The 72,089-nt window shown below is 37.7% G+C and overlaps 1 protein-coding gene across 1 annotated transcript; it reads left to right on the top strand.

The window, feature by feature from the left end:
• The first annotated feature begins 15,208 nt into the window (after nt 1–15,208).
• LOC131860016 (cytochrome P450 76A1-like) lies at nt 15,209–56,569 on the top strand. The gene is made up of 5 exons (XM_059214361.1): nt 15,209–15,331; nt 51,726–51,778; nt 51,853–52,221; nt 52,387–52,444; nt 56,375–56,569. Exons 1-5 carry the CDS (start codon nt 15,209–15,211, stop codon nt 56,567–56,569), a joined length of 798 nt encoding a protein of 265 aa, XP_059070344.1.
• The last annotated feature ends 15,520 nt before the right edge of the window (nt 56,570–72,089 follow it).

Raw genomic sequence — 72,089 nt, 5'->3', positions numbered from 1 at the left:
GGAGATGAAGAGAGGGAGGGAGAGGAGGGAGATAAGGAGAGGGGGAGGGAGGGGAGAGAGGGAGGGAGAGGGAGAGGGAGGGAGAGGAGAGGGAGAGAGAGGGAGATTGGGAAAAGGAGAGGGAGAGAGGGAGAGAAGGAGAGTGGGAGGAGAGAGGAAGATTGAGGAAAGGAGAGGGGGAGAGGGAGAGAGAGGGAGATTAGAAAAGGAGAGGGGGAGAGGAGAGAGGGAGAGGAGAGGGAGAGAAGGAGAGGGGGAGGGAGAGAGGGGAGAGGGAGAGAGAGAGATTGGAAAAGGAGAGGGGGAGGGAGAGGGAGAGAGAGAGATTGGGAAAAGGAGAGGGGGAGGGAGAGGGAGAGAGAGGGACATTGGGGAAAAAGAGAGATTTGGGAAAGGAGAGGGGGGAGAGGGAGAGAAGGAGAGAAGGAGAGGAGGAGAGAGAGAGAGAGAGAGAGGAGAGAGAGAGGAGAGTGAGAGAGAGAGAGAGAGAGAGAGAGGGAGATTGGGAAAATGAGAGGGAGAGAGGGAGAGAAGGAGAGGGGGGAGGGAGAAAGGGAGATGGGGGGAAGGAGAGGGGGAGAGGGAGATGAGAGGGAGATTGGGAAAATGAGATGGGGATAGGAGGAGAGAGGGAGGGAGGGGAGAGAGAGGGAGAGGGGGAGAGGAGAGAGGGGAGAGAGAGGGAGATGGGAAAAGGAGAGGGAGAGAGGGAGAGAAGGACAGGGGGAGGGAGAGAGGGAGATTGGGGAAAGGAGAGGGGGGGGAGGGAGAGAGAGGGAGATTGGGAAAAGGAGAGGGGGAGAGGGAGGAGAGGAAGGGAGAGGGAGAGAGAGGGAGATTGGGAAAAGGAGGGGGGGAGAGAGAGAGGAAGGAAGAGGGAGGGTGGATATGGGGGATGGGGATAAAGAGAGAGAGAGAGGAGAGAGGAGAGAGAGAGAGAGAGAGAGATGAGAGAGAGAGAGAGGAGAGGAGGGGAGAGAGAGAGAGAGAGGAGAGATGAGAGAGATGAGAGAGAGAGAGTGAGAGAGAGATAATGAAAGGGGTAGTGAGAGGGGGGAGAGGGAGGGGGAAGGGGTCGAGAGACAGAGAGAGAAGGGGTGAGAGGGTGAGAATAGGATAGGATAATGTGTGTGTGAGACAACAACTTATCTATTTAAAATCAATACCAACTGGTTATCACCATTACTAAAATTTAACCATAGCAAAATAGATTAAACATAATAAGACACTAGACACAATAAACTGATAAGTCTGAACACTTCAAATATGGTCAATACTTGATATCAAATTCACCCATAAACATATGCATGTGGTATACTAGTAATACCATAACCCATTAACTCTGCATGCATAATCTTTCAACCAAATAGTTCATAAACATCACATGAAAAATGCATAACACATAACACACAGATTTTTAACGTGGAAACCCAAATGGGAAAAACCACGGTGGGGATGAATACCCACAAGCTTGTTTTTGAACTCTTTTGAAGCTTTCCCTACTAGGAGCCTAGTCCGGTTAAAGACTTTACAATAGGTTCTACTAGGAACCGATCATGTTAGAGATCATCAGGTTAAGGGATGGCTATATACCCTGTTAAAGGTTGAAACCTTGTTAAAGATTACCTAACTAGAGGATTTGAAAAACTCAATGATCTTGAGTCACCTGGTTACAAGTTTTACAATAAGCCTGTTAAAGCTATCCAGTAAAGGGATTTTCCAACCATTGAAATGATTAGAAGACAATAGGTAAAACTCCGATCTGATAACAACACTCCATGCCAAGGTAGATCCTTTTCGTTTCCTCTACTTTGCAATCACACTCTACAATTTTCCTCTTACTGGTCTAGCAAGTATCTCATCACTTAGATACACACACAAAACATTTTCCAACAACTTTACAATAACAAACATCATCGACCTTATAGGAAACAGTTAGGTCAGTACCATAAACCCTAAACCCTAAGTATCTTAGGTTTACATCATCGACCTTATAGGAAATTGTTATGCTCTATGTAATGTGTTTGGATGGTCCAACCCTGACCATCCAAACACATTGCATAGAGCATAACAATTTCAAACAGATCACAAGACAATCTGCATCATTCATTCATTAATGCACATGGGAATCAGTAACCCATCATGCTCTCTTCTCATACCATTAAGAAGAATGATCATTCCTGAGGTAGAATGTGGTCGATCTTCTCATGCAAGATCCTCAAGAAAATCCTTCATGTGCACAAGGCTGATGTGGCACCTCGATCTCATTCACATCTCTTAGCTAACTCATCACAGAGTATCATTGGTTGCATCGCACAAGCTAGATCACCAAACCGATAACCCTAGAGCTGAGACTACCAACCGATAGTCACACAGTGAAACCCTGACACCGGTTCACTGCATCTCCTCATACCTCTTCATACTGGTTCACTTGAACTTATTGACATCAATGACAACATACATTATCATCATATTAACATGTTGGTTCATCATATGCCAATGATATCTAACAATCCCAACAATCTCCCCCTTTGTCATAGATGGAAATACTCAGTGTAGCATTGCAATTGAAAACATCATAGACCAGTGTATCTGCATCATCAGATATCTTCTCCCCATACATCAGATATCTTCTCCCCCTTTGACAACAATGCCAAAGTGGAGGCATAAGCTTCCAAAGTCTACTATGCTGCTTCCCCTAAGGAGTAGCATCCTTCAACACATCAATTTTGAAAGATTTGTCACTGTAGTACTTGACTGATGCAGAGTACACAACTTTAGTTCACTTCATGAAGGGGCACAACCCCTAATTCACCTCTCAAATAGGTAAATGTAGTCTTTGATTGATAAGGGCTTAGTGAATATATCTACTAGTTGCTCCTTACTAGAAACATGTTGTAGTACAACCTCCTTATTCTGAAATTTCTCTCTCAAGAAGTGATATTTAAGCTTAATGTGCTTAGTTATAGCATGCAATACTAGATTCTTAGAAATATTTGTTGCACTTGTGTTATCACAAAATATATTCACCAGTTCAGATACAGGTACCTTGAAACCTTCCAATACATGCTTCATCCAAATTGCTTGAGCGTAGTTCATAAATTTTGCAACATATTTTGCTTTAGCTGTAGATTTGGAAATACAACTCTACTTCTTACTTGTCCATGATACTAATCTTCCACTGAGAAAGAATGCTCCACAGGTTGTTCTCTTACAGATGTCCACGTTACCTACCCAATCGACATCAGTATATACCTTGAGATTATAGTCATCATTATATGGATACCACAATCCATAATCAACTGTTCCTTTCAGATATCTAAGAATCCTTTTGACAACTACCAAGTGGGATTCTCTTGGACATTTCTGAAAATGAGCTACTATGCCTACTACTTGAGTAATATCTAGTCTGTTGTGCACCACATAATGCATCTTACCGATCATTGACCGGTACTCCTTTTCATTCACCAGTGTTGAATCATCTTCCTTAGTCAGTTTACAACCAGTCACCATCGGTGTACCAACCAGTTTGCTTTCCTCCATGCCAAAAGTCTTCCATACCTCTTTGACATACTTGGAATAGGTAATAAAGATACCCTCTTTCATTTGTTGAATCTGTAAACCAATGAAGAACTTTATCTCTCCTATTAAAGACATATCAAACTCTTTCTTCATTTCATCTGCAAATGCATGACTCATTTTATCATCTCCTCCAAAGATTATGTCATCCACAAACACTTCACAAATCAGAATTTGATCACCTTTTGATTTCAAGTAGATGTTGCTATCTTCACTTTTTCTCTGGAATCCAATCTTCACAAGATGAGAGTGTAGTCTTTCATACCATGCCCTAGGTGCTTGTTTCAGTCCACACAGGGCTTTGTGTAATCTACACACCATGTCACTATATTCTGATAAGGCAAACCCTTCTGATTGCTCTATATATTCTTCCTCTTCTAGGATTCCATTCAGAAAAGAAGACTTCACATCCATCTGATAAACCTTAAGTCCCTTAAATGCTACAAATGCAAGTATCATTCGAACACCTTCTAGTCTAGCCATAGGAGAAAATGTTTCTCCATAGTCTTCTCCCTCCTCCTGAGTGTGTCCCTTGCATACAAGCCTAGCCTTGTTCTTAAAAATTGTGCCTTCTTCATTCAACTTATTCCTGAAGACCCATTTGGTACCTATGACAGTTTTATGTTCTGGTCTAGGCACCAAGGACCATGTTGCATTATTTTCTATCTGATCTAGCTCCTCTTCCATTGCTTTAATCCAGTCTTCATCTGTAAGAGCTTCTCTAGCAGTCTTGGGTTCAAATTCAGAAATCATGCAAGAGTTCTCCTTCACTTTTTTTCTTGTGACTATCCCTGCATCTTTATCTCCTATGATTTGCTTTGGTTCATGATGCAGCTTCACATATCTAGGAATGACTCTAGCCTAATCTGCTAGCTTTTCTTCTTCTTCACTAACATCTTCTTCTTCTCTTACTGCAACTTCTACTGGTACAAGAACACTGAGATATTTATAAGTTTCTTTCTTAACCAGTTCCTAGAAGGCTATACCCAGTTCATCTTCCACTTCTTTGATGCATGTTTCCTCAGGTTCCTCAGGGGATTCATCAACCTTGACATTGATACTTTCAACAATTTTTTGAGTTATATTGTTGTAGCACTTGAGAGCTTTGCTCTTAGTGGAATATCCCAAAAATATTCCTTCATCACATTTTGCATCAAATTTGATCAAATTCTTACCTCTCTTGATATAGCACTTACTACCAAAAACTTTAAAGTAACTCACACTGAGAGTTTTCCCAATCCAATACTCATAAGTGGTTTTATCTTTACCTTTCTTGATGAGCACCTAGTTCATAGTATAGACAACAGTGCTCACCACTTCTCTCCAAAAAGTGTGAGCAACCTTTCCTTGGATCAACATTGTTCTAGCCGCTTCAACTAAAGTCCTGTTATTTCTTTCTGCTATGCCATTTTGTTGTGGTTTCCTTGGGGCAGACAACTGCCTCTTGATACCATTATCTTCATAGTACTTATTGAATTCATCAGAAGTAAATTCTCCTCCTTGATTAGTTCTTAGGCATTTTATCTTTTTACCACTTTCTTTCTCTACTAATGCTCTAAAAGCTTTGAACTTTTCAAATGCTTCAGACTTATCTTTCAAGAATGTGACCCACATCATTCTTGAGCAGTCATCAGTAAGAATCATAAAATACCTATCTCCTTGAATACTTCTAGTTTTCATAGGACCACATAAATCAGTATGCACAAGATCAAGTAAATGTTCTCCTGAGAAAGACTTACCTTTAAAAGTTGAGGAAGACATCTTCCCAAGTTGACATTCTTTGTACAAAGAATTCTCAGGTTTGTCCAGCAAAGGTAATCCTCTTACCACCTTGATCTTACTAGCTTTAACAGTATTGTCAAAGTTTAGATGATAGAGTCTCCTATGCCATATCCAGCAGTCATCAAACTTCACCATTAGACCAAAACTTATCTTGGCATTCAACTGAAATAGGTTGCCTCTCGTCTGCTTACCGGTGGCAATAAGTTCACCACTCTTTCCAATTATACTGCAAACTCTGCCTTTGAATTTTAGAACTAGTCCTTTTTCATTCAGTTGAGAAACACTCGACAAGTTATGCTTAAGATCTTCTACCCAGTAGACATCATCTGCACTACTCTTTCCATTCAGTGAGATGGATCCTTTACCTTTTACCAAGCATGGTGCATCATTGCCAAATTTAACAAAACCTCCATCATATTCCTCCAGAGACAAAAACTTTCTCTGATCACCAATCATGTGAGAACAACCACTATCAATTATCCACTCATTAGAGTTGTCAATGCAAGAGATAAGAGCTTTCTTGTCAGATACTTCTTCCTTTTATGCTACAAACACTATGTCTTCATTTTCTTCATCCCCCGATTCTTCATCAGTGACACCTTCATCCACAACAACTAGACAATTTCTTTTGTTTCCTCCTTTATACTTTCTGAACCTCTCTAATTTATCCTTATTGTCATTGTTAGGACAATTAACAGCTATATGTCCTATCTTGTTGTAGGAAAAATATTTCAAAGGAAGTTTACCTCTATACTTTCTAGTTCCCTTTGGAAGTCTTTTAGCAAGAAGAGCTTCGAACTCCATCAGAATCTCTTCATCATCCATATCTCTGCATTGTCTGGATTCATAATTGGTACTAGTTTCTTTTCCTTTTCTAGATGATACAGTAGATGCCTTAAAGGCTGACTCAGTCTTCTAAACACTGCCATTATAGCTATTCAACTCATATGCAGTTAACTTTGCAATAATAGTGTAGGCGTATAAAAATGACCATATTCCTAAATGAATATTTTATGTTCATTTCTCTATTTGATTAAATCCAATTTAATTAAATTATCCACATTCCTCTCTTTAATTAAATAAATTACTCAATTTATTTAAATAAAATTCACTATACCCATTTAATGAATAAATCATTTTATTCAAATAAATCCCCCCTATCCACTTTTAATTAAATTCAAATTTAATTAAATAGTTATCCTAAATTAAATAAATCTAACTTATTTAGTTGCAACCAAATTGAATGAAATTCATTAAATTCAATTAAATCCTATTATCCCTCCATCCACTTGCATTCTCCTACATTTCCCACTTGCTTCCTAAACCCCTTCCTAATTTCTTCTAGACTCTTCTAAACGCTTCTAATTAGCCTAACCTATCATCCTAAACTTTGTCACATCCCTAAGCAAAGGGAAGTCACTTTTCAAACCTCAAAGTCTTTGATAACCATTAAAGGTTTTCAACCTTCAACCACTTAATTCCTCAAAGTCTTTAATAGCCATTAAAGGCTTCCAACCTTCAACCACTAAATCCCCCAAAGTCTTCAATAACCATTAATGGTTAACTCAAACCCTCTTACATGGTTAAAACATTTTTTTTAACTCAACCTTCACCCAACCCAAGGGTCTCATCAGGCCTTTAATGCTTTGACCATGATTATCTCTTAATCATTTGTACAAAGGTTTATCCTTGGATTAAATCTTAATCTAGTGGGTAAGCCTAACTTAAGCATGACCCTTACCCTCTAGATAACCATGAGGTCTTCTCAGGCCTTTAATGCCTCCAACCCCTTCTCTCAACCCAACCCTATGTTGACACTTGTCACCATTTCATTGGTGCAAATTGTGCACATGGATCCCCAACTTTCAAACTCAACCCTTGATTGAATCTTTCAATCCTGACCATCCATTGCTTTGTTTTTGCTATAAATAGAGCTCTCATTCCTCCATTTGAATGATAATCAAAATTTGTAGTATCACACTTATGCTCAAATACATTCAAGCTTTCATATCATTTTTATGCTCACCATTTTAGCCTCTTTTAAATCAGGAATTAGTCTAAATATGCATGCTTAGAATAATTTATTTATCATTTAGCTCAATCATAGACTAATATATCATGTTAGGATAATATTTATACTAATCTTGTCATCTTATCATTTAGTTTATTACATTTCTAGGATCATGCATAGCTTAGCATACCTTTCATTATAAAAATTATCAAAGCATCCCTCGTTCTTACATTTGCCATCCCTAAACCATTTTGCTCAGAGATCTGAGAGGAAAAACATTGGTTTGAGGGACATTGTGAAAAAGAGAACCATGGGATCCACCTTGGGAAGCTGAGTAATATATTATTACTCCATAGCTTGCATCAAGAAGTCCTGTGTGTGTGGACAAGTTTTTAACAATATTTTCACATATTAGGTTTTATTGACCCACTTTTCTCGCATACATTTCTGGCGCCCACCATGGGGCCCGACCCCAAATATCAAATCGGTTTTTGAAATTAATCACTTTTATAGGTCCGCGAGAAATAGGAATCAGCGTGTGAGAAACATTCCCTAGCGCATCTGCCTAACAGTGTAGCGCATCTCGCTCACTGTTTAGCACGTAGAGTCTATATCATAATGCGTAAAGACCATTCCTCAGCGCATGGCTCCCTCTAATATTTTCCTATAGGTCTCAATGCGGAAGGAAACGAGAGCAGCGCATCCAATAAATAGCATAGCACATCTGCCCACCATTTAGCGCATGAAGTCAATCATCTAGCGCGTGCCGTGACTAAATTAGCACGTAAAAACACTAATTTTTGGAAGAGAACCAGAGTACCACGTTCAGCGCACAGAGTAGCACATCCAGATAATAGTATAGCGCATTAATATTTAATTTTAGCGCATCAAGAATATATTGTAGCGCATGCAATCTGTTCTGTAGTGCATCACAAATAGGAGAGTAAAAAAATTTTTTGTAACAGCAATAGCATTTAGACTTGTAGAAGTCCACCAAAATCCAGATTTTTTAACTCGTGGATTGGAATTTTGTAGGGCTCTAACAAATTTCTTGCAGGTGGAGCAGGCCATTTTTTTAAATAAAAAGCGATTTCTTTTGCTGACCCAACCGTCGAATTTACTTTGTTGACCAAATTCATTTTCATAGATTAGAAAATCATTGCTTTGAAAGGATAAAATAAACACCATATTTTCATGGAGCAACATCTCCGCATAGATTTTAGCAAATCACTAAATTGATAGGATAAAATAAACCAACTTGTTTGCTTTGTCTCGAAAGTGGAAGGAATATGCTCTCCCCTTAATTGGGTGATCAAAAATCCAGACCATTCTTACAGCTTTCTTTACTTCAATCAATAAAACCTTTAGCAGGCCTGCCTTCTCGAGGAGTTGCAATCAACTCTTAAAGCCATTTATGGTCGGTGTGAAGGGAACGACCTAAGTGGAGAATGAATTTGACACCAAGAATTCCAACCCACTATAATCAAATGTGGAAAGTGACAAAAGTCCTTTTCAATGGTTGCGCGCAGTGATTAGCCTTCCCCCAGTATCCTTGTGATACGTAAAGCCTTTGTTCTAAAGGTTGGGAAGCCTCCTGAGGGAGTTTATCACTGACGACCAAACGGGAAGCCTGATTATGAACCATAGAAATAGAAACTTTGAACCGAGTCAGTAACCAAACATTTATAACATCATAGTGCAAGGGTGGGGAAGAATCCGCCCCCAAGATTACTCACCATATATCTCCCAAGATAACTACTCAATTGTGAAGTGATTCACTTTGAGTTAATTTTTGGCAAAAGGAAAAAAAACAAGCGCCCTCTAGGGGGTGACACGGCTGTTTGAGCTGACAGAGTATCGAGACTAGTGGGCTATGATGTTATTTATGACCCTTGACTAAAGAGTCTATCTGACGTGTATTATTTGTATCAAACCTGTTAAAACATTGGGGATTTGAATACATCCTCACAGAACATACACTTTTTGTTAGATTCGGCCAAATGGTTATACTTTTTATGCCATGTTTGCATTTATTACTTCAGAAAATCATCCATAAAACTTGAAAAATTTGCAACAAAAATCCAAAATTCACAAAAACCAAATCAAAAGAAATTCAAGGCAGTTTAGTGTATAAGAGCAACTTCTTAGCGCGTGGAGTATTTATGTTAGCGCATCCAAACCTCAAGTTAGCGTGTTGGGCTCAAACAGTAGCGTTTTTACCATAGGTCAACTCAGTGTTGAAACTCTTTAGCACATCAAAAAAATAGCCTAGCGCATGGAAGCAATAGCTTAGCACGTAGAGACTAAACATTAGCGCATAAAGTCCAACAGTTAGCGCATCGCAGACCCAAGATAGCGCATAGATTTTTCAATAGTTGGCAAACCAATTTTAACAGTCCAAAAACTTTTGCGCATGTCTGGGGGCAGCCTAGCGCGTATGGTTAATGTTTTAGCGCATAGAGAAATTTCAGTAGCACATGTAGACTCTGTTCTAGAACGTGACCCAAAATAGAAAAACAGAGAGCAAAACCGAGAAAATTTTGAAAATTTTAAAAACATTTTTAGAAACATTTTTCATCAACATCATTTTTCATCAAACCAGAGTGACAAAAACAAACCACTAAAACTATTTCTCAAGCTAAATTTGTGTCAAAACAAACGTTGTCAGAATCCAAAATGAATCGAGCCATAAAAGATGTCTCTCTTATCATAATCTGGAAATTTCATCATTAGTATCAACAGAATCCTTTACCATCTTACGGATTTTTATCTCAAAACACTTGTTTAAAATCTTCAAATTGTCAAATCAAGTTTCCAGATCGGGAGGCTTTTATCCATATCATTTGACACGCTTTGTCGTGAAGGGGCATCTAAAAACCTTCACTCTGATAGAGTAAGATTTGAAATTTTCAAAAACAAGAATCCACTGAATCCAAAACCAATCAAAGGAAACTATTGATCACTCATGCATGACTAATCCTCTTATTTTGAGAAGAAAGAACCTTTATCACAACATCACGTTGAAGAAACAACAACCTAGTTTTGCCAAATTCATCAAGAGAAACAAGTTCTTATACATCAATCGTCAACTATTCAAATCTCATCGGGTATTCCTTCATCACGTCAAACATTATATTCAAAACAAATCTAGCAAATTTGATAAGGAACCCTTGAAAACAAGAGCATACTGTCAAAAGTCTACTTTTAATCAAACCATAAACCGCAGCGGAAAGATCAATCCAACATTCTTGCCTGATGAGTGCATCACGTATAACACATCTTGACTAGAACCACCCACCCCTGAGCAACACATTGAAGAGGATTTTGACCCCTTTTTCACCGAAAGTTTCTACTAAAATGCCTGTTACTCGCTCTCAAAGCAACAAACAAAGCGAGACACACGTAGAATCAAGTATGAATCACAGATTGTCAAATCCTTTTGAAGTTCAACAATCGGAAGAGCCTGAAATTACTAAAGCACTTCTTCAAGAATGTTAGGAAAACCCTTCATTCCAAAAGCTTGTAGAAAGGCTCATGGAAAATGACAAGGAAAGATATCTGCTCATGCTTACAAGTAAAGGCATTAAACTTCCCGAAGATTTAGACTCAAACATCTTTAAAATAGGATCTCAACACTATGCATACCAAGAACAACAAAGAGAAGAAGAAACTCGTAACTTTGAACAACACATACCTGAGCAACGCATTCCAGAACAATGCATACCAGAAATGCGTATACTTGAACTAGAAACACCAGAGCAACATATACCATTTACCACACCTTTTCAGCTGAGAACAAATACAAGGGAAGAACTTTTCCCTCGCCAAGAAAGTATACCTTTAGCTACCCTTACTCAACAAATGCAAATGTTACAAAGGAAAATATAGGATATGCAACAAGGGACAACAGTGCGGTACTCTTTAAATGAAATCTGTCCTTATCCATTTGATAGAAGATTGAACATGGTGCCTTTTCCTCCAAACTCAGACGTTCCCAAATTTGATAAATATGATGGGAAAAGTGATCCCTGGGATCATGTTCAAGAATTTTGCACACTAAGCCTTGAATTTACTCATGATGACACCTATTTGATGAGGTTATTCCCCAGAAGCTTGGGAGGGCAAACCATGGAATGGTTATCCAAAATTTCGCCACCTGTCAGATCATTTGATGAGTTGGTTAACAAATTTATAACCCACTATTCCTACAACATCCAACATGCCATAACCATGCTAGATGTTTGCAATACCACACAAAAGAACAATGAAACATTCATGGTATTCCTTCAACGCTGGCAATGCATGGTCTCCAGATATCCTCGAGATATTCTCGAAAAGGAGAAAATGGAAATCTTCATCGATAACTTGAATAGTGAAATGAGTTATAGACTAAAACTTCAATGCATACCATCTTTCTCTAAATTAATTGAAAATGGCATTCAAGTGGAAGAAGCTTGTGTCAAAAAAGGAACACTCTGTTAAGGAAATTGGATCAGAAGATACTAATATATAAATATATTATGTATAGTTGATATTCGCTGATCAATGCAATTGCCGTTGTGATTGATTGATTGACCAACGAAGATCAACTATATATATAAGTTGAATCAATGTAAATGTCAACAGTCACGTCTTTTGAATACCGACTATTTCCTAACAAACGACATAATAATAATATAGTCGCTATTTTATAACCTGTCGGCATTAACCTGTCGGCATTAACTAATTGTAATAGGATTGTCACGATAGTTATCGTGACTGTTATACATGAACAGTCACGATAATACCGTGACTGTTTATGTATAACAATCACGATAGTATCGTGATACATAGTTAACTTATGAATTGTAGATTATACCATTCGATTAATATTTAGTGTTTTATATATATTATGATATATATATATATATATATATAGTTTTACGTCATTTTCGTAAACACGAACGAACATATTTTAACACTCCCTCTTGAGAGAGAGTTTACCAAGTTTGTAAAATTTTCACATCAAAATATATGACTCAATTCAAAATGTCATATCATGATAATTTATCACTTATAACAATATACATATTTGAGATGTCTGGACCAATCCGGCTCAACCCCTTTCGGGAGTCTATCTTAAATAATTGTTAAACAAGTGATGATTTTGGTAACAAGATGTCCAGACCAATCCGGCTCAACCCCTTTCGGGAGTCTATCTTGAAACTTGGTTTCTATTGTCAGGATCGTCACCCTGAAATAGAAACGATAAACAGAAGATCGTCATCTTCGCACAAGTTTGAAATATTTCAAAGATTATATATATATATTTATGAATGAAATGTACATTAGTAGTTCATATTTTGATCAAACCAATTTTGTTCCTGAGGAATTCTATCTTCACCCTTGCAAGGGATTTAGTGAAGATATCAACATTTTGTTCCTCGGTGCTGATGTAGACTAGTTTAATAATTTTTCTGTCTACCATATCTCTCACATAGTGATATGGAATCTCTATGTGCTTTGACCGATTGTGAAAAACAGGATTTATAGAGAGCTTGATGCAACTCTGATTATCACAATGAATAATGGTAGGTAATAGAGGTTTACCAAATAAGTCAAAAAGTAATTTTCTTAACCATACTGCTTCTCTAGCTCCCATAGATGCAGCCATGTATTCTGCCTCTGTCGAACTCTGATCTACAGCTGATTGCTTCCGACTAAACCAAGATATTACTGCGGAACCCAAACTGAAACAAACTCCTGTGGTACTCTTCCGATTAGTGGTACTTCCTGCCCAATCTGAGTCTGAATAACCTTGAAGTTGAATTTCAGTCTTGTCATATTTTAGTCCAAGATCACTTGTTCCTTTTAAATATCTCAAGATGTGTTTAGCTGCCACTAGATGAATATGTTTTGGTTCACACATGAAGTGACTTAGTACATTTGTGGCATAGCAAATGTCAGGACGTGTATTCACCAGATACATGAGGGATCCAGTTATCTGTCTGAAGAGTGTCACATCTACAGGTTCTGAGTTTTCTTCTTCATCCTTTAATTTCTAAAGATTTGTCTCCATAGGAGTAGCAAGAGGTTTACAATCTACCATACCAAATCTGTTCAGAATATCAGAAATATATTTCTTTTGACTGAGGAGAATATGATCTTTGTTTTGAATAATTTCAAGACCTAGAAAGTAGTGTAGTAGGCCCATATCCTTCATATCAAATTCAGCTACTAGGTCCTTTTTACATTTATCTATTAGATTGTCTTCTCCTATAATGAGTAAGTCATCAACATAGAGAACAAGGATTATCATGTCTCCTTTTTCAATTTTGAAGTATATATTAGGATCTGCAATATTTTTGGAGTACCCCAATTTGCTCAAATATTGATCTATTCTTTCATACCATGCTCTGGGAGCTTGTATGAGTCCATAGAGTGCTTTCTTTAACTTGCATACGAATTTATTTTTGTCATGAGTGAGAAATCCTTCTGGTTGTTCAATGTAGACTTCTTCCTCAATCTTACCATTTAGGAATGCAGTTTTGACATCCATTTGATGTACTTTCCATCCTTTAGAGGCTGCAATTGCAAGTATGGTTCTGACAGATGTGTAACGAGCTACTGGAGCGAATGTTTCCTCATAGTCAATGCCTTCTTTCTGTGAAAATCCTCTAGCAACAAATCGGGCTTTATGTTTATCAATACTGCCATCTGGAGCATACTTGATTTTGAATAGCCATTTTGATGATACAACTGACTTATGTTTAGGTCTAGGGACAATATCCCATACATCATTTTTCATGATGGACTGATATTCTTCAACCATTGCTTCTCTCTAGGCTTGTTTTGATAATGCTTTCTCAACACTGACCAATTTTGATTCTGATAGTTCAGTTAGAAGTGCAGTGTAACATTTTTGCGTTCTAGTTCTTTTGTTTTCTCTGGAGATTTGTGCTGGTTCCATATTGTTTTCTTCAAGCATTTTCCTAGCCCATAATGGTCTCTTTTTGTTGTTTACATTTTCTACACAAGAAGGTTCAGGATCAAGGATTGCGTTTTCGTTATTTGATAGTGTTGAATTCATATTTGAATTGTTATTCTCGCTTTCTTCCTCAAGTGATAAATCTTTCTCAAGATCAAACAAACTGTTGTCTTCATTATTAGTGGATGAGAAGTTTTCTTCAAATTTGACATCTCTTCTTATTTCTACTGATTTTTGATTAGGGATATAGATTCGATATTTTTTTAGAGTCTTCACTGTAGCCTAGAAAAATACCTTTCTTACCAGAAGGTTCTAATTTGGTTCTTTTCTCTTTTGGTACATGTATATATACTGGACATCCAAATACTCTTAAATGACTGAGATCAGGTTTAACTCCTGTAAATACTTCTTCTGGTGTGGTATTTTCAAGTATTGCATGTGGACATCTGTTTTGAATATAAACTGCAGTGTTGGCAGCTTCTGCCCAGTATGATATATGAATATTATGATCATGCATCATAGCTTTTGCTGCTTCAATGATGGTTCTGTTCTTCCTTTCTGCTACTCCATTCTGTTGAGGGTTATAAGGTACAGTATACTCCCTCCTAATCCCAACAGATTTACAATAGTTTTTGAAGTTGTCAGATGTGAATTCCCCACCATTGTCTGACCTAAGAGTTTTGATTTTCTTATTGGTTTGATTTTCTACCAATGTTTTGAATTCTTGAAATTTGGCTAATACTTCACTTGACTCTTTAAGTTTTAAAAAATATATCCATGTTTTCCTTGAATAGTCATCCACAAAGATTAGATAATATAGGGCACCTGAAAAAGAAGGAGTGGACATGGGGCCACACATATCAGTGTGAATGAGTTCTAAAACACTATTCGTCTTGTGTTCACTTGTTGGAAAAGATCCTTTAATGTTCTTTCCTAATGCACATCCCTTACAAATGCTCAAGTGTTCAGATTTTAGAGAGGGTACCCCAGAGGTGATTTTATGCAAAGTAGGAAGAGCACTATATCCAATGTGTCCTAGTCTTTTGTGCCAAATTTCATTATTCTGTTGAACATTGTGATTTAGGGCTACTTTTTGTTCATTACATAGTTTGTATAAGCTTCCATCTCTGGACCCTATGTACATTGCATTTTTGATGTTTGTGTTTTTGGTCCAGAGAAGAACTTTTTCTTCATTAAATGTTACCCTATATCCTTGATCAGCTAACCCTGATATTGAGATTAGGTTTCTCTTTATTCCGGGCACATATAATACTTCTTTTAACTGTAGAGTGACTCCATCTCTTATCTGTATCAAATAGGTCCCAATTCCTTTTACCGGATAAGTGGAGTTGTCACCAATGGTTACTTCTTCTGTAGAGTTTCCAGAAAGGGTTTCGAACTGATCTCTGAATCCAGTGATATGTCTTGATGCACCGCTATCTATTATCCAAGTATTTTTATTGGAATTTAATTCACTTGCTAAGGCTAGATAAAAAAGAGAATTTTCTGTTCCTTTAGTTTCTGCTAAGGCTGCTTGAATTTTCTGTTTTTCTGGACAGTATTTGTGAATATGTCCAAATTTGTCACATTTATGACATTTTATTTTGGAGAGATCCCTTTTGAAGTGATGTTTTCCATTACTTGAATTATTGAATTTTCTCTTCTTTTTCTGAGAAGTTTTAGTATGAAGGGCTTGTACTTCATTTTCATTTTTTGACCCTATTCCTCTAGATGCTAATCTCGATTCTTCTTGAGTACTATCGTTCTTTAATTGTTCAAACCTAGGTAAAGGTGGTCTTGTACTTATGCACTAAATGAAGGTTTCCCAAGAGATGGGTAAACCCTTTAGGGTGATAAGTGTAAGTTCAGTATCTTCTATAGTATTTCTAATACAGAGAAGTTGATCTCTTATTTCAGATATCCTTAGGAAATAGGAGGTGATTGTTTCCCCTTTGTTCATTTTCATGTTGAGAAGTTGACTCTTCAATGTTAAGATTCTACTGGCATTGTTTATCTCGAATGTGTCTTGAATGATTTTAAACATTTCAAAGGCACTGGTAATTCTCGATATGCTCGGGAGGATAGAATCTTTCACTGAATCTATAATCAATTTCCTGGCTTTGTTGTTTCTCCTTTTCCATGTAGTTTTCTCAGTTTCTTCTTCCGGCATTTTCATATCCTTCTCAATATATTCCTCTAGTTCAAGTTCCATTAGAAGAGAAGTAAGTCTTGTCCTCCAAGATACAAAGTTTGAAGGACCTTCTAATCTATCTTCCATTCTCATACAGTGAGCCATAATTTAATTTATAATTTAAAATATTCTCAGCTATATGTTAGGTTTTATATATATATTTTCTTCTTTATATTCCTTACAGCTCTGATACCATGTTAAGGAAATTGGATCAAAAGATACTAATATATAAATATATTATGTATAGTTGATATTCGCTGATCAATGCAATTGCCGTTGTGATTGATTGATTGACCAACGAAGATCAACTATATATATAAGTTGAATCGATGTAAATGTCAACAGTCATGTCTTTTGAATACCGACTATTTCCTAACAAACGACATAATAATAATATAGTCGCTGTTTTATAACCTGTCAGCATTAACCTGTCGGCATTAACTAATTGTAATAGGACTATCATGATAGTTATCATGACTATTATACATGAACAGTCACGATAATACCGTGACTGTTTATGTATAACAATCACGATAGTATCGTGATACATAGTTAACTTATGAATTGTAGATTATACCATTTGATTAATATTTAGTGTTTTATATATATTATGATATATATATATATATATATATATATATATATATGTATAACATAATTAATGATTGATATATTATATTAGTATATATATACTATAACTCATTATATATATATATATATGTTTTACGTCATTTTCGTAAACACGAACGAACATATTTTAACACACTCAAATTTTACAAGGAAGGAACAAACTCATCAAACTACAATAACCAGAACAACACCAACCTTGACAAATCTCGATTCTGGACTCGAAACAAAAATGAAGGCAACAATGAAACACATGATCCCAAATCTAAACAACTAGTACTTGCATTATCTGGAAATCCTCAAAATATGAAAAATCCTAAAAATGCTAATCCAAATGCTAACACATATGCACAAAACACTGATCAAGGACAACTCAACACAAAAAATACCAATGATACTCGAAGCAAAAACATGAATCCAGGACCTAACAACAATTCATGCAACACGAACAATTTCCAAAAGTGTATCTTCACACCAGTGGGACAATCATTAGAATCCGCATTCAGAGAACTTTTGGCAAACAAGATTCTTTCCTTGCCTCCAATCAGCAACTATGAGCCCCCAATCAAACCACCTTGGTGGAATGATTCACACTATTGTGATTTCCATCACAACAAGGGTCATAGAACAAACGAGTGCATGAGATTGAAACACATAGTACAGGACATGATTGATCGAGGTGACTTAATGGTGGATGGTCTTAAAACAAATGGTGATCACGGAGCCTTCAAAAATCCTCTCCCAAATTACAACAAAGATGGAGCATCAACTTCAGATGATACACGTGGAGCTCATATTAACCACATCTACAACAACACCATTAACCACATATCAGCTGAAGATCATCAAGTCAATGTCATCACCATCCGAGATCAGCGTGATCATGAATCTGTCAATGTCACAACCCGAACTCAGAAATATGTTTTGAAAGGACATACTGCACCTACAACTACCACACCAAAAATCCAATATGACTTGGTTAGCCAACTATGTAAAAATCCAGTGTAGATATCTATACTAGAACTACTAAAACTATTGCCAAAGCACAAAGACATATTAGAGAAAGCACTATTGGAAACCAATGTACCTCAAAATTTGGATATAGATAGATTTCAAGCCATGGTCGCCCATATGACTGGACCTCCTAACCTCACCTTTTCCAAACATGATGATGTTTCCTTAATCCATCCACATAATACTCCTCTCCATATCAAAGTCATTGTTTGCAAACACCGAGTCAAAAGAGTCCTAATAGATGGAGGAGTCGGCCTTAATATATGTACTTTAAAGCTTATCCATGCATTAGGTTTCTAAGAAGAATCTATTGATCCCTGCAAGAAGATTACCATAAAAGCATATGATGATGAGGAAAGGTCCTCTAAAGGAACTGTGATATTACCTATTCAGGTGGGACCAATACAAAAGGATACTATATGTCAGGTCTTGGACATAGACCTTACCTACAATATTTTGTTAGGGCAACCCTGGATACATGAAATGCAAGCAGTACCTTCTATGAATCACCAGTGTGTCAAGTTTCCTTATGATGGACAAGAAATCTCCATATCAGCTTATTATAATCCATTTCAACATTGCAACGCAATGGGGGCAGCCCAAGACAGTTTGGTTCCTCATAATAGAGAAAAGCAGTGATCTTCAACATCAGATCCACAAACAGCAAAATCCAACTCCTTATGGGGAGACTTCAAATAGAAAATGCAAATCAAAGACCAAGGCATGGGAGAATACTCTTTGGAGCCTTTATGTTTGGCCAAATTACCAACATCACCTAGATTGCATGGTTTGCCTACTACATCAACACATCTGGCCACTCAGCCCATCACTAAATTTGATGGTACCTTCATCCAATTGGGTACTCTCGCATATGAATCAGAATACAAAGATGTTCTTAGCTGGTTATATAAAGATGAGGAAGAAGATCATAGAGCAGCCGCTCTGGACATTGTTCTACCAACACACCTGTATGGAAAAGGCTACTTAATCATGAAGCAAATGGGATATGGCGGTAAAGGACCTATTGGGAAACTCAAAGAAGCAGTCACTGAACCTATAGATCTTCCTTCACAACCTAGTAGAAACAAAGTAGGATTGGGTTCTAAACTCACGTTCCTATTAAAACGGCCATCACACCCAACTATCAAACCTCAATGGAAGGTAAAGACAAAGTACAAAGAAGAATCCTGGCAAGAAGCACTCTTTGAATCCGCAGAAACAATCCGCAAGGCACGGGAACGTCAAGATCAGAAGTTGCATCAGGAAAAGCTTCTAAGTCATAAGAAGGCCCTATCTGCAGCAGTAGCTCATATTCAGACACCAATATCTCAAGAACAAATCATGTCATCTCTAGATACCATTATTCCTCCCCAAGGAAGCACAGTCTATGAGAAAATTCAGAAAGTAGAAGACGGATCTAACATAGAATCAACAAAAACCATCAAAATGGTATCCATCATCAAAGATTTGTTTTCACCATACAACATACCAGTTCACAACACAGATAGAATCTGGAATGATGCCTATGAGACTGATTCAAATGAATATGAATGGGGTACCTACTCCAATGCTACTACAGATACCCCTAGTGATACTGATTCTATATCTATCTCCCAAGAAGAACATAACGCGAAAGATAGACCTCTTGAATTTGGACTGCAAAATATCTATGACGCCGAGGAAAGTGAACAAGAACATTATGAGCAAGTCTATGTAGAGGATAATACCATCGAAGACCTCGACAAAATCCTGGACTTCTTTAAATCCAAGAACAATCACGATGAAAAATCTGTCCTAACACTCACCGTAGCTGAACTTGATCCACCCAATGATTCCTTACCACTTGTCTTTCCTGACCTCATAAATTGGGATGAACCTGAAATCCATGATATACCAATTTTCCCAAATGATGAATCTATTATCCATTACCTATGTACCGTAAATCCAGAAACAGGCTTTACCAGTGAACACAATAACGGTGTCTACAAACCAGGGAGTGCCAAGTCTCTCAGTCGCAAAAATGAACCAAATAAAGGATCTACTACTAAAAACCAGTCAATGGAAGCTCTAGATCACAAAAAAGTAAAAATAAAGGACGCATCTGAGGGTGAAAACCTTTTTAAGGCACCTAACGATGGGAGACTTGACACTCTCCCGAGCACTTTCATGAGCAATCACCCATATTGATTGAGCCCACTCAATCAATCAACATTGGCACCACAGAAGCAGTTAGGAACCTACACCTTGCAGAATCTCTAACAGAGGCAGAAAGATCAACATTCATCATTTTCTTTAAAGAACAACAAATTAACTTTGCTTGGTCCTATGCAGATATGCCTGGAGTGGATCCACACTTAATCATGCATCATCTGTCCATTTCTATAGGAGTTAAGCCAATCAAGCAAAAGCTACGAAAGATGAATCCACAGGTGGCACTCATGGTCAAAACTGAACTAAAGAAATTATTAAATGTCAGATTCATCCGACCCATTGACTATGCAAAATGGATTTCCAACATCGTTCCAGTATCAAAACCAGATGGTAGTATCAGAATATGCACTGACTTCAAAGACGTCAAAAAAGCTTGTCCAAAGGACAACATTCCTCTGCCCAGTATCGACATAATTGTATATCTCACAGCAGGCCATGCAATGCTCTCACTAATGGACGGTTTCTCAGGCTATAATCAAATCAAAATAGCTCCTGAAGATCAAGATAAAATAACATTCACCTGCCCTTGGGGAACGTACTATTGGAATGTTATGCCTTTCGGCTTAAAGAATGCAGGGGCCACTTATCAAAGAGCAATGACAACAATATTCCATGACATGATGCACACATTTATGGAAGACTATGTGGATGATTTACTAGCTAAATCCTTCACCAGAGCAGAACATCTTGGTATCCTCACAAAAATCTTTGATCGATTGGAGAAATTCCAAGTCAGGCTTAACCCTAAGAAGTGTGTCTTCGGGGTTACATCAGGCAAGTTACTAGGCTACATTGTCTCAGCTAAAGGTATTGAAGTAGATCCAGCAAAGGTACAAGCCATTATGGACATGCCACCACCAAAGAATATCAGTCAACTCAGATCTCTACAAGGATGACTTCAATCCATTAGGCAATTTATCACTCAGCTAATAGATAAAAGTCTACTATTTAACTATTTACTACACAAAAATGTACCATTCAAATGGGAGGCCAAGTGTGCAGAATCTTTTTACCAAATCAAATAGTACCTGATGAATCTACCAGTTTTGGTACCACTAGTCGCAGGAAAGCCTCTTATTTTATATATCTCAACAACAGATATATCGCTAGGGGTACTATTGGCACAAGAAGATCAACAAGGGAAGGAGCGTGCCATATATTACATCAATAGGACATTGAATGACTATGAACTCAACTATACATTCATTGAAAAGGCTTGCCTAACAGTGGTCTTCGCATCTTAGAAGTTTCACCATTATATGCTAGCACACACCATCAAGCTGGTTGCAAAAATTGATCCTCTCAAATATCTACTCAGCAAGGCAGCTCTTACAGGCCAATTGGCTAAATGGGTCATGATTCTCAGTGAATTTGACATTCAGTACACAGAAAGACGAGCCATCAAAGGAAAAGCAATTGTAGATCAGTTGGCTAAAGCACCCCTACCAGGCAAACACACCATGGAGATTGAATTTCCGGACAGGGACGTTTTGCTCTTTCTACTAAACAATGGACCCTATACTTTGATGGATCCTATACATAACATGGTTCTGGTGTTGGCATTCTGTTCATCACTCCTGAAGGACACAGTATACCAAGATCATATAGGCTTATGCTTCCCTGTACAAATAATGTGGCTGAATATGAAGCATTGGTCATAGGAATCAAAATGGACGTAGAATGGAAAATCACAGAGTTAAAAGTCTATGGGGACTCGCAACTGGTCATCCATCAAATCAACAATGACTATCAGACAAAGGATGACAAGCTACTACCCTATAAGAGAATGGTGGATGATTTCAAACAGTATTTTGTGCACATCACCTTCAAGCAAATACCAAGGTTGAACAACAAAGCAGCCGATGCAATGGCTATAATTGCTTCATTACTATAAATTCTGGAGCAACAGAATCATTACGAGTTCCTGGTAGAGCAATTGTTCTCCCCCGCCTATGACCACTCTGAATCTCAGGTTATCTATGCCTTGACTGGTTCAGATTCTCCGTTATATGGACCAATATATGACTACCTCAAGAACAATATCTTACCCATTGACCAATCCCATAACCAAAAATGTAACTTTATCCGATAAGCTGCCCGTTACACCCTTACCGCTAATACTTTATATCGTAGAGGTCTAGATGGTACTCTTCTTCATTGCCTTGATTGTAATGATTCCAATTCTGCTTTACACAAGCTTCACAAAGGTATTTTTCGCACAAATTCAAGTGGTACTACTCTTGCTAAAAATCTTCTAAGGATGGGATACTACTGGCCTACAATGGAGAAAGACTCATATCACTTTGCTAAGAAATGTCCTAAATGCCAGATCCATGGTAACCTAATACATGCACCAACACAAGAACTACAACCATTTACAACATCTTGGCCCTTTTGTCAGTGGGGACTGGACTTAGTAGGCAAAATTCATCCTTCATCTTCAAATGGACACAAGTTCATTATAACTGCAACAGAGTACTTTACCAAATGGATCGAAGCGGTTCCCATGACCACAATGACTGGGGAAAAAATTGCCTCTTTTATCCTAAATTATCTAATCTACAGATATGGTATTCCAAGTTCAATCATCACAAATAATGGACGACCTTTCAAAAATCAAGATGTCCAAGAACTATGTGAAAAATTCAAAATCCAACATAGATTCTCTACACCATACTACCCACAGGGAAATGGTCAAGTGGAAGTGTTTAACAAGACAATCTTGAAAATCCTCAAGAAAACAGTAAATGATGCAGGCAAAGATTGGCATGTACAACTCAATCCAGCACTTTGGGCATACAGAACCAGCATCCGCACACCTACAGGAGCAACACCATACTCATTGGTATATGGATCAGAAGCCATTTTACCCCTGGAGGTAGAAGTCCCATCTCTCAGAGTCTCTTTGAAAGGCTTAATCCCAGATGAAGAGTATCGAGTTAACCAACTGCAAGAACTTGAACTCTTAGATGAAAGACGTCAGCATGCTTACACTCATCTCAAAGCATATCAACAGCGCATGTGCAAGAGCTACAATCACAAGGTCATCCCTCGCAACTTCAAAGTTGGTGACCTAGTCCTCAAAGAAAATCCAAGAAATCAGCAAGATCGAGAAAAGAAAGGGAAATTTGAACCTAACTGGTTGGGTCCCTATGTCATCATATCAGTTTATGGATCAGATGCCTATCAGCTAACAAATTCAGAAGGCGATGTGCTCGACGAACCAACTAACAACATTCATCTGAAAAGGTACTACACTTAAGTGGCCTAGTGCACGAAAAAAGCCAAATAAACAAAAAAAAGAAAAAAAAGAAAAAAAATCTAGAAAAAGCAAAAAAAAACAAAGTACAATAAAAACAAAGGGTGAAAACCTGGTAAACAAGCGCTCTTGTGAAAGAATGGCTCCTCCATCTATATCCATACCATTTTATCCATACAAACACTATCGGCCATCGCCCGACACTTAGCAAATATCCCTTCAGGACGTACTTAGCATAGTCACTATCCTGATTTGTCTATATATATCCTCTTACCACTAATCCACCATGGCTTGGAAATCACTGTACATATTCACATCAAGAGGGACACTCGGATAGGGGCATGTAAATCATCTCAATATTGCAAACATTCAAAACATCAAGACTAGATGCAAAACTCAAAAACATGACATCCAACAAACCACAAAAACCAAAAACTACACTTCATCGCCAAACCAAACAAAAAAAATCACAAAAATACCAAGGATGGATGATTTTTTGAAGTACTGAATGTTGCACTATAGCATAAAATCTTGACTAGTTTTGCATTTTGAACTTTTTGAATTATTGGATTCTCTTCCTTGTCTCACTAAAATGCTTCACAGCTAGAGTTCAAAGGGAACTTCCAATATTTTCTTAGTCTTTTGTCTGGGAGGTGATCATTTGTACTGTGTGAATACATGCCTCAGGACGTGATACATCGAATATCACTAAAGGCCTGATTCCACTTCATGCATACAAATGATCTAATCTTGTCTGTTTACGCAATACGCACTTAGGTCGTCCTGGTTTAATTATACCTTGAAGCTTGTGCTATCTTGCAAAATCAAAAATTATGTAAATTTTTTTCAGGTCATTATGGTTCAATTATACCATTATGCTTGTATAAATTTTCAACATATCCTAAACAAATCAATGCTCAATGATGAAACCTACAAAGAAAGCAAATAACATATGGTTGTATTGGATGGCAAATGCAAGAACGAGGATGCTACCAAAAACATAGTTGCATATCATTTAACATGTTTATAAATAAGAATACATTTAGCAACATATTAAATCATACATCTCATTTTCAAGATACATCTCACAGCATATAAAAGCATGCATCCTGCATCATACATTACAACATACATTTAAGCATTGCATCATCACTTAAAGTAACCCACATAACATGCATCCATATAAACACATCACATGATCAAAGCAAATGGGGCCGTATATATATATATATATATATATATCTCAAAAATGATCAAAATCTACAAAATGTGTCCAAACACTGTGTCCAGTACAAAGAATACAATACTCAAAAATACAACAGAGACCATGTCTCTCAAGTATGACTATCCCCTGACGGAGATGGTCTCGCTCCAGATGCACCCACCCCTGGATCTCCAGGAGGGTCCTGTCTCGGTGGCCCCGTAACACCTCGGCTCTCAGATCACGATCCAATGGCTCGAGATCAACTAGATCTCGACTGCGCAAAACTTGGTACTCGCCAGTCCCTAGGTACTGCAGCCTCATAGTGCCGCCTATAATACTCTGCCTCTTGCGCTCTCAGCGCCAACTCTCTCAGGGTGTCTCTCATTGAACCACCCGCTGCTGCTCTCTACATGCTCGCCACCACCTCCTCCGCTCGTCCCCTCCGCTCTATCTCAGTATATCGCTCAGTAGTCAACTGAGAAATCTTCCACTGATAGGTGAAAATATGTGCCTGCAGCTGCTGCACAGTAATCTGCAAGGTCCGTATCTAAGCATCCTCCATATGACCTGGAACTCAAACTCATAACGGTACCTATGCTGGAGGAACCCCTCCCACTCGGCCTGTCCTCGGTGCTGGAGGTGGGAGTACATTTGTCCTCCTCCTTTGTGCTGGTCGACTAGGCTCATCCTCACCCCCCCTGTAGCTAGCACCTCCCCCACTCTCCCCTCTCTACCGGCTCTGATAGCCAATCCACCTCTCCCTCTATCTATCCTCCCCTGTCGCACTGCTCTCTTCACACCCCTACCCCCTCTACTCCCTCTATCTCCTTGCCTCCCTCTGGCTCCTCTCCCTCATCCTCCTCCTCCATCCTCCCCATCATCTCCGTCATCTCCCCCATCTCCCTCCTCCTTATCTGAATCAAAGGCTGACCTCATCTCCTCAGGATCAGATATCTTGGTGTAGCATCATAAATTGTACGCACTTGCTAGGGTGGTACAATTTCACACCTAGTTTAGCACCCGCCTTGGCGCATTTTTCATTTTGCATTGCATTTCCCCTTTAGCACTTAATTAATTAAATTAATTAGGTCTAAGGTTCTATTTTATAATCTTCCACATCATAAAGTTGGGCCCTTTCATTAAAGTGTGCCCTTTTCATTTTATTCCTCCAATACATCATTTAATCAAAAACCCTAATTAGGTCCTATTTTGAACTTGGGGGCTTGATTTCGGGGGTCAAAACATCTCGAAATCACCTGTAACTTTGGGATTCTCTCTAAAATCATCATATTCGACAGCCTTGAAAATTTGGTGAAAAGTTGTTGAGACCATGGCGCCCGGAGTGCACATGGTCCCGGACATTTTTCCTGAAATTTTAGGAGTGCGATCCAATCATAAAATAAAGCCTAACCCCAAGAAATTGGTGGGAGATTCAATCTCTAGGTCGGCCAAAAGCTGAAATTAAGACCTAGGGTTTCATATATAAGAGCTCTCTTTCTTCATTTGAAAGGATCCAAAATTTGTTTTCAGGAACATTCTATGCAGTGAAAGAGTAGATCTTTGAAGACTTCAACAACATTCAACATCTATCCATCAAGCATTCATCAATTCCATTCATCCATTTAGGGCTTTGAAGACATTGAAGAGCAATAAGGGATCACTGACTGAAGATTGGCTTGTACCCCTCCCTTGGGGTTGGGTATGATTTCATGTTGTTTTCATGTCCTTGCATAAGCTTCATTACATCATTTGTATTCATGATTTAGATCACTTTACATCTTGATTTGGAGCATTTACATTATCATTTGCAAGCAATTAGGGTTTACTTTCTAGGTTGCTCTAGTTTGCTTACTTGCATTTTAGGATCTTGCACACACACAAGGTTTGCACACACACTACTTTTACAATACAACTTGGCTATTCATGGAGGTGGAAATCACCAAAACGGGGGTTTAACTAAGGCAAAACCCTATATAGCCACCCACCATACCTTTTTAGATATAAGTGCAGGTTTCGGGATTCGGATGATGCCGCAAGTTGCAGATCCAATGGAAGCGAACCGAGATAGAACTTCACACCAAATTTCAGGGCAAAAGACCAGGACAGGGGCGTGGGGCACCCTAGTCCTGCTAGGACAGGGGCACTGGGCACCCTGGTCTCTGGGACAGGGGCGCTGGGCACCCTGGTCCTTCTGTTAGACAACAAGTTTCAGCATTTCCGATAGTTTTCAGGTTGCAGAACAGCAGTTTCAGGGGCAGAATCAGAACAGTGGTGCCCGCGCCCTCGTCCGGAACATTTTCACTCAGATTTTAACTTTGGGTACGCATCTACATTCTTGTCTTGTCCTTGTGTTTACAGCTTTCCATTATTTAATCTTAATTCTACAATCTTGTTATTAGTTCATACTTACACTTTATGGTTAATAGTTGAACTTGCATCATTCTATCTATCATTTGCAACAAAGGAATAGAAATCCTAATAGGTAGCCTATGGCTCTCTCTTCCACAAAAAGAAGTAGCCAATTGTGTGATACCTCTAGGCTCTTTCGTATTCCACAAATGTGTGTCAAAAGGTAGGATTAGGGCATGTTGGCCTAGTCTCGCTTTTTCCCCCACACATTTTGGTGAACCCGACGTGAATTCCAATCTTCTCTAATTCTGATTTATGTTTTCAAATTTGAGTGTTTATGCTATTTCAAATTCAAATTTGTATTTACAAGTTTTAATTTCTTGCAAGATTCAAAAATTTAGAGGAAATTTTTGCTAAAACCCTAATTTTGTTGAGCTTGTGGATAGCTTAATTGGGATCAATAATTTAAAATCTGATTTAGGAACTCATTTGAATCATAAACTTCATTTTCTAAATCTACATTCTAAGTGCTTGCATTGAACATTTCCTTCTATTTTGCATGTGTTATCATTTGAAAGAGGAAAATTGTTGTCATGATGCATTCATTTCATAGATGTGATAATGGGTTAGCTTCCCTTGTTTCAATTTTTCCTTCTCCTAAAGAACCTCCCCCCATCTATAACAACATTTTAGTGCCTAAAAGAGTTGCTACCAATCCCTTTGAGACTCTCCCATGCTCTAAGGATGAAGACTTTAAGAGTGATCTTGACAATTCTCCTAAAATGTGCCCTTCCTATTTAGCTATCCTAGAGGAAGAGAATGATATCATAAACACCTTTCTTAATGTTACTTCACCTTCCCTACATGATTCCTCTCTAAGTGAAAAGTTATTGATGGACATTGAATTATTTTCTCCTAAAGTTGGTCCTTCCAATGGGCGCATGTTAGTGCAACAAGAGGTTATGAACACTTCTTTCAAAGATCTCCTTCCTAAGCATGAATCTTTGGAGAAATATGTTCATGTTCCTCCTAAAAAACACTCCCTTCATGAGGATCCTTTTGTGCAAGAAGATGACATTATCCCTACCTTTCCTAGTGATGGCATTTCCTTTTCCAACAAAATTCCCACTAGAGATGATGAATTAATGATAAATGCTTACCCTTCTCCTAAAGTTGGTCTTACCCATAAGCATCCCTTAGAGAAAGAAGATGAAATAATAAGCAATTTCCTTAATTCTCTCTCCCCTAAAGATCATATTGAACATATTTTGAGGAAAGAGGATGATTTTAACACATCTATTGATGCTCTCCCTCCTAAGGATGAGGAATTAATAAACAATGTTATCTCCTCTCCTGAAATTGACAATACTTCAAACATTCCTTTCAACAACTTCGCTATTTGGGATGAACCATTAGAAGAAGGTGTAGATTATTCTCTACACCATGAGATAACCCTAGCCAAAGGGGATGAAATCAAGATTGAAAACTCCCTTGATAGTTTCTCACCTTCCTTGAATCTCAATCATTCTCCCTCTAAAAATAAAGCATCTCCCTCTCCTCAACTTGGTTCTACTCATAAGGAAACCCTAGTTCTAAACAAGATGGTTAATATCTCTTTCAAAGATCTCCATCTCAAAAGTGAGACTTTAGAGAGTAATGTTGATCCTTCTCCTAGAGAGTTTATTCCCCATGTAGATCCTTTGATGATAGAGGATGATATGACCTTTCCTAGTATTACTCTACCTACTAGAACATCAATGCCTACCCCTTGTCTCTCTCCTAAAATTGATTTAATCCGTGATGAGATTTTAGTGCAAGAGAAGACTATCAACAATTCTTCCAACACTTTTGTTCATTCCCCTAAACCATCCTCAATCAATTTGATACATGTGAATGAAACACCTAACAAACCTCTCTTCACTGTCCAAGGTGCTTGTCCTTCTCAAAATTCTCAACCTTTAAATAAGCCTATCTTAGTGGTTCAAGGTGGTTATGCTAATGATTCTTTTTGCACTCCTAACAAACCTATTATTACTGTGCAAGGAGGTTATTCTACTAAGAGCCCTTATGAGTATGCTAAGCAACTGACTAGAGAGAGTTATCATGCAATTTCTCATACCTATAACACAAGAAACAATAGGCAACCTAATCCACCTCCAGTTATCCCAACTTCACTTCCTCCTCCCCAACCTATTCTTCCTCAAGCTCCTCGTATTTCACAAATGCTTAGTAAGGATTATGATCTTATTGAACAACTTAAAACTACTCCGGCAAAGATATCCCTTTGGGATTTGATCCAAACTTCTTCTGCTCATCATGGAATGTTACAAGATGCCTTGAAAGATTTGAATGTTCCTCCACTTAATACATCTAGTAATATAGTATCTTTGGTTAACTCTGTGATGAATCGTAAAGCTCAAATTGTGTTTACTCAAGATGAATTGCCTACTAGTGAAATTCAACATCAATATGATCCCTTGATGATTGTGGTTATCATAAATGACACTGCTATAAGATGAACACTGGTAGATAATGGCTCTGGCCTTAATGTGTGTAGCATTAATCTATTGCATAAGATGAATGTGGATACATCCCTTATTGAGCCTGACTCTCATCCCATTCGAGGATTTGATAATGTGGCTAAGTCTTCATTAGGTATTATCACCTTACCCATCATAGTGGGACCTGTTACTTTGCCTACTCCTATCCATGTTATGTCAGGAAATCTAACATACAACTTGTTATTAGGGAGACCTTGGATTAATAGTATGCAAGCTGTCCCCTCTACATTGCATAGACAAGTTAAATTTATTTATAACAATAAGACATATACCTTGATAGGTGATACTAATTTTCAAGCTTGTTTGCAAACATCTACTTCCAAAGGGAGTTCTTCTAAGCCTTCCTCTTCTAGTGATGACTCGTTAAACAAGATACCTATGGATGAATCATCACCCTCTGATAATCAAAATTCTTTGGATGAGTCTGAAGTTCCTAAAGAAGATTCTTCTAAACTTGAATCTACACATGAAAAGGCTTTTGATCCTGAGAAGGTTCTCACAGAAGACGATTGGGGATCTCTCGATTTTAATCCCACCTTTGTAGGTGAGTATAGGGTTCCTCCTAGAGAGCTTAAAGTTAAAAAGAAGGAAGAAACTAGAGATCAATCTGTCTTACCTGAACCTATGAGCAATAATTTTGTGGTCACTTCTCAAACTTCTTCTCCTCACACCTCTAATTCTAAAGAATTTGATTCTTTGTCTTATGAAAAACCACCTTTTCTTTCTGAAATGGCTAATCGTTATGGTCGTGGTTTTCATATTTTGGCTAAGAGTGGCTATAGTGGAAATGGTTGTGGCGCAAATGAACAAGGAATTAAAGTTCCTTTAGAAAATAACATGCATGCATATTAATTTGGACTTGGATATAACCTTTCTAAGCCCACCAAAGCATCTAAAAGACCATCTCTCAATGTGAATGCTATATTTAGTAGTGATGATGATCTCACTTCAACTAAATCATCTTCTACTTCTATCAACTCTCATTCCCCTCATAAGGAAATCTTGGTGATGAACAAATCTCTTTACGACTCCCCTCAAATGTCTAAATCCACTTATGAATCTTTATCTCCTATTCATCATAAAGTCCTTTTCTCTAGGGATAAGGCTCTAATAAATTACACTCATCCCTCTTCTAAGATTTCTTGTGACTTTTCTTCTTCAATTTTTATCATTTTATACATGTTTTTGATCTCACTTATAGTTGAGCATTCAGCATGTCATATTCAAATACCTCATTCAATCTATCATGTCTTTAAATAACATTAATGGCTATTATGTTGCTCATCATTATGCGACATTGGTAGCTCATTTACTGGGGGCTCACTGTCATTCATGATGGTACAATTTCAAGTGCAATCATATTTTTGAAGCAACATAATAGCCTAATTTTTCTATGTTATCTCTTGTTCCTATGGGGTAATAGTGTGGAAATATTGATCATCTTTTCTTTAGAATTCTCTTTTCCTAGATATGGGAGAAGATGTGTATTCTCTTTCTTATCCTACCCACTTCTTGTGAGGAGCATTTTACATACACTAATGTCTTTCTTGCATGAACTCATGTGAGTATGTAGTACATTTTGTTTATGCCTAAATCTCTCCCTGGAAGATTGTGTAAGTCCTTCTCATTGACCTTATCCTTGGGAGGCAATGATCTTTCCTTATTTTTTTCTAAGGATCCACTTTTTCCTATTTCATTGATGGTGTGAACTTTATTACTTGATGTTATTCCTTGTATGCATTTGTTTTTGTTTGTTCAAGGATTCTCTCTTACAAAGAGGTGTAAGTCCTTGACTACAACCTCTTTTGCACTTGGTAAAATACATCCATAATGAATTCAATCTCCCGACTGGGTTAAAAAGAGCATCATCCTTCATTAAGAATCACTTTCACCTCGCAAAAGAAGGAAGTATTGCATTCTTATTCTCTTCTTTGTCTTATTCTAGAAGATGTTATATTTGTCAAAGACAATTCCTCTCGGGGATAGGTGTCTTTTGTACAAGGATCTCTTCTCCTCTAAGGATCTCCTTTACACATACTACAAGATATCCCTTTTCAACTATCTTATCCTTGCTTAAAGAGTGCAAAACTCTCTTGCTTGGATCTATGACATTGTTGCATTTTTGGGGTATCTTCTTTTGTGATGAAGGTAGGTATCCTTGTTCTACTTTGCTTATGACATAAACATTACACTTTTTGAGCAATGGGTCATTCTCGGAACCAGAGCACAGACTCTTAGAGCGAGATGTCTCCATTTTTCTTTTATGCAAGGTGATTACTCTCAGAACCAAAGAACAGACTCTTAGAGCGAGATGTCATGCTTTTGTACTATACATATATAGGTTGTAGCATACTCAGGCATAGACTCCTATGAGGTGCTTCTAACCTCCCTTACACACACATGCACGAGGTTGAGTGGAACTAGCAGCATAAGGCTAGACTTTCTCACTCTGCTCCCTTACATGGATCACCTAGACAGACTCTAGGGGCTAGTTTTCCATGTCCTTTTTCCCATGGATCACCTAGACAAGATCTAGGGGTAAGAAGTCCATGTTTTCTCTCTCACTATTCTTCTCATGGATCACCAATGTGTGTATTCATGCTTTTTTTCTTTCTTTTCTTCTCTTTGCATTTTGTTTCCATTTACATCCTTCATCTTGCGTTAGAGAACTCTCAAATCCTCACACTCTTTGTTGTGTTGGAATTGAGATTTAGTCCTCTTTCTTACCAAATGATTCTCCATTAGTTTTTGATCTCATATCAAATCTTCTTGTGAGCATTTGTCATCGATATTCTTTAACAATTCGAAGTGGTAAACATGATACCCTATTTCAACTCACTAAAATTAGCAAGCCGAAACAGGGGGGGGGCATATAGCTACCCTCGAATTTCATCACTTTCCTTAGTAAGCATTAGGTGATTTTGTGATCTAACGTGTGTTTTATAGGGTGCGGTTCCTAATTGTGTACTGCAGATACCGCTGGGGGCTTCATTCGACAGACTTATGGATATATCCTTTTTCAAATAATGTTTACCTTTCTGTACTTTAGCTTGCATATGCACGTAGTGTTCATATGACCACTAAAGTGGGGGCTAAATGTAGTGTCATAAATTGTACACACTTGCTAGGGTGGTACAATTTCACAGCTAGTTTAGCACCCGCCTTGGCGCATTTTTCATTTTGCATTGCATTTCCCCTTTAGCAGTTAATTAATTAAATTAATTAGGTCTAAGGTTCTATTTTATCATCTTCCACATCATAAAGTTGGGCCCTTTCATTAAAGTGTGCCCTTTTCATTTTATTCCTCCAATACACCATTTAATCAAAAACCCTAATTAGCTCCTATTTTGAACTTGGGGGCTTGATTTCGGGGGTCAAAACATCTCGAAATCACCTGTAACTTCAGGATTCTCTCTAAAATCAACATATCCGATGACCTTGAAAATTTGGTGAAAAGTTGTCAGGACCATGGCGCCCGGAGTGCACATGGTCCCGGACATTTTTCTCGAAATTTTAGGAGTGCGATCCAATCATAAAATAAAGCTTAACCCCAAGAAATTGGTGGGAGATTCAATCTCTAGGTCGGCCAAAAGCTGAAATTAAGACCTAGGGTTTCATATATAAGAGCTCTCTTTCTTCATTTGAAAGGATCCAAATTTTGTTTTCAGGAACATTCTATACAGCGAAAGAGCAGATCTTTGAAGACTTCAACAACATTCAACATCTATCCATCAAGCATTCATCAATTTCATTCATCCATTTAGGGCTTTGAAGACATTGAAGAGCAATAAGGGATCACCGACTGAAGATTGGCTTGTACCCCTCCCTTGGGGTTGGGTATGATTTCATGTTGTTTTCATGTCCTTGCATAAGATTCATTACATCATTTGTATTCATGCTTTAGATCACTTTACATCTTGATTTGGAGCATTTACATTATCATTTGCAAGCAATTAGGGTTTACTTTCTAGGTTGCTCTAGTTTGCTTACTTTCATTTTAGGATCTTGCACACACACAAGGTCTACACACACACTACTTTTACAATACAACTTGGCTATTTGTGGAGGTGGAAATCACCAAAGAGGGGGTTTAACTAAGGCAAAACCCTATATAGCCGCCCACCATACCTTTTCAGATATAAGTGCAGGTTTCAGAATTCGGATGATGCCGCAAGTTGCAGATCTGACGAAAGCGGATCGAAACAGAACTTCACACCAAATTTCAGGGCAAAAGACCAGGACAGGGGCGTGGGGTACCCTGGTCCTGCCAGGACAGGGGCGCTGGGTGCCCTGGTCCCTGGGACAGGGGTGCTGGGCACCTTGGTCCTTCTATCAGATAGCAAGTTTCAGCATTTCCGATAGCTTTTCAGGTTGCAGAACAGCAGTTTCAGGGGCAGAATCAGGACAGTGGTGCCCACGCCCTCGTCCCGAACATTTTCACTCAGATTTTAACTCTGGGTACACATCTGCATTCTTTTCTTGTCCTTGTGTTTACAGCTTTCCATTGTTTAATCTTAATTCTGCAATCTTGTTATTAGTTCATACTTACACTTTAGGGTTAATAGTTGAACTTGCATCATTCTATCTATCATTTGCAACAAAGGAATAGAAATCCTAATAGGTAGCCCGTGGCTCTCTCTTCCACAAAAGGAAGTAGCCAATTGTGTGATACCTCTAGGCTCTTTCATATTCCACAAATGTGTGTCAAAAGGTAGGATTAGGGCATGTTGGCCTAGTCTCTCTTTTTCCCCCACACACTTGGCCACCACCCGTGCAACAAACAATCGGGCAAACTCATCTATCATACCCGCATCTTGAATCTCTGGGGCATAATCCCAGATCTACCCAGCCAACCCCACAAACTCCTCTACCACCACGGCACTATCAATGGTCGGCCCCCAATCAGCCACATCCTGCTGCCGCCGTGTATAAAGGCAAGCTCCCTACAGAATACCCTGCTGGCGCCCGAATTGCCTCAAAACTTGGGTCACCACAAATCACTCAATCACGAATGGGGTCCTCCTAATCAGGTACCTGGTCATGAATACAAAGAGCATCTCGAGCCCATCCTCCACCCACACCTCACATCTTGTATACGGTCGCTAGGTGACCATATCTATATCATCAAAAACCCTCCTCCAATGCTCTAGTTTGCCTAGCTTATGCTGGACAACTAGACCCCTATATCCGTAGGCATATGCTGCACCTATGGGCCTGTCCCTGTCTGCTAGTGGCCTTGTTGCTGGAATGTGCTCCCAGCACCATACCTGTAATAATGTCACACCAGCTAACAAACTGCTGTAACCAAGGTATACTACCTCATGCAGACTCCTGTATAAATGAGCCAACATAGCTAACCCCCATGCAAACCTCTGGCCCTGAGTGACCATATCCTCCAACACCAAACCCCATCCCACCGAGAATCCCTTTGACTTGCGATCAGGACAAAGGAATCCACCAATGAACCCTGCTAGTACGGATGGCAGTAGTGCATAATCTAGGTCCAGAAACTCCTGCCATGGGATCTCATAGCCACAGACTGTATCATCCTAGAATATGCGGCGCAGTGCCTCTATACCACCCTCCTCTGACTGCTTGTAAGGTAGGAGTGCACCTACTACAGGAATGCGCAGGATCCTGTAACAGTCCTCAGGTGTGACTATCATCTCTCTAGTGGCCAAATGGAAGGTGTTTGTATCACTGTGCCACCTCTCTGCCAAAGCTGTCAATAACCCTCGGTTCACAGTGAACTGAGGCATATCCAGGAGAGAAGTCAATCCACATCTCTCAATAATGTCAAGGTCAGCCTGCGACAACTGTGGTATCAATGTCCATGGTCTGGGAAATCTCTCCCGCAACTGAGCCACGCCCAATCGCTCCTGTCAACAAGCAAAACAAATCCAATATCAATTTCCACATCAAATCAAAGATATCAAAATCAAACTTACATCAACAAACATGAAACAATTTGCTCATCTACATCAAAGTTCAAAATCCTATCATTTCATATCAACTTGTAGAACAACTCAAGTTCTCAAAAACCATATCAAAACTTGTAACACAACTCAAGTCTCCACAATCACATAAACTTGTAAAACAACTCAAGTTTCCCATCCATATCAGCTTGTAACACAAATCAAGTTTCCAACCCATATTGGCTTGTAACACAACTTAGGCTTCACACATTGAACTTGAAACAGAACACGCAAACAAATCATATTTTGATCAAAACATCACATTGATATCTATACATAACTTGAAAAAATCGCAAATCAAAACAAGTTATACCAACGCTCATATTGGACAAAAGCATAAAATCATGACAGACAGACCAAAACAAATTTTCAACTCGGCTCATCTCGAAATTTTTTTTTTCCAGATGTGCTAAAATAGATATCCAAGGTGCTAAAAAACCCCCACGCGCTAGGCTGTCTTTCCTAAGCGCTAATCTATCTACCCTATGCGCTAGACTAAACCTACGCACTAACTCTTTCTTCCAATGTGCCACCTAACCTACCCTATGTGCTAGACTGACTCTATGCGCTACTCTACACCTCCCAGGTGCTACCTGTTTGCGCCTATGCGCTAGGTTAGCCCTATGCGCTAAACCCCCTTACCTATGTGAACCCCTGTGACCCCTATGCGCTAGGTCTACCCTACACGCTAACCTGTTGACCGGACGCGCTACCTGACGATTGCTATGTGCTATTCTACATGAATGTGCTAACCTCTTACTTTTATGCGCTATCCTATCTTTTTTGGATGCGACCCCTAAAATTAAACTTGATGCGCTACTTCAAACTTTGTATGCGCTAATTTAATCCCTAGACGTGCTAAAACGTTAAACCCGAACTTTGAAACTCAAAAAATGCCTAAAAATGACAAAATAAAAAGTCAAAAAAGGGAAAAAATGTTGACTTACTGGTGGTCCACACGCTGTAGGTCTCCGGTACCTTCGAACGTGCTCGAAACAATGTCTATGTGTAGCGTCCTAAAATTGCGACACTTGCAATTTCGACTGCATTTCGGTCTTCACGATGGTGACGCAACACGCAACCTGAATGGAGATCCCGAAACCTGTTTTTGACACTAAAAACTGCATTTTCTAGCACCCTGGCCTGAACCTCCTTTGCACCCTGCTATCCCGGGAGGTGGGACCAGAGCGCCCAACGCCCTGGTCCTTCAGGACCAGGGCGCCTAGCGCCCTAGTCCCCCAGGACCATGGCGCCCAGCGCCCTGGTCCCTGGGCCTATTTTGGGCCCAGTCTCTTATGGGGTCTCGGGTCTTTTTGTTTGCAATTTGGAAATTATTGTTTCCTGGTCAGCCTAAGGTCGGGCAAATCAGTCTATTAACCCTAATTGGCAAGTATATAAACTACATTTTCCTCTCTCATTTGGATATATACATACATGACGGAGAAAGCGTGGAAACAATACTCAAACATTCAAGCATTCAAGCATTCAAGCATTCAAGCATTCCTTCTAAGTCTCCATTCAAAGCTAAGTGTTGCATTCAAGACAAGGATTCAACCATTGAAGAGGAGATCACTTACTACATGCTACACACAACATATTACATACAACAAACAACAACATCTATACTTTCGCACATAAGGATACAAACATCCTTACAACAAGGTATTAGTACTTGTTTTACATTACAGTCATTTACATTTACAACATTTCTCATTTCTTGGTTAATTCCAAAACCGGGGTTTGACCTAAAGGCAAACCCCTAATCCCTAGCCCCCCAATCGTCTTCGCTTTTCTGTGTGTAGGTTGTAGGTACGCGGCTGAAATTGAAGATCTGGAATCCTTGTGCAGAGACGAACAGATCCCCCTTCATTTCATGGATTTTTTGGAGGACCATGGCGCCGGGTGCCATCGTCCCGACAACTTTTGCTCAAATTTGTAGGACAGTGCCGTATCAACATTCTACTGCTAATTCCAGGTCCGCAGCTTCATCCTATATCCCTATCTCAGTTTATAAGCGAATCTTTGTCACTTTCTATGCATTCCTAGCTTAATTCTTCTATCAACATTCTTTACAAAAGAGGGTAGCCTTGCTTTCTTAACCCTTGAAACACATTTTAGCATCCAATCTTGCATTGTGTGGGATTGGATCTTGTGGGTTTCAACCCCTCTTTTGAATGTAAAGTCTCTCCCCTAAGTGAAAACCATCAACCCTAGCAACCTCCCTTCTCTCTCCTCGGAGTTGGAAGAGGGGAGAGCAACTAGGGTTCGATCGTGATTTTCTGCTTTACATTTTGGTGAACTCGACGTGAACATCCTTTCTGATTATTCATGATTAGATCTGAAAATTGATTCCTTGATTACATTTCCATGTTTGATCTTTTGCAAAATTTTAGAGGTTAATTGCATAAAAACCCTAAATTTTCTTTTTGAAAATTGAACTTGTGAAATATTTAATTGTTAATGCTTGTTTCAGATCTTCCCTTCTATTACAAATTATCAATTCATATCTGTGCTTTAATTTTGAAAATTAAGTGGTTAAATGTCAAAACCCTAATTTTTGAAACCCTCTTGATTCAACCTTTGTCCGACAATTTCACTGATCAAAACATCTCCAAATCCATTGTAACTTTGGATTCCGCAATAAAATCACAATATCTTTCATCCTTGAAAATTTGGAAAAAAGTTGCGAGGACCGTGTGCACTCCGAGCGCCATCGTCCCCAACATTTTTTCTGAAATTTCGGGAGCAAGATCTTACTGTATTTTTCTGCTAAAATCCAGAATTTTGGGCGATTTTATCAATTATAACACTTTCAAAATTACAGTCAAAGCTGGTCTTGTGATTGCTTGGTTTAAGGCTCCTAATCATTCAAAAATTGTTGAAATTGAAATTTTGTGTCAAAATGGTGTTCTTACTGTCCTAAATCTGAAAAGTGTGTTTGCATTCATTCGAAATTCTAGTGCTTTATTCAAATTCTTGCAATTTGTGACTTCTGAAATTAAGTGCTTAATTACAACAACTTTGATTTCCGCTTTCAAAATTGAAATTTGCATGAAATTGAGTCAATTTTTAAATTTCGAAACTTGCATTGCTTTTGGTGTTCCCTATAAAATCATAAAATTCAAAATTTCAGTTTCCCTCTCTTTTTCAAAATTCAAATTTTGCATTTTTCGACAATCTTGGTAGGGTTCAATTTTGAGATTGCAACTTTAATTTGGCCTATCTACAGATCGTAAAATCACTCAATTTTTTCAGATTAGCTCTAAAATTATCATAACTTTCATCCTTGCAAATTTCGAAAAAAGTTGCAAGGACCGTGTGCCCTCCGAGCGCCACGGTCTCGGACATTTTTTTTGAAATTTCGGGAGACTGTCGTGATTACATTTAACAGCTTAAATCTAGAAGATTGGCTGATTTTACTGAAAATTGCTACCTCTAAATTCAAAATTTTCTCTCTCTCTCTAGTGCATGAGTTTTACAACAATAAGCCCTACTTACACTATTCCCGTTAGACGAAGCCGTAGAATAAAGTCTTTCCTAGGTTTAACTACCGAGGAGATGGAACCTAATTTGAATAGTCTTTTTAACGAGGACATGGGTAATTCCTCTAATCCTCCTAATGATGAAGAAGCTCTCCATGAGGTTTCTGTATAACAACTTTCGAAATTGGATAATCAATTTGATGATTTTCACCAATGGATGTCTCATGAGTATCCCGATAGTCAAGCTCTTCCTTTAATTGAGGGTCTAAAACATATGCTTCAAAGTGATAAGAATGGAATTGATATCTTGCATGGTATTGCACACATTGTGGATTCGAATGTGATGCCTATGAAGAGTTGTGCCGAATCTTTAGGTTATACACAACCTCCTACTCAAGTCAATCATTCTATTCCCTTGACAACTTCTATTGCTAGCATACCTACCTTTACATCAAACATAATGACTACTTCTATACAAGACATTCCTCCTGTGATTACCAGTCATGGGGGAAATCCTCCTTCTTCAATTAACCTTCTTCCTTCATTTAATCCAACTTCTTCATTCATCCCTTCAATGAGTGTTCCTATTACATCTCCGCAAATGAATATGATGCAAGGGGGCAATTCATTTAACCATTCTATTCCTCCTTGTAGTGTTCCTCCTGTCCAATCATCTCCTATGACTAATTATCATAGAGTCCCACCACCTTACTCTTTAGCTTCTTTCAATAACATAACACCTCCATCTCAATCTAACACATCTAATATGAATTCTTCGACTGAAGCGACCATTAACAATCTTGCACAAACTGTCTCTTCTTTACAGCAACAAATTGCCTCTATGAATCAATCTAAGTTTAGTGTGCCCACATTTGATGTTGCGAGCCCACTTTCTCTTGACATTGTTCGAGCTATCCCTCCTAAGCATGTTGAAATCCCGCATTTGGAGCTTTATAATGGTAAAGGTGATCCTCTAACACATGTTAAGACTTTTCAAACAATATGTACTGATTTTGCTTATGACCAAAGGTTGCTTGCAAAATTGTTTACTAGAACATTAAGAGACAAAGCCCTACAATGGTATTGCTTGTTGCCTTCTTATTCTATTACTTCTTTTGAACAACTTGTAAATGCTTTCATTCAACAATTTCAAAACAATATAAGTCCTAAAGTTATTTTGATTGATTTAATGCATTGTAAACAAGGTGTTAAAGAAAAAGTGACTGATTTCATTGGTAGATATAAACATTTGTATGCTCAAATTTCTTTTCCAGTGCCTCACAATGATATTCAAAGAATCTTTATTTCTAATTTACAAAACGATATTCGAGACAAACTTCTATTTTCTGAGTTTACTTCTTTCCAACAGTTGTGTGCAACTCTTCACAATTATCAACTGACTGTGAGTCAAATGGAACAATCACATCCTATGGCTCCGAGTGATAAGGGTGATAGCAGTCAACAACCATTTGGGAAGTTTAAACCGAACAGAGATTCCATCAAATTCAATGAAAACATCATCAACAACAATGTGAATGCAGCATCAGGTGTGCCTCCTATTTCTAAATTTTTCAAGAAAGAAAGAAAGTATACTCCTTTGAATGAATCATTGCATAGTATTATGAATAAGTTATTGGAACAAAATGTGCTTACTCTTCCTCCTATAAGGCAAATTGATCCTGCAAAGATTACTTCACCTTATTTTGATAACAAAGCTTTTTGTCAATTTCATCGTCAGCCTGGGCATGATACTGAAAAATGTTTTTCTTTAAAGGGTAAAATTCAAGATTTGATTGATAATAATACTATTTCTGTTTCTGGAGTGAATGATAAAGGCAACACATCTGTAGCTCCTCCTAACCAAAATCTTCAGATTTTTACTGATCCATTACCTTCTCATACCTCTAATGTGATTGAGGCTAATGATTCCTCTCTCTCATCTGATGGTCTTGTGTCTATGACTCCGAATGTGATTAACTTTGTAGAGCAGCAAGAAATTCCTAAAGAACCTTCCATTACATTTGATTCTAGTGAAACCATTAGGGCACCTGATGGTCCTTTATACATAGTTGCAAAAGTTAAGAATACACCTTGCCGTGGAGTGCTTATTGATCCTTTGTGCATGGTTAATGTTATTACTGAAGAATTTCTTTTTACTTTGCAATTGAATCAAGTGATCTATGACAAAACAGATGTGATTGTGAAATTATTTGATGCATTTTCTTCTCCTGCAATTGGTTCTATTACATTGCCTATTGAAGTTCATAACAAATCTCTTGATGTGAACTTTGCTATTATTCCTTCATCCAAACAATTTCGTGTGAAGCTTGGCTATCCTTGGCTATCTTCCATGAAAGCTATTGCTTCTCCTATACATAAATGTTTGAAATTTCCCCATAATGGTGAAGTTGTTACTGTCAATCATAGTCTCTTTAAACCAGCTGAAAGAACTTCTAGTGTTCCTATTGATTACTTTTGGCCTAAACAATTCCAATCTCTTCCTCCGCAAAGTGATCATCTTTTCAAATCTTATCAAAAGTGGAAAACAGATATGATCCTATCTTTAAGCGAACTTAGAACACCTAAACTTGACATTCCTATCATTCTTGAGAAGGAAGTTCTTCCTTTGAAAGATAAAACTAATGTCTTTCCTCAAGAAGATTCCCAACCCATTCCTATGGATGTGACTATGTCTATGCCTAATAAACCTTCTAAAAGTAGACCTATACCTCCTCGTCATGATGGATTTGGTCTTCTTCCTAAACCAAAAATTCCTCCTTTATATGGAGCAGTTCCTCCTCCTTCTTTTTATAGAGAGAAGAGACCTTCTTCTTCTCCTATTATCCAGCCTAAGAGACCACAACCTAAACACCCAAGTGATAAGGATAAGAACATTCCTTCTCCTCAATCTTCTCCACTTCCTACTAAGACTAGACGAAATCGTTCTGCACGTGAACGCCGACGAAAGCGTCGTCTTAGAGCTCAAGCAGCTGCTTCTCAAACTTTGCAATCTCCAAAGACACCTTCAACAAGCATTATTCCATTTTCTCCTCAACCGGAAATTGAGCCTAAATCTCCTAAACATAAGATGCATGATGGTCTTGATCCTGTGTGAGTTAAAGATCCTATTTTTATAAATCTTGATGATGATATAGATGAAAATGTTATTCATGATGAACATATTACTCCTCTTGCTTCTGATAGTGAATATGAACTTGTTGATATTGATAACCATTTATCTAACGAATTTTCTAAAGCACTTATCCTAGCTCCTAGACAAGAACAACGTGGCTCGGAACATGAACATAGCCCTTGTTTGGATCTTGTGATAGCTCCATCTGTTGTGTTGGATGTTCCTCCTCTAGCGTGTTCCCTGCCTTCCCAAAACATTGATCAGCAAGATCGGGGGGTAGATGATGTGCTAGACTAGTTACATTAGCATAGCAGACTCTCTCCTCCTCTCTTGTGTTACTTCTTCTATATGTTATTCTCATTCTTCTATTTGTTGTCCTTAGTGTTGTCTACTTGAGGACGATGCAAAGCATTGAGATCTCTTTTGGTCTCTCTCATGTTGACTCAAAAGACACATGTGTTCCCTTCTTCTAGGTGACCTTCCTTGATTGGGGAATGAAGAACAATTATGCATACATACATATGATATATATACATGAATTATCATACAGCATACTGACCCCGAGGAAAGCGAAGTCACCTCATACTTTGTGTTTTGTGTTTATTATCCTTGGGTTTATCTCACACTTGGGGGCTAAATCTTTGTGATAACGTCCTCCTTCCCTTTCTCATTTCTTATGTGTATCACTACGTTAAAACAATCACCCCCATTGAGGCGTGTGTGATCACTTTAACATAGGGGGGCATACACCCTGTCTATCCCTTCAGGATACTTGAAAATTTCTTGGCGAACTTAGCTTTGCCTTGAAAATTTTTGGTATTTCTTTTGCATGACTCATAGTGAGGGAACCTTACTACTGACAATCATGGTTCTCCCTCGTGATCTTCCCTTTTACTTTGTCAATCGAAGTCGTAAGATCCTTAGTCCACTGGGGGCTTGGTGTATCTTGCCTCCTTGACGTGGTGAAAGTCTTTCAATGTTGTTTCCTTGTACTTTACCGGAAGTATGAGCATACATACTCCCGCTAAAGTGGGGGCTAAATGTAGCGTCCTAAAATTGCGACACTTGCAATTTCGACTGCATTTCGGTCTTCACGATGGCGACGCAACATGCAACCTGAATGGAGACCCTGAAACCTGTTTTTGACACTAAAAACTGCATTTTCTAGAACCCTGGCCTGAACCTCATTTGCACCCTACTGTCCCGGGAGGTGGGACCAGAGCGCCCAGTGCCCTGGTCCCCCAAGACCATGGTGCCCAGTGCCCTGGTCCCTGGGCCTATTTTGGGCCCGGTCTCTTATGGGGTCTCGGGTCTTTTTGTTTGCAATTTGGAAATTATTGTTTCCTGGTCGGCCTAAGGTTGGGAAAATCAGTCTATTAACCCTAATTGGCAAGTATATAAACTACATTTTCCTCTCTCATTTGGATATATACATACATGACGGAGAAAGCGTGGAAACAATACTCAAACATTCAAGCATTCAAGCATTCAAGCATTCAAGCATTCCTTCTAAGTCTCCATTCAAGGCTAAGTGTTGCATTCAAGACAAGGATTCAACCATTGAAGAGGAGATCACTTACTACATGCTACACACAACATATTACATACAACAAACAACAACATCTATACCTTCACACATAAGGATACAAACATCCTTACAACAAGGTATTAGTACTTGTTTTACATTACAGTCATTTACATTTACAACATTTCTCATTTCTTGGTTAATTCCAAAACTGGGGTTTGACCTAAAGGCAAACCCCTAATCCCTAACCCCCCAATCATCTTCGCTTTTCTATGTGTAGGTTGCAGGTACGCGGCTGAAATTGAAGATTTGGAATCCTTGTGCAGAGACGAACAGATCCCCCTTCGTTTCACGGATTTTTCAGAGGACCATGGTGCCGGGCGCCATCGTCCCGACAAGTTTTGCTCAAATTTGTAGGACAACGCGGTATCGACATTCTACTGCTAATTCCAGGTCCGCAGCTTCACCCTATATCCCTATCTTAGTTTATAAGTGAATCTTTGTCACTTTCTATGCATTCCTAGCTTAATTCTTCTATCAACATTCTTTACAAAAGAGGGTAGCCTTGCTTTCTTAACCCTTGAAACACATTTTAGCATCCAATCTTGCATTGTGTGGGATTGGATCTTGTGGGTTTCAACCCCTCTTTTGAATGTAAAGTCTCTCCCCTAAGTGAAAACCATCAACCCTAGCAACCTCCCTTCTCTCTCCTCAGAGTTGGAAGAGGGGAGAGCAACTAGGGTTCGATCGCGATTTTCCGCTTTACACTATGATACAGAATAGGCATTTTCTCTACAGAACAAATTCTCTTTCTCCAAAGTCAATAAAGCACAAATGAATCTAATTCAAGCCCTTTTCCCCTTTTATAGGAGGAAAATGAAATTAGGGTTAGCCGAATGGACCTATAATACGGTCGTGGTCTCCCCTATACCATAACATTTGTAACTTATCAGGAGATGAATCAATTTGCACACATTTTACATGCACGAAATTATACACATCATACACAACTCATCAAATTAAATCAAAAATTTTCAAAATATTGATTCATCTCCCGAGGGGGCATCACCATCAAATATCGAATCTGGGGCATCACCATCAAATCAAATCCAGGGCACAAATTGCAAATCAAAAGAGCGACACAAAAATTGCATTTGATCATAAATCATGATAAGGCATCATTTTCTTTGAAATAACATGTGCACACACGTCACTTCAAAGAGGGGCAAAATGTAGACGTATAAAAATGACCATATTCCTAAATGAATATTTTATGTTCATTTCTCTATTTGATTAAATCCAATTTAATTAAATTATCCACATTCCTCTATTTAATTAAATAAATTACTCAATTTATTTAAATAAAATTCACTATACCCATTTAATGAATAAATCATTTTATTCAAATAAATCCCCCCTATCCACTTTTAATTAAATTCAAATTTAATTAAATAGTTATCCTAAATTAAATAAATCTAATTTATTTAATTGCAACCAAATTGAATGAAATTCATTAAATTCAATTAAATCCTATTATCCCTCCATCCACTTGCATTCTCCTACATTTCCCACTTGCTTCCTAAACCCCTTTCTAATGTCTTCTAGACTCTTCTAAATGCTTCTAATTAGCCTAACCCATCATCCTAAACTTTGTCACATCCCTAAGCAAAGGGAAGTCACTTCTCAAACCTCAAAGTCTTTGATAACCATTAAAGGTTTTCAACCTTCAACCACTTAATTCCTCAAAGTCTTTAATAGCCATTAAAGGCTTCCAACCTTCAACCACTAAATCCCCCGAAGTCTTCAATAACCATTAATGGTTAACTCAAACCCTCTTATATGGTTAAAACATTTGTTTTAACTCAACCTTCACCCAACCCAAGGGTCTCATCAGACCTTTAATGCTTTGACCATGATTATCTCTTAATCATTTGCACAAAGGTTTATCCTTGGATTAAATCTTAATCTAGTGGGTAAGCCTAACTTAAGCTTGACCCTTACCCTCTAGATAACCATGAGGTCTTCTCAGGCCTTTAATGCCTCCAACCCCTTCTCTCAACCCAACCCTATGTTGACACTTGTCACCATTTCATTGGTGCAAATTGTGCACATGGATCCCCAACTTTCAAACTCAACCCTTGATTGAATCTTTCAATCCTGACCATCCATTGCTCTGTTTTTGCTATAAATAGAGCTCTCATTCCTCCATTTGAATGATAATCAAAATTTGTAGTATCACACTTATGCTCAAATACATTCAAGCTTTCATATCATTTTTATGCTCACCATTTTAGCCTCTTTTAAATCAGGAATTAGTCTAAATATGCATGCTTAGAATAATTTCATTATCATTTAGCTCAATCATAGACTAATATATCATGTTAGGATAGTATTTATACTAATCTTGTCATCTTATCATTTAGTTTATTACATTTCTAGGATCATGCATAGCTTAGCATACCTTTGATTCTAAAAATTATCAAAGCATCCCTCGTTCTTACATTTGCCATCCCTAAACCATTTTGCTCAGAGATCTGAGAGCAAAAACATTGGTTTGAGGGACATTGTGAGATAGAGAACCATGGGACCCACCTTGGGAAGCTGAGTAATATGTTATTACTCCATAGCTTGCATCAAGAAGTCCTGTGTGTGTGTGTGGACAAGTTTTTAACAATATTTTCACATATTAAGTTTTATTGACCCACTTTTCCCGCATACAAATAGAATCTAAGGATATCTTGGTTTTATCAATAGACCTTAGTTCCTAGATAGCAGCAACTCTAAGTGCATAGACTGGTAACAATGATCTAAGGACTTTACTAACAATAGTGGTATCATCAATAGTTCCACCAATGCTTTTGATATCTCCAACCACAGTCTTAATCCTAATGTCATACTGCTAAATGGTTTCACCTTCAACCATCCTCATATCCTCAAATTTACCTCTAAGGCTCTCTTCCTTAGCTTTCTTTACATGCTCATCACCACCATAGATGTTTTCCAGTGCATCCCATACATCCTTAGGTGTGTCCTTGTCTTGTACATCAATAAACTCAATATCTAATAGGCTGCTTATAAGGGCTTCAATGACTTGCCCATTTTCCTAGATCTATCTCTTTTGATCATCAGTCAGAGTGCCAATGGGAGCCACATAGGCATTCTCAACATAGCTCTAGTGTTGAGCACCCATACTATTGATGTAAATCTTCATTCTATCCTTCCATATCTTAAAGTTATCTCTATTAAACTTAAGACCTTCCCTCTTCATCATTACAACATGATCTTTTACCTCAAGTGGTTAAGCTTATATCACCGAGGACCTGAATGTGCTCTAATACCAATTGATGAATAATGATGAACAATAGATGCCCCAACTAGTATTGAGAGGGGAGATGAATCAGTATAGACAAAAATCTTTCTCAATAACTTATCTAGTTAAAACAATACCAACTGGTTATCACCATTACTGAAATTTAACCATGACAAAATAGGTTAAACATAGTAAGACACCAGACACCATAAACTGATAAATTTGAAAACTTCAAATACGATCAATACTTGATATCAACTTCACCCATAAACATATGCATGTGGTATACTAATAATACCATAACCCATTAACTCTGCATGCATAATCTTTCAACTAAACAGTTCATAAACATTACATAAAAAATGCATAACACATAACACACAGATTTTTCATGTGGAAACCCAAATGGGAAAAACCACGATGGGGATGAATACCCACAAGCTTGTTTTTGAACTCTTTTGAAGCTCACCCTGTTAGGAGCCTAGTTTGTTTAAAGACTTTACAATAGGTTCTGCTAGGAACCGATCCTATTAGAGATCACCCGATTAAGGGATGGCTATATACCCTGTTAAAGGTTGAAACCCTGTTAAAGGTTACCTCGCTAGAGGATTTGAAGAACTCAATGATCTTGAGTCACTTGATTACATGTTTTACAATAAGCTTGTTAAAGCTACCTGGTAAAGGGATTTTCCAACTGTTGAAATGATTAGAAGACAACAGGTAAAACTCTGATCTGATAACAACACTATATGCCAAGGCAGATCCTTTTCATTTCCTCTACTTTGCAATCACACTCTGCAGTTTTCCTCTTACTGGTCTGGCAAGTATCTCATCACTCGGATACACACACACAAAATTTTCCAACAACTTTACAATAACAAACATCATCGACCTTATAGGAAGCAGTTAGGTCGGTAGCATAAAACCTAAACCCTAAGCATCTTAGGTTTACAACACATTGCATAGAGCATTACAATTTCAAACAGATCACAAGAGAATCTGTATCATTCATTCATTACCGCACATGGGAATCAGTAACCCATCACGCTCTCTTCTCATACTGTTAAGAAGAATGATCATTCCTAAGGTAGAACGTGGTCGATCTTCTCATGCAAGATCCTCAAGAAAATCCTTCACATGCACAAGGCTGATGTGGCACCTTGGTCTCTTTCACATCTCTTAGATAACTCATCACAGAGTATCATCGGTTACATCGCACAAGCTAGATCACCAAACCGATAGCCCTAGAGATGAGACTACCAACCGGTAGTCACACTTAGTGAAACCCTGACACCGGTTCACTGCATCTCCTCATACCTCTTCATAACGGTTCACTTGAACTTACTGACATCATTGACAATGTACATTATCATCATATCAACATGTCGGTTCATCATATGCCAATGATATCCAGCAATCCCAACAAGGTCATCTTTGCCAATATTTCTTAATAATCTCCCCGATAGGAATACTGTTGATGGAGATGAAAGTGTTTCCTTGGGCATCTCAACCTCTTCAACCTTTGGGTATCACCAAGTGTGTAGAAACTCATATTGGGGTGAGGAATGTGTCAAAGCTTGACGAGCCGCTAAAGCACTTATCCTTCTCAAGGTCATAATTCTTCAGCCCACTCTGCAATTCGATGTCTCCATAAATTTTCTCTTCTTCACATTTCTTATTCCCTATCAAATTTATTTCTTCTTTCACTATGCATTCCGTTCACTTCACTAAATTTTCCTATCTTCCCTCACGTGGTCTTTTCATCTCCACATACCTACAAACTACTCTCGCAGCTCCTCATAATCTTTTATTTTATTTTAAAGCACTTAGCCTTTTTGACAACGTCCTCTAATACCCACTCAAATTAAAAATATAATGACAGGTTGAATCACAAGGCCTATCTAGTAATTGGGGACAATTTCTCAGCTGCCATATATTTGGCAATCTTGGCAGGAACCAGAACATAGCATCCAGTTCTGAAAACTCAAATTTAGAATTCACAAATTACACCAACACATGGGCATGGCTATCATCTGCTTTATCCTTAATCATCCTCTCCTTAAACCCTTCTCTCCCTGGATCTTGTAACCGCTTTGATACCAATTGTTAAAACAGAAGACAAATTGGAAAACCAAAAATTATATACACAAACACAAGAATGTATCGTGGCTCACCACTTTGTCTACATCCACAAGAAAAGAAGAGCATAGATCTTTATTATTATTGCAGCTTGCATACATAGATATTTACCCTCATATTTATACAATAGTCTTCAACAGAAGATGAAGGGACAAAGATGGGGAAGAAGAAATGAAGAGTCAAACTTCACATCCCAACACCCAGAGCTATTCTTGTGATTGGTCACCTTCATCTTCTCAGAGATAAAATTGGGCCAATTCATCAGATTGTAAATTCACTCTCATCAATCTATGAGCCCATTATGCATCTCAAATTTGGTAGTTGTCATGTTTTGGTGATAAGTTCTTCGTATTTAGCCCAAGAATGTTTTACAGTAAATGATAAGGCTTTTGGTTCTTGCCCTAGGTTTGCACATACACAACATTTGGGCTACAATTATTCTAACTGGGTTGGGCTCCTTATGGCTCGAAAATCTGTGTACTTGAGATTCTGTTTTCTAAAAGAATCCAATCATTTAGACCCAAGAGAATTAAAGAGATTTGTAACGCAATAAATTCTATGTTTCAACAGTCACAATTGCAAGGTATTGTGAACATGAGAAATGTTTTGTCCCAATTAGCTTTTAAAATCCTGATGACTATGATTATAGAGGACAATTATTTTGGGGAGGAATGAGGTATTCTAGTAGATCTGTTACCCATCTGATTGAGGAGTCATTTATCCTAAAAGGAGTAATTTCTATTGGGGATTATATACCTTGGTTGAAGTGGCTTGATTTGCAAGGGTAAGAGAAGGCTATGAAGAAGTTACATGGGAAGTTAGGCTTGTATTTGCAGAGAATTCTGGACAAGCACAGGGAGAAAGGGTCAAAAGAGGAGAGAGTGATGGAAGACTTTTTTATTGATGTGTTGATCTCATAGGCAAAGGAGAATGGTTAAGCAATTCCTGATAAAGACACATTTATTAAGGCAACTGCTCTAGTAAGTTGTTTTGACATTGCTGGTTTTGGTATTTGTGTTTTGCAAATTCTTGTTTAAATAGTGGAGAATCAGACTCTAGGAGTTAGATTGTTTAGATTATGTACATAGTTTTTAGGATCAAAACCATTTCATGTGATACCAGAGGGCAAGGGAATTAAAAAAACTTTAGATGGACTGGAAATAGACAATTAGGAAGAGATAAGGAAATCTGGACAATCTTCATAGACATGGTATAAATATTTGTTCTTCTACAGATAGCAAATACATTGAATATCAAATATGATCTTTCTTCTTTGCTAAAAATAGACCAACATAAAAACCATTTAAAAATAATAATATTGAAATTAACTAGTAATACTGAAATTAACTAGTAATACTGAAATTAACTATGATGAAATAAATAAGAAAAACTATAAAAAAAATTAATACACAAACAAAAAACACAGTAGTAAGAATCACAAACCTTTAAAAACATTGTAATCAACATCCATAAAATCACTTAAGTTTCTGCTCATATTTTGAATAAAACAATCCTGAATCCTGATCAATTTCAGTATCAACCTTAATATTATTTCAATTAAAAACTAATTTAACCAAGATCGAAAACCCTATGTCTCAGAACAATCCTTCTGAACCCTCATACCCCACAAAAAATTAGAAAATCATTTTTAGAGGAGAAAAAAGCCAAAACTTAGACATTGGCAGCTAACGTAGACAAACTTGAACTATATTTACCTTTTTCTCCCAGAATTTTGGCTTATGATTTGATGACAGATGGTTTACGAGCATTAATGTAATTTCTTGGATCCCTGAAATGGTTGAGAATGCTCCTTGCAATCGAGTCAGATTAATAAAAGTATAAGTATATATATATATATATATAATATTTTCTAATATTTTAATGATAAATCATGAAGTATAATCTAAAATATTAATGCAAAAAATATAAACAATCAAATTTTTAAAAAGCTAAATTAAATTATATATTTATGAATTGTAGAGATATGATAAAATTGATAATTAAGATTAAAAAATATAAAAACATAATCAAAATCTATCAATGAAAATAATGAGAAATAAGAAGGCAACTTAGTACAGCCAAGAAATAAGAACGATGAAGAGGTGGATTCTTTCAGGCACATTAACTTCTCATCCCTTAGATCATGGTACAAATGCCCTCACCTACATCAATCTAACCTTTCAAAGCCCTCCCTTATATCAAGACATAAATGTCCTAAAGGGCCTTGAGTTCCTCCATTTATCAGTCTAGTGCTTAGAAGCGGAGGATATGAGAATGATAGCATCTTTAAAACCATATGATTTATTATGACATCTTTGCCAATAAAAAATATTTGAATGTCCCAAATATTATAAATAAATTTTTTGCACACTTTTGATTTTATCTCTTTTTCTTGTTGCCATGTAGGCTATGTTAAATGCAGGAACTGGTACGTCTTCAGTTACACTGGAGTGGACACTGTCATTGTTATGCGACATTCCCATGTCATGAAAAAGGCACAAGATGAACTTGATTCTAAAGTTGGATGAAACAGATTGGTGGAGGAAACAGATATACACCAGTTAAAATACTTGCAAGCAATAGTTAAAGAGACATTGCGTCTTCATCCACCGGCACCTTTGCTTGTGCCACACAAATCTATTGAAGATTGCATGCTGGGAGGTTATCATATTCCTATAGGAACATTGCTAATGGTAAATGCATGGGCAATTCACAAGGACCCAAAAGTTTGGAATAAACCATTAGAGTTTATACCAGAGCCTTTTATGGAGAAAGAAGTAGTGATAGAAAACATAATGAGAGGGAATGATTACTTTTGGGGCAAGGAGAAGAGGATGTTCAGGGGCTTCTTTGGCAATATGTATGGTACAAACAACTTTGGCAAGGTTGTTACAGAGCTTTGGTTGGTTTGTTCCAGATGGAAGAGTGATTGAAATGAATGAAGGGATTGGTTTGACAATGCCAAGGGAAATGCCTTTGGAAGTTACCCTCAAGCCTCATTGTTCCCATCATCTATACTAGCAAGAAGTCTAGTTATAGACCATTGAACTCTTTTGTTTTTGTTCAGCTTAATGCCAAGGATAAATGAGAGCCTTCCATGTTTTAGATCAGAAACATTTTCAAAGGTAAACATATTGTAAGTGTTTTTTTGAAGGAACATTGTAGAGGCCAATGAAGCTTATCTGGTTATTGCTTCCAGAAATTATTGAAGTACTAACAATATCATGAGATTCAATATACACATACCAACAAAAACATATTTAAATATTAGAGAATTTAATTTTAGAAAACCATAAAGCTGATCTGAAATATAAGAGATGTAGTTTATTAACTTGATAGGTTTTTGTAGTTAGCTGTTAATATAATCATTATTTTATTATATATATATATGGAGTTGTCAACAATAAATAAACATTCATCTTATAATCATATAAATTGCGATTATTTATCTTGGTAATTAATTGAGGTATGAAAAAATGCTAACTTTTATGCAACTAGAAGTTGTATTGTTAGAGATAGACAAAGTTACAATTATAGTAAACTGAATTTGTACCCACAATATGTATGTAAAAGAATAAAATAAATTATTAGCGAATAGGCTATATCGTGTGGAATTTTCATCTCAAACTTGTTTCACACCTGAAAAACTACTTAAAAAACAACAACTTACCAAAGCATTGAATCTTAAATCAAATCCAATTGCTAAGATTGATTTAAGATTGCATTTGATTGTATTATATCAAATCAGATTCTATTTGAATTCAATTTTATTTTGTATTGGGTTTTGAAGCATTAAACTCTTTGTTTGTACCTATATAAGGCGACATTCTGAATATCACACTTTGAGTAGAGAAAATTAGTAGAGAATGAGAATCCTCTAATATTGGTATGAAGTGAATTCTGTTTGAAACACCCCTTGATCTTGAAGGAATTTTTTTTTTTTTTTATATCATTCCATAACCTTGATTTTTTCTTAATTATTTTCCTTTCTTTTTACTTTGGGCATGTCTTGTAGGATTTTAATGCTCCGAATTCATGTTTCCTTTAACTTATTCATTTTTCCATGCCACTCAGAGCATTAACATATGTAGTGTGACTATCAAGTGAAACATTCAAGCTTATGAGAGATGGTTTTTTGAAGGGTTCACTGGTATGAAATAACTTGTGCACTTAATTTTTGTAACTGACATAAAAAACAATTGAGTTGTGAAAGTCTCATATATACAAAGTATTTGTAATCTCCCCAAAAGTCTCTAAATTTTCCTACTTGATCCCTTACACACAGATTATTCCACTCAAGTGTTAGGGTTTGTGCTTTATTCATGTATAAGCATTAATAGTGGTGTTTCTGGTAGTATTCTCACAAAATACAATCTAATGAGTCCAATTCCTTCACAATTGGGCTAATTGAAGCCCCCAAAATATGTAAGCACCTCAAGTTATAGTTTATTTTCTATAGTCTTGCCATTGCATTTGTGCTGATTTATCTTGAAATTTATGGGATTGTATTACAAAATGAAAGGCTTTCGAATGTTTAAACTATTTGGGGGAAAAAATCACATTCATGACCACCTTGGTAGAAAAATTCACCCTCATAGAATTGGGTGGGGGCTGGCACTACAGTCAAACCCTACAATTCGGCTGGAGCCCCTACTATTCAATCATCTATCGATTAGAAGAAATATTTTGTCTAATTTTATTTTATAGGTAGCTTGGACATCCTCCAATTTGAATTAACTCTCACTCTCTCTCTCTCTCTCTCTCTCTCTCTCTCTCTCTCTCTCTCTCTCTCTCTCTCTCTCTCTCTCTCTCTCTCTCTCTCTCTCTCTCTCTAAAATTGACACATGTGTATACACACGTGTTGTTGCATTTGGTAAGGAGATCGGTATGTTGTTTGCATCTTTCATCTCCAAGTATAGTATTAAAGTAATTTTGAATGATCAAATGATCAAATTCTTTTTTTTTTCTAAGGTGCTTTCTTTGAACAATATTTATGATAAACTTTCTAAAGATTGATAACTTGAAAATATTAGAGAAAATGTATGTGTATTAGCTCTTCACTTGCATTTATTAATCCATATGAATAATTTGTGCATATTATTTAATGCAACAACAACATTCACAAACTATTTATTTTCATCTAATCTAGAACTAGTGGCTCTAGAATAATGAAGTGTAATAATTTTGTCTAAAGAATCATTCCTTTTATTTTGGTTACAGTTGGGCATCTAGCAATGATTTGAATGGGATGATACGAAGAAATATTGGGAACATGATCAACCTTAAAACTTAATAACATAATCTATGAATTTCAAGCTAGTTTGGATGTTCTTCTATCATTCATCAGAGGATTATGATATCAAAGAAATAATATAACTACTGACAAAAGTTGAATTTTCTCATTTTTGTAGAATCTATCATAATAGTTGATGCATGGATATGTGAAATGGTTCTATTATAGGATACTTTAACCTGAACTTATTTATAGAGATCAATACTTTCAAGCCTAAAATAGAAGGTTTTTAAGTAGTTCCATGCTCTCATATTTTCTTTTTGTAAGAGAAAGCTCTTATTATATTTTGCTCAAAAAGATGAAAAAAAGATATATGGTAATAAGCATCAAGTTTTGGGTTTATTAGATTAAGTTGAAGAGCTTCATGCAAAAATTGTGTTTTCAATTTTTGCATCAATATTTTAGATACACACATTGTGGTCCATCATCATAAGATAAGTGAATTTGTAAGTCCATAATTAATAAAACAATGAAAAAATTAGGTATAGAAGCGGTCCAAGAAAAATAAGTACACCATAGAGAAAATAAATCAGGATAATAAAACACATTAGGAAGCTAATTTTAAAAAGGTGTGTTTGCAAAGTGTGAGAGCCTTCCCTTTCAAATAGGTTGCAATCATCTTTACATTTCCTACAATTTTCATTTGATTTAAAAGAATATCTTATTTTCTTTTTCCAAATTAAGTAGGTAGATGATCTTTAGAAAAGTGCCTAAAGAAAAATGTGAGAGCATTCTCTTTCAAATGGGTTGCAATTATCTTTACATTCCAATTTTTCCTTCTTATGTAAAAGAGACTCTTTTTTACTTTTTTCAAATTAAGTAAGGAGGTGATCTTAAAAATGTCTGTCAAGAAAAGTGTGACAGCCTTTTGTTTCATAGGTCATAATTGTCTTTACCTTTTGTACTATTTTTCATCTTATTTGAAAGAATCTCTTATCTACTTTTCCCAAATTAAGTAAAGTGGTGATCTGGAAAAGATTCTTCAAAAAGAATGCGAAAGACTTATCTTTCAAATAGATTATAATTATCTTTATGTTTCTTACTTTAAAAGAATCTCTTATATACTTTTCCCACTTCATTATCTGAAACTTGTTTTAATATACTACACTTACATTTCCCTCCCAAAAATAGAAACATGTCTACTTTGGAGCAATGTTAGGTGAGCTGGTATGTCTTCTTTCTAGAAATGTTAGGACTAGGTGCATAAAATAAAATCAAATTTTAGGTGCTTATATGAGAAACTTCTTTAGTAAAATGTATGTTTAATAGTCAATAAAAAAAAAATCTCTGAGTCCAACAACTAAAGGTTGATCAGTCTGAATAGACGTGCTTATATGTCTTGTAGGAAGCAATGTATGTCAAGTAACAACCACTAATTCTAAACCTCAAGAAAAAGGTTTAGTCCATACATAAATAAAACTCAGAGCTTTCTACAATTTTTTTTTTTTTTTTTTGATGAATAAGCCTCTAATCTATATTAATAAAGAGATTAAATACATATTCACAAAAAAAGGGTTGGGTGGTAAGAAAGCACACCTCAAAAGTCACATGGGCAGAGCCCGAAAAAACAGAAAGTCATGGGCCAAGCCCAGAAATCTAAGATAACAAACATTAAAAAAAGGCCATCAAGCGGCCAAGGCATTGCCAGCAGAGCCAAGCTCTATCATCCCTCTTTCCCCATACAATAGCGGGGTTAGGATTGACATCAGGAGGAGTCCAACCATCATTATCATCTTTTTCTTTGATTTCTTCCTCACGCCAGGGTGAGATTGCAAGGGCCAGCCGTGAAAAGACTTTATCTGAATCTGGCCAACCCGAACCAGAAGTAGTACCAGGAGCAGGAGCATCATCAAAGGGCCAGCCATCCCCACTCCTCGACGGCCCACCAGAAAACCACCCCTGGCTAGCCCGCGGTGGAGGAGAGCGAGTGCACCGAGGGGGGCGGGAGTCGCACTGAGGCAGAGGCTGAGAGCAGGGGCACACGAAGCCACTCCGTCGTCGGCCCCAAGAGGGCAACCAGTGGTGGGAGGAGGAGGGCGAGTCGAGGACCCAGGCCACAGTGTACAGGGCATTGTCCTAATGGTCCAAGAGGACCTAGAGGTGAGCCACTTCAAGTGCCACTTTATTGGCTTGCACCTGTATCTGAAATAATACATTAGAGAAAATAGTAGCTTTAGAATACATAGAAATCTGACAATCCATTTGAGAATGAGAAAATATGTAGGCATTTCTATCTTTCCAAATAGTAAAGAGGATTTCCACCTTGAAAGTGTGCCAAAGCTGGGTATATTTAGCTGGAAATCTAGGCGAATCCCCTAGTAGAATCATGTGCCAAGAGAACGGCTCCGACCGAAATGGCCAAAAAAAATCATGTATCCAGTTCCAATACTGTTGGGCCCTAGGGCAAAACCAAAAGAGATGCTTAAAAGTCTCAGACTGCCCACAAAATGGGCACCGAGGGTTCGAAACCCCCAAATGAACAAGTCAAGAGCCCATAGGCAAGCCTTGGAAAAGAATACACTGGGCAAAATGGGCGAGCTTCAGCTCAACACTTGCAGACCACCTCTGATTCAGACTCTGAATCATGGGAAAGTGAGGCGACAACCACCTGTAACCAAGTCGAGGCTTGTAGTTTCTCAAAGGAGTGTCTGGGTACCATTTCCAATCTTTCCACGAAGGCTTGGGCCCACAAATACCAATTTTATGAAGCATCTCATCTAGGATAGCACTCACAAGACCTTCAAAAGTAGCCTGGTCCTGGTTTTTAAAACTATACAAAGCACGAAACTCGTCCCACTTCATGATACGCATGGCAGGTCTGAGAAAAAGTTGATGAAGAGTATGAATACCCTTCTTATGAAATCTGAGAGCTTTGAGCCAGGGCACTTTGGCCAAGGGCTGGCCATTTCTGGCAAATAGGGGTGACCACCACACATTGTGCTGGTTCAATGAGAGCCTGTCCCAAAAGCCAGAGCCAAACCACCGGAGCCAGGGTTTGACAAACTCCCAAGCACGCCAAATGCTTTTGGCAACAAACATACCAACTATCTGAACCAACTCTTTCATAACCAGAAGGGTCTAGAGGCCAATTCCTTTCCAGGCTGGTCTGTTGACAAGGAAACCGGACTGAATGCAGTGGCGAAGGAGAATTTTCCAAGCCTCGTCACCCGTAAGGGTGTGAATAACCCATTTGACACATAAAGCAATTCCTTGCCTCTAGGTGGACAGCAGACCCAAGCCTCCAGAGTCCCTGGGGAGACAGCAAAAATCTCAGGCGACACGACGGAAGCCATGATGAGTATCAGAGGAGGCCCAAAGAAAATCCCAAAGTAATTTTTCAAGCTTGCTATAAGCAGCTTTAGAAGGCACCCAGCAAGAAGAATAATAAACATGAGTAGCAGCCAGAACTTTAGAATAAATTTGGAACTTTTCCGCCAAAGACAGAGGCTTGGTGATCCAATAAGCCAGCTTTTTCTCCACCCGAGCAAGCACAACCTACCAAAGCTCCACTGGGGAGGCTTGTAAAGCAATTGGAATGCCCAAAAAGCAAAAAGTTTCGCTTGGCCCAATCCACTTCCAGCCAAAGGGTTGCAACCAAGCAGGACAAGGCAGAACAGACTTCTGGTAACAAAGTGTCTTATGCCATTGAATGGTGGAGCCTAAAGCAAGACAAAATATATTGAGGCATTGGAGCACCTCTCGAATAGTCTCCTCTTCCTCCAAGAGAGTGAGAAAAGAGTCATTTGCAAAGTGCCGATTGAGTAACTGCAACTGAGAATGAGGTAATGAAATGCCTTTAACACGTTACAAAGATGCAGCATTAACCAACAGATAACCAAACCCTTCAGCAACAAGCACATACAGGAAGGGAGCTAAAGGGAAACCCTGCCGATTAGAGCAGAAGAGGCCAAAGGTTGAAGACTGTCAACCATTGATGGTGATATAGGCTGAGGCATCCGCAAAGAGAATTCGAATAGACTGGATAAGATTGGGCCCAAAACCCAAAGCTTGTAGCATGGCAAGAATGAAAGGCCATTTAATACGATCATAGGTTTTAGCAAAATCAATTTTGATGAAAACAACCTTCTGGTTGGAGCGTCGGGCCCACTCCATGGCTTCCCAGATGGCGATGATGTTATCCAAAATATACCTGGATTTGATAAATCCAGTCTGTTCCGGGCGCACAATGAGAGGCAAAAGATGGCGGATTTTTAAAGCAAGAGCTTTAGCAATAATTTTGTAAGAAACATTAAGGAGCGTGATAGGTTGCCAATTGCAAATATCCTCAAGATCACCGGCTTTAGGTATGAACTTAATATTTCCTTTATTTATTAGCTCTCCTAGATAATTAGAATGAAAAGCCTCTAAATAAACCTGAAACAAGTCGGGACCCACACAGTCCCAGAAAGCTTTGTAAAATTCACAGGGAAAGCCATCAAGGCCTGGGGCTTTATCATCGGCCATGGAATGTAATGCCTCGTTCAGATCCTCCAGTGTAAGCAACTGGTCACAAATTTTTTTCTGGGCTGTAGACAACCTATGTGGCACGACAGCAAGGTAATCCTATAGGGCCTGCTGACGCTCAGGCGTGGGGTCTTGGGCAGAGAAGACTTGCTCGTAATGATGCACAAAAGCTTGCAGAATGTCCAGCAGCTCCGAAAGGACTTGTACACCATCTTTGATCTTTTTAATGCCTGGAGAGGAGTGCCTGGCATGCAAAGCCAAGAAAAACTCCTTAGAGGCACAATCACCAGTTTTGAGCCAGTGCAAACGGGACTTGATTTGCGCACCTCTCGCGGTATAATTGTCTGCAACTTGCTTTTTGTGCCGTAATTCTGCAACTTTAACTTGCAAAGTTGGAGAAAAAGGGCTAGCTGCTAAGGCCTTGTTAGCAGAAAGCAGATCAGCAGTGGTTGTCTCGTAAGACCACCGGCGAAAGATGGCCAGCTGGTGCCCATAAATGCACAAGAAATGCACGGTATGGGTGATGGCATCATTCCACCACCTAATCCAGCCCGTACTATGAGCTAGCCTGCACTCCAAGTTCCAAACTCTACAAATGTGGGCCAGAGTGGCTTTATGACCAAGCACAGAAGTGTTGAGGAAGAATTGCGACTGGCACGCGCAAGGCTGACATGTCTCCCATTCAATGCGAAAATTGATGGGGAAGTGATCAGATAATGTCACATCCATTAATGACTTAATTGGAAGGGAGGAGCTGGCGAAGAAGAAAAATGATTGTGCCGAGATCATGGCACGATCAAGGCGCTTAAAAATTCTGTCAGAACCAGCCCTGAAATTGCACCAGGTGTGCCAGGAATAATGAGAATTGTGGTGGCCCATATTGGGATCAAAAAGCCCCAATTTATTGCGCATGTAGAACCATGCCTCGCACTCGCAAGCTGCCCATCTGAAGGGTAGGATTCCATCTTTATCACAAGCCATCTCAACCATATTGAAGTCCCCACATAAAATCCAAGTGGCAACTGGTAGTGAGTCAACAATCCATCGCCAGAGTAATGAGCACTCCACAGCATCATTCGGGGCATAGACATTAATTAGCCCGAAAGAATGATTATCAATATTGAACAAAATCCAGACAAGTCGTTGCGTGGGATCAGACCCATGGTCGACCACGCAGGGGTGCCACCGTGGGGACAAAAGAGTGACAGCTCCGCCACGCCCAGGCTCATGGTTAGTACTAAACATATAACTGGCTGGCCAGATGGACTGACAAGCCGAAGCAAGCAAAAAACTAGAAACCTTAACTTCCTGAAGGCACAGAATATCAATACCAGTCAACTTTTTCAAAGTATCTCTAACAATATACTTTCTGGAGAGGTTAGTAAGACCTTGAACATTCCATGAGAGGAAATTCATGGATGAAGTGCGTCCATATCATCGGACTTTGACTCCTCTCCATCCAGGGAAGAGAAACAATTCTACAAAAATTCTGGTGGAACTGAGCCAATATGGATAGAAGGAGAAGAAATTCTTCGCTTCTCTTGAACATATTCCCCTTCCTCCCTGGGTGGAGAGGGGCTACGAGAGCGCCTTTGGGCTCTTGAAACAAGAGCAGAGTTGTGTGGTTGGGCCATCATAATGGCAACGGGTTGAGGCGTGGACTCAGGCCAAGGCTGAAGAGGCATGCTGTTGACCTTGCTTAGAGCTGTCGTCCCCTTCTGAGAAGGGTTTGAAACATTCTTCGTTGGTTTGACGACATTGGAAGCCGACATCAAGCCAAAGGATTTATTCCTGCGACCTGTGACCGTAGTCCAAGTAGAGTCCTGTTTAGGAGCAGAAGAATCTGCTTGATGAGAATGAGCATTTTCCCGTGGTGGAGAGGCTGTATGAGGCACTTCCAAAGGGCAATCCTTGATCTTGTTGTCTGTGGACTGATAGCGATAGCACTTGCTGGGTAAGTTGAAATAAGTGACTTCCTGGGTATGCTGGAGAGATTCTATTTGAATATCAATGGAGTCTTTCAGATCATGGGAAAGGTCAACTTCCATGCAAACCCTTTTTTGGGGATGGGCTTGGAAGAACCTCTCCGGCTCCACACAGACAACTCTCCCTAGGGAGGAAGCAATATGGTTCAAAAAAGGCACACAAGGCAAAGGGAGACCAGGGAATTCAATCCAAACAGGGACCTAGAGCTTGGTCTCATCTGAGACAGTGAAGTCACGGTTCCATGCTTGGAAAACCAACAAAGAAGACCGGACATACCAGGGACCGTGACCCAAAATGGCCTGCACATGGCTAACTTCCGAAAAGCAGAACAGAAAAAAACCCTTGGTCAAGTTTTGGACCATCTCAAGGCGGACCCCATGAGGGACCCAGGCCTTGTTGACCCAATCTTTGAGCACACTTTCAGGGGGAGTTCTCCCAACAAAATACCCAACAAGGGTGTGACTTTCAAGCCATTGACAAGCATAATCAAATTCAGGTAAAGGTAAAACCACATCAGCAGGGGAGTCAGAATGCATACCTCGTGAAACACTTTCGGAATGAATTTTCGAGGTCGTTTGTTCGGAGGGGGAGCCATTGAGCAAAACTGACGAACCGCCAACACCAACATGAACTGCTAGGTTAGGAACGGTTGAAGGCATAATAAGGAGCTTAGGTCTGCCCTAAATGCGGTCGTACGCGTGACAATAAAGACAAAATCCTGCGCAGAATGTGCAGTATGACAGTTCGCAAAAAGAAACCCTAGCAGAGCTCCCAACTTGGATTCTTTCTTTCCCTTTTTACAAAACCTTTCTACAAATATTAACTATTTCAGCTGAAAGTGAAAATTAACCGACTAACTAGCTAATTTATATTCAACATAAATTGAAATCTAACTGATTCATTTGAAAGGAAGTTAATCTTTAATTGAACCCTAACATGAAACATATTTCATTATGCTATTCAAAATGAAAACAAAACAATATAATAACTTCCATTTTAAAGGAAGATATAAATTTCAGAGGTTACAATATATTTAACTTTCCAACTGGAACTTTCTTTATCAAGCCTTAACATTATTTGGGTGAGGGAGAGCATCATCAAAGGCTTTTCCACCCAACCACAAACCTGATCGTCTCTTGTGCCCCTTCTAACTGGAAGCGACCTGACCTTTCATGAGGGTGTAGATCAAAGGCTAGATGTAGTTATCATCTTACCATCCGAGCCTGGTGTTTAGTACCTACATGCATCTAGTTAACCACACACTATAAGTACCCTATAACTAGTATGGCCATATGACTAGTAGGTGTATCTGGTTCATGCACGAACTGACAATTGCTTGCATAAACAACACCACATTGGTCAAGGTTTTAACTTTATAGGCACGTTCAACATGCTATCCATATTCACCATCCTGTTCAACTTGTACATTCAATTCTCAAATCCAACGGACTCATTGGGTGCCAACTGCCAACCATCTAAACAAGTCATCTACTTAATGTCTGCTAGCAATAACAATCATTGGCAAGCTTCATAAGAGAATATACACTCGATCCCAACTAACTCACTAGTTTATTAACCAACTATCTAGCCAACTGCTCAATGTCTACTGACAATAACGATCATGAACAACCATCATAGAATAATGCTTTAAATGACTGCACTTTTGGGTATTCTTGATCTTTAACATTCATTGTCATAGCTTTGAATGTTTTCTCAAACCATGTCTGTCTTCCAAATTGGTTGCAAATATTCATTTGACTTTTTAAAAGGGCAGTCAACAAATACACCAAATAGTTGTCTAAGTCTGAGATCAAAAATTCACTAAGTCTATTAAATAGATAAGATCAAGATTTATCAGTCTGAGATCCAACTATTGTGAGAAATTTAGTAAAAGTGGAAGCCATTTTGAAGTGATAAATGACTTTCATTATGATTGAGGCAAGGAGTTTTGATGCAGAGTCACAGCCCGGACACTTGGTAGAATACCCAATCCCAACACACTCTCCAAGGGACTTACTCACTCACTTTACCCTTCTCAAATGACTCAACAAGTCATTGGTTGATAACACATGCTTTCAATGTGACCTTCCTTCCTATATCCCTAATTCCCAATAGGCTATACATACCCTTACAAAGGCAATACACCAACAATATGGAATAGACCCAACCCACCCATAGACAATGCCTTCTTACATCCTATGAAACATGATTCAAGCATTGGAAGTGATTCTTAAACTTCCTAATATCCTTGTTCTTCACAAATGCTTCACAATCCTACTAGCCCTAAGTTTTCATTTTTTGGGATATAACTCACAATTCTCCCAAAACACCAAGAAAACAAATGATACTCAGATGGAGAGTTGTGTGTCTTCAGGGAAGTGCACTTGGGGCATACTCGTGGAGTGTGGGCATTATTATTTTTTGATTGTTAAGATGGGGACATCATAGTGAGTGTTTGGGAGTATGTGTGGGGTTAGTGCAGACCCAAGAGAAGTCATTGTGGCCCTTGGATGGCCAAGAAACTCATCATTCTATGATTGTCCTAAAGTGGGGATGTGGCTGGCCAAGAGAGTTGTTTGACTGAGATTTTGTGAGTATGATGTATTGAATGGGTTTGATGATTGGTTTATGATTGGGAAAGGTGTGTGGATGTTTTGAGAAGTGTTTGAAGTTGTCTATAGACCTTAGAATGAAGAAATGGCATTTCAATTTTTGCATCAATATTTTAGATACACACATTATGGTCCATCATCATAAGATAAATAAATTTGTAAGTCCATAATTACTGATCTTGACATATTCCTCTCGGAATTAATTGACTACCCAACCACAAACCCGGTGGTCTCCTGTGCCCCTTCTAACTGGAAGTGACCTGACCTTTCATGAGGGTGTAGATCCTTTAGACTTGATCTTATACATAACCTCTGATGGAAACCTTCCTTGCTCTATAATTATTTATTACATGTCGATTCTAACTGTTCTTTATAAAGGATTAGCTAAATTCATATCATCCTTAGCTTATCTAACATGCAGCTATATACTCTTAAGTTCAACATTTTATTTGTGTCCAAGACTTAGAACAAGACACTCTGCAATAGAATAATTACTTGATGACACAATCTGACTTCTCTTATTCATAATTCTTTGAATATTACGAATGCATTCTAACGGCTTCATGCATAGTAATGCACATTAACAAAGTTCTTTATTAAGACCCAAATAGGATGAATCTAAAATATAAATCGGATTAAAAGAAGTTACTTGCTTGTAAGACTGTGATATTGTTATCGATTGCTCTGTCAAGAAGAGATCAAACGGGCACCCTTGCACACACCACAGATAAGAAATCCATCGACTCAATGATGAAGAGTTATGAATATGATTTCCTTCCTCGTGATTAAAGACTGAATGCTACATATCCCTTTTTTTAATTGTAGACAGGGTGCGGTTACTTCTGCTTTGTAAGAATAATGATGTCTTCAGCTTCAAGCATGAAAGGGAATTCCTAGCCTCTATCTGAATATCGACAAGGAGAGGATGATATGGTACTAGACGATTGCATCGCCCAAAACCGACCGTATTAAGATTTTATTTCTGTCCAAGACTTAGAACAAGGAAACAAGCCGAGATGAATGCCTAATTCAAGGAATAGCTTATCTAACATGCAGCTATATACTCTCAAGTTCAACATTCTATTTCTGTCCAAGACTTAGAACAACGCACTCTGCAATACCATGGCAGAGGCATGCAGACAGTTTATTCAGATCGCTCAAGGTTGTGCAATTTAAAATAATTACTTGATGACACAATCTGATTTCTATTATTCCTACTCGCAATTTCACCCATATTAAGTGCAGAAGAAAATCAATGACTGAGATTGAAAAGATTGTAATATTGTGAACAAGATAGAATGCCATGATTTTGTTTTGCAAAGTGTGTCAATGACATCCGGTAGCCCTAATGCAAGGAAAAATATATCCCCTCGTAAAGTGAGATTCCCAAATAATCGTTATGGTGGAACAAAGTAACCGCAACCAAGAATTGCCACATCAATCTTGAAGTGATGCAACATGCAAGAGAAGCTTCTGAAGTGGGCTCTATTTAAATAAAGAACAAGGCTTCGGCTTCACTAGCCGTTAGCTTAGTTTATCCGTAAATGTATAAATTATATTATATATAAACATATTCCCATCTATGAGATATATCTCATTCATATATTTATATCTATATAAGTATATATTCGTACATCATTGAATATTAATTTCGAATGTATGTATACATATATGTACATATGTATAGGTTAATATTTGTATGTATGTTATATATTCTCATACCTGAATATATATTTATATATTAAATTAATGAGATTAATTGATTGAAGATTAATGATTATAATTTTTTTTTATCATACTAAGTTACAAAAATAGACACACATCTACCAAAGACGTTAAAAAGACCAGCTACCAACTAATTGACAAGGTGAGACAATGACCCTAACTGCCAAGGTGACAACTAACTTCTTAATGACCTAATACGAGGTTCATGGTTCGATGACAAGTTCGATCAATCTATTATCAACACACCTCTCCTTGATGATACTCTCCCTCCCTTGGAAGGCGTTGATAATCCTTCATCCACTTGGTAACATAAAAATGGTTAGACCTTTCTTAACTTAATAATATTCACAATTATATAAGTACCATTGTCAGAATCAATCATTTCAAATCTATAGAACAATTCAATTTAAGATTAGGCATCCACATATGCAAGAAAAGATATAATGAACACAATTGCATTATCATTTAGCAATCTTTATTGAAAAGAGGGATGTAACACTTTCCCCTTTAAATCATCATCCTTAATGACTGACTAACACTATAAAAATCGGATACAAATATAAAATTGCTTTTTGTAATGTCATAAAAATATTCGATTGTTTTAAAAAAGATAAGAAAATTTTAACATAAGAAAAGAAAGAAAAGGGTTAAGAGATTACAGAGTAATGAACTTCCTATTGAAAATAGATGCACAACTCGATACAATATGGGAGAGAGAGAGCACCATCAAGAGATTTTCTGCACAAACACGAACATAAATCCCTCGTGCCACTTCCTACTAGAAGGACCCAACCACGAGAGCAGCAGACTAAGGATAGAACAATGGCATTAAGTCCTTGAAGTCTAGTATTTAAAATCTACACTAACTAGCCAGTCATACATTATAGATACCCCTAACTAGCATGACACTCTGGCGAGTCGTGTATCTGACTCAGTGAACTGACAATTGTTTGCTAATTCCAGTGCTACCTTGACCAAGGATTCATACAAAGCACGATAGAGTGCAGTCAACATTCACCACCTTTACTCAGCACAATGTAAGGAAGTATTCCCATACACAACATTACATAGGGCCTTACTGACCACAATATTTTTCAATAACCATTCATAATAGAAGAGACTACAACAACTCCCAACACAATGGGTCTGGTACTATAATACATCTAGCTGCAGAACCAGAAACTACAATCCTTCTAACTCAGCTCAGGCAAAGACATGATCGATTGGTTAGATAATCATAAAGTAATACATCATTGCTTAATATATAAGGGAAATGGCATTCGGCTCCTCTAACTTCATTCTTTAGAGAAACAGATTTGCAACACTTATATTGGTTCTCTACGAGATAGACCTCCGACTCATAATTTGGTTCAGACATAGTACAACAGAGAAAGAACGCATGCTCACGCCCATGTGGCATATAGGCAATCCAATCGATCAGTAAGAGAACCATGGATTAATTCGCTGATTAATCTCATGATAATTACATTCGCATAAACAAGACTTATACATAGTGGAATAATGCTGCAAAATAAAAACAAGGAACCGAAAATTTAAGCTCCTTCAATCTCTCACATTCAACATACATCAAGTAACATGATTCGCAAAGGATACACAAACATAAAGGAGAAAATGTCTCAAATATCTCCTTTAGCAAATCAATTTAAATGCTCAAAGTATAGTTAATACAAGAAACAATAGACAATAGGGATTGGGCTGCTTCACTGGATTCAACTCAGAAAGAGTATGGAAAACTATTGACTCGTATCAACTTGATGGAAGGTTACTAACACCTCGAGTCCCCTAATTAACTCTTTTCCTTCTAAAGTCTGATAATGATTCCCCTTTAATGATCAGAGCTCTGCTCTTCTTTTCATACCATCCTAATCAAAACATACTTTCCCTATTTCCCAAAATGCATCTATAGAGATAATGAAAAGAAACCCCCGCGACTGCTAACAATTAGCTATCTATACCATGCAAGAGAAGGCATCGAGCCAAGAAAATCGACATACCTGCAAGGTGGCAACGTCCATCGTTACCAAGGAAACATATGTCACCATGAACATGGGCTCACCCGACATGCTTGACCGTGTTGAAATGGAATCCGCCACCAAGGCATTATCCACATTATCTATAGAGATAATGAAAGAGGAGGCATCGAGCCAAGAAACCCGACACAACCTGCAAGGTGGCAACGTCCATCGTTACCAAGGAAACATATGTCACCATGAACATGGGCTCACCCGACATGTTTGACCATGTTGAAATGGAATCCGCCACCAAGGTATTATCCACACCACATAAGCATTCACAAAATAAAATGAGGACCATGTATGTATTCATACATGTACATGATGAATATATATATGATCCACTAAAATAATAAATAAATGAATCAAAGGAAACTTTATATATATATATATATATATGTATATATATGTATGTATGTATGTATATGTATATGTATATGTATGTACACACATTAATAGATCTAGATATTAAAAGATATATGAAAATATATGCATAGATTTCTCACGAAAATTCAATGACAGGGAAACATGATCAACACAAAGATATTTCACCGCTCAAGAGACACATGAGGTGACAAGGTAAACATAGGATAACATCAACAAGTAGGATGGAACAAACACTATATAACCAAGGTGGTAATGCTCAAAAGAATACATCTTACTTCCCTGGCTCAAGGTTCAATGACAATAGTTTTTTTCCAAAGTCTGTGACCCTCTTCTTGATGATACTCTCCCTCCCTCCTGAGGGTGCTACTATTCATACATCCACTTGGCTTTATGAAAACCAGTTAGCCACATCTTAACCATATTAATAGTTTTCATAAATAACTGAAAACAAGATAACTTCATTATTCATTATCATTCATAGAAGAAACAAGAGCAATACCATTATAATAAGCATTTGCCAAAGTTAGGAAAAAGGGATGAAACATATTCCTCCTCTTGTGAATCATCATCCTCAATGATTATTTAATATAAGCCAAAACTTCAAACATATAAATCCATTTATTTCTCATTACAATAGCTCAATGATTTTTAAATAGATGGGGAAACTTTTGAAGGATTTCATCATAATCCTCCCAGGAAGCATTTTCCTCTACATACTAGTCTCACTGGACCTTGCATTTCATAACCTCAAGGTTATGTAAGTGCAACTTATGCACCTCAAGTATTCTAAGTGGTTCGATCATGACCACCCCTGAATCCTACACCTACAAGGAATTCTAGTCAATCATATCTTCAAAATATGCCACATACTTCTTAAAATATGAAACATGAAAAAAATTATGTAACTCGGTGAGAGTTAGTGGTAGAGCAAGTCTATAGGCTAATGGGTTGATAACCTCCAAGGATTAAAAGGGTCCCACATATATCAGGGCTAATTTGGAGTCCTTCCCAAACTTGATGGAACTATTCTAAGGTTTTACTGTAGCGCACGCGAACAAACCCCAAGGAAACTTACTACAACTGGGTCCAAAAGAGTTCAATATATTTTTTTGTTACCAACAACGTTACATCTAACTCAATCTAGACATAAGCTTAATGATTTAGTTCAATAGTTTAAAATTCAACACTAAGTGTTTATCTACTGCTTCTTACATTATGTTACTAACATAGGTGAAGTCATGTTACAAGGTTTAATAACTTACAAGGGTCCATCATTTCCCTAGAGTATTGACGTCACTACTAGACTTACACCATTTATGGTCTATGATCGATACTTTTAATTTACCATTATCATATTAGTTCACCTCTATGATTATAATGATTTAACCTTACCATGGAACACAATTGCAAATGCATGTATTCAATTTAGCTTAGATCACACACTTCTCATAATATTCTACTATTGATGTTCACTAATCAATACATCTACCAAGGCATGCTCACAAAACTACTTATGTAATCTACATGTTCATAATGCTATTTATGCAACATTAATTTTATGGTAGCCATAACACAATCGTATAAATTTCTCATTTAGCTTCTAACGATGTCTATTTACTAATTCTTGTGTTTAGTTTTCAGCCTCGTTGATATTCTAGTTTCCAAGCATCTAACTATATCATCACTAGTCTTGTGTTTCACTTACTTTGACATTTATAGTTTAAATATTTATTTTGTTTATGTCATTGTTCATATCATTGATCTCATAACTACATACTATCAACTGCTGAATATACATTCCATAATTCACATGAGGATATTGAAGGTACAAACATTAATTCACTTTCATTGCTAAAGAAATAACATGATGACAACAACAACATCTATTTTCCATCACATCTACATATCTACTATCTAACATTTAATTTCCACATAAACAATCGTATTGCTGATTTAACTATTTGACAAGATAAATTTCAGTCACAATTAACTAACCTATCACATAAGTTAAGCATGAAAAATCATTAATGTTCTATAAGTTAAAATTAAGGAATATACATGATTAATAAATGATAAGACATTACTAGCAAGGGTATGACATTTTTTTTCCCTTTCTACTTACATTTGATTAACTCATATTATTACTTCCATTTGAGTGTACCAAATACGTAACTCATGAATACTTATATAATGTTTTTACATGGATTGCAATAGTGAGTAATCACTCACTTCTTATACAACATTCTTAAATTATTACATGATTTGAGTTTATCAATCATAAGGTAGTCAATACATGAATCTACTCCAAGGGTTCAAAATCAACATGAGGAAGGCTCCAAGTCCATGTACGAAGACAACACCAATGAAGAGAATAAAACCCCAATGGAAAAAAGCTCCAACCACCTGACCAATGTGGAACCTACAAGGAACCACCCCTCGAGATGTCGCTAGATCCCAACTTGCACGCTAAACTAGGGTTGATGCTCTACCAAAGGGACTAACACCAACAACCTACATACACATATCCATGCACCAAGAAATAAGAAAGAACAAAAGGTTTCCACAGGCCGAATAAACACCATAACAAGAATGCGAAAGTAGGAAAAGGAATCACATGTACGAGGGAGTATCATCACATGCCAACCAAGCACAAGGCACTAGCCTATGGCATGTAGAGCCATCTCAACCTTGAGAGAGAAAGCAAGGGAGATTAGCTTACCGGACCTCCACAGTCTTCCCATGCTCAGCCTAAAACATCCTCCCTAAGACTGAGTCATGAGACACTTATAAGTTATTATCTTCTAAAATTATCTAACCACCTATACCTATTCATTAATTAATTAGCACTTGATTAAAATATGGTAAACTCCATTATGCCCAAAAGGTCTGGACTCCATGCATCCTTACAAGGAACCTCATGAAAGTCCATCTCTCATGACCCTTGGGTGTCATAAAGGATCCCACTCCCTTTATATGGATCCAAAAACAATAAAACAATAGGCTCTTACACAAGTAAAAATCTGGTACAATCAACAACAATGCCAAACCATAACATTCATGTACCCAAAAGACTAAACAGCCACACATGTGAAAAACACAAGCTTCTTAACCAAGGAAATACAACCAACTCATGATACCACTGCACCAAAGCATGTCAACATTGTGAGGTCTTCACTCTTGCTACCACAAATTCAGCGGTATGTTATTCCCTCCTCATGGCAAAATCATCACGAGGGCATGTCAAAATGGGCAAAAAAAATCTCATGATACACAAGTAAAAAGAAAACTTACATTAGTCATTGGTTTAAAAGGAAATGACAAAAAAAGGCCTCCAGATGCAAAATATAAATTAAAAAGACCCGTAAGTTGGAAAGGGCTAACTTAATTGGCATTCATGAATTCAATGGTACGAGGGTAGACTATATGTCTAGCAAGTGACACCTTTTAAAACCAATTCCACAATAACAATCTCAATATTTAACCATCAAATTAACATCATTTTTCAATAACACTATTATTAATGTTGATCAATTATCATCTCTTTTTTTTTTCTTTTCCAATATACTATCATTTTAATATCCAAATATTTTTATCTAATTACAACAATAATTTGATGTTTTTCAATGAAATATATATTATGTTGTTATATAATTTCCGTTGTTTTAAACTCTGTTTCAAATAAATAAAACTCTTTTAATTTAACATAAAATAAATTACATTTTAAATTATATAAAATAAAATAAAACATATTTAAAAATAAATAATTTAAATTTTGATTAAAACAAAATAAAATAAATTTTAAATAAAAAAAAAAAATTATTTGTAATTATCGTGGTGCTGGAGCAACACGATATGGGTGGTGTTCACAACACCCCCATATCGTGGGTGGTGCTTTACACCACCACTCAACGATATGGAGGGTGGCATAGCACCTCCATATCATGGGGTGCTGCAAGCACCACACACCCCATGATATGGGGTCTAAACAACAACCCCCCCATTTTAACGCTATTTTTTAAAAAAATTCCTTTTTAAAAATTTATAAAATTTCCCTGTTAAATTTATTTTGGCCATAATTAATTTTTTTTTTAAAAATCTCCAAATTTACATTAACAGTCATGGTGCCAAGATGACACCAGTCCATCTGGAAGAGAATAAGGTTTTAATAGCAAATCGGGATTTAAAAATAGATATCCATTTTTAAAAATTTCTTGAATTCGAAGTGCAAAGGGAGTTTATTCAGATCTGATTTTGAAATCAAGGGTTTTTT

The sequence above is a fragment of the Cryptomeria japonica genome, chromosome 11, assembly GCF_030272615.1.
Source record: "Cryptomeria japonica chromosome 11, Sugi_1.0, whole genome shotgun sequence".
Classification (NCBI taxonomy): domain Eukaryota; kingdom Viridiplantae; phylum Streptophyta; class Pinopsida; order Cupressales; family Cupressaceae; genus Cryptomeria; species Cryptomeria japonica.
The sequence above is the reverse complement of the archived record's forward strand: the minus strand, read 5'-3'. Positions and strand labels throughout refer to the sequence as shown.

Excerpts from the sequence above, each read along its gene's own strand:
- LOC131860016 (XM_059214361.1), top strand. The coding sequence starts at position 15,209 with ATGAGTTCTAAAACACTATTCGTCTTGTGTTCACTTGTTGGAAAAGAT. Across the intron at positions 51,779-51,852 it reads GTTACACTGGAGTGGACACT|ATTGGTGGAGGAAACAGATA; the intron begins GTCATTGTTATG and ends TGGATGAAACAG. Across the intron at positions 52,222-52,386 it reads AAGGTTGTTACAGAGCTTTG|CTTAATGCCAAGGATAAATG; the intron begins GTTGGTTTGTTC and ends GTTTTTGTTCAG.